The sequence below is a fragment of the Xenopus laevis genome, chromosome 3L (genome assembly GCF_017654675.1).
Source record: "Xenopus laevis strain J_2021 chromosome 3L, Xenopus_laevis_v10.1, whole genome shotgun sequence".
Taxonomy (NCBI): domain Eukaryota; kingdom Metazoa; phylum Chordata; class Amphibia; order Anura; family Pipidae; genus Xenopus; species Xenopus laevis.
In genome coordinates, this window is record NC_054375.1 from 146,256,267 (window position 1) to 146,328,047 (window position 71,781).

General features: G+C 41.9%; 3 protein-coding genes, 1 long non-coding RNA gene and 2 other non-coding genes across 6 annotated transcripts; 3 read left to right on the top strand and 3 right to left on the bottom strand.

Annotated features, from left to right (window-relative positions):
- Positions 1-14,060: 14,060 nt before the first annotated feature.
- pin1.L (peptidylprolyl cis/trans isomerase, NIMA-interacting 1 L homeolog) lies at positions 14,061-20,424 on the bottom strand. Its single transcript, NM_001090767.1, is given in 4 exon segments — positions 14,061-14,187; positions 15,900-16,010; positions 17,649-17,849; positions 20,344-20,424. Coding segments are annotated over 4 exon segments (480 nt in total). The 5' UTR covers positions 20,402-20,424; the 3' UTR covers positions 14,061-14,077.
- Positions 20,425-20,690: 266 nt separating this feature from the next.
- trnae-cuc lies at positions 20,691-20,762 on the top strand. The gene has a single exon. It is a non-coding gene; the product is annotated as a tRNA-Glu (tRNA).
- Positions 20,763-21,243: 481 nt separating this feature from the next.
- Positions 21,244-21,315, bottom strand: trnah-gug. The gene has a single exon. It is a non-coding gene; the product is annotated as a tRNA-His (tRNA).
- Positions 21,316-21,358: 43 nt separating this feature from the next.
- Positions 21,359-24,043, top strand: XB22169465.L. The gene is made up of 3 exons (XR_005966403.1): positions 21,359-21,890; positions 22,323-22,451; positions 23,353-24,043. It is a non-coding gene; the product is annotated as a lncRNA LOC108711693 L homeolog (long non-coding RNA).
- Positions 24,044-31,043: 7,000 nt separating this feature from the next.
- angptl6.L (angiopoietin like 6 L homeolog) lies at positions 31,044-46,982 on the top strand. The gene is made up of 7 exons (XM_018253661.2): positions 31,044-31,149; positions 35,108-35,297; positions 38,288-38,921; positions 39,043-39,232; positions 40,494-40,687; positions 42,161-42,431; positions 46,551-46,982. The coding sequence occupies exons 3-7, from the start codon at positions 38,340-38,342 to the stop codon at positions 46,736-46,738; spliced, it is 1,425 nt and encodes a 474-aa protein (XP_018109150.1). The 5' UTR covers positions 31,044-31,149; positions 35,108-35,297; positions 38,288-38,339; the 3' UTR covers positions 46,739-46,982.
- Positions 46,983-51,203: 4,221 nt separating this feature from the next.
- Positions 51,204-65,698, bottom strand: shfl.L (shiftless antiviral inhibitor of ribosomal frameshifting L homeolog). Its single transcript, XM_018250970.2, has 9 exons — positions 65,525-65,698; positions 60,306-60,441; positions 58,351-58,400; positions 58,003-58,044; positions 57,888-57,914; positions 56,297-56,452; positions 55,337-55,440; positions 53,233-53,381; positions 51,204-52,040 (listed from the first exon to the last, which is right to left on the bottom strand). Exons 1-9 carry the CDS (start codon positions 65,555-65,557, stop codon positions 51,820-51,822), a joined length of 918 nt encoding a protein of 305 aa, XP_018106459.1. The 5' UTR covers positions 65,558-65,698; the 3' UTR covers positions 51,204-51,819.
- Between the last annotated feature and the right edge of the window lie 6,083 nt (positions 65,699-71,781).

Consider the following 71,781-nt stretch of genomic DNA (forward strand, 5'->3'; position numbering starts at 1 on the left):
CCCCCCCTAAAGTAACTAATGTAAGTGCACACCAGTTATTGATGCCTCTCTATTGCAGAGCAATTAAAATAAAATGCCTTTCTCTAAACAGCCGGCTTTCTCTCCGTGTCTAATTGTTTAAAAGAATAGCCGGGCTGAGAATGGCCTTATCAGATCTCGGTGCAATTTTGCCCGTTACCATGAATATTGCAGGGCAGAGTTTATCCTGATTGATCCGCTGTGGGTGCTGTGTCTGTGTTGCCGGCACCAGTAATAGAGATTAATTGGATAATTTCAGTGCACTTTTAACTGGGTGCTTCATTATCTGGCCAGTCGGCTGCGGAACAAATGCTTCCATCAGAGTTTCTCGCTAAAAAGCTCCGCTCTGTGCATGGATATGATAAAAGAGATGTTTACTGGATACAAAAGATGCAGGAGAGGGCACCGATCTATTAGAGCTGGAGATAAATTAGTTTTAATATATTATATATCTCTAAATTATATCACCATACACAACAGTGCTGCAACCTTATGTGGGGAAAGAAAAGGCGCATATTACATTTTGCATTATTAAAGCCCATTTATGTTTAATCGACTTTCCGATAGACGTCCATAAAATGTTCAGTGTTTTAAAAGATATGTGTAAATGTAACGGTTAATGAAAGCAATGTCTGTCTGTCTGTCTGTCTCTTTCTATTCTCTGTACTGCTTGTTCTGACTCTTAAAGGAGACATATAGAATAAATGAAAAAACCTTAATTGTGTAGGCAATTATAAGTAATATATGGTGTTGCTTTTACATGGTGCTAAACATTAATATTATCTTTAAAAACGGCCCCTTTATTGGAGCTCCCTATAGATGTTCTCTGGTCCCTGTTTCAAATGAGGGATGGGCGTGTCCTAACGGTCCCTGCCAGAAGCACAGTAGGAGGGGGACAGCCAATCACAGCCCTGCAGTCACAAAAGCACAGACAGGCTTCAGTTCCCTATCAGGTCCTGCTAGATGCTGATTGGTTCCTTTCCTACAGTGCAGTGAGCTGAGTGCTGCCGGCTCCCCTGTACAGCCTGGGAATTCAGGGAGCAGGAAGTGGAAGAGAAGGGAGGGATTATTAGGGTTTTTGCAGAAATATTCAGTAAAATAGCCTGAAACAACTACTTTTTTTCAAGCACAATTCTATATCTAAATTAGTATAACGCACTGGTACGGTCTTTTTTTTTTACACAAAATGTCTCCTTTAAATCAATGAAGCATTAGTCAGTTCTCCACCAATCAAGACTTCAATTCCCATAATGCCTTGCATGCTCTGTGACTCGACTTATTTACTGGTCTGTCAATCATTGAACATGAAGGGCATTATGGGAAGTCTCAGACAGTGTTGGACTGGTCCACAGAAATACCAGGTGTCAGTGGCCATTTGGCCTATTTCATGGTCATTCCCTATTTCTTTATCGGGACAAAGAGGTTTAATAATGAAAGAATAGAGTAAAGTATGTAGAGAAAAGAGCCTAGAAGAATATAGAGATTTATTGAGGAGAGGAGGTATAATAGTTTGGAAAGTAGGCCCTTAAAGGGGTGGGGCTGATTACATGATGGGGTGGACCAGTGATGCAAAGGGGTAGGGCTTATTATGTGAGGGGCGGGACAGTGACATGAAGGGGCGGGACAGTGACATGAAGGGGCGGGACAGTGACATGGCAACCTGGAAGCTCAGGAAGCAGGGAACAGGCTTGCCCAGTTTTCAGAATTCTAAAAACCAGGCAGGTATTTTCGAACCAGACAGCATGTGTAAAAACCTGACAATACAAGGTTTTCTGGTGGGCCCCTGGCTTTGAAGTACAGCAGTGGTCTCCACTGATAAAATTTGCTGCGACAAAATAGTTGCTCGTGTAAAATTGTCGTGCGTTAAAATAATTTGTAGCCCATTGACTAATGCATTTGAACAAAAAAGTCACGCATGTAAAAATTGGCGATTGTGTAAAAATTTCCGTGGGTCGAAATAATTTTGATGGCCATTGACTTCACTGTGTTTCACAAATTTTTTGCAGTTTTTGCGAATATATTCGGGGGTTCCCCAAATTTATCAGCGAAGCAAAACATATTCACCCATCACTTTTGGTCCCAGTTAGGGGAGAGCTTAAACATGTAGCAGTAGTGGGAACAGCAAGGGAAAGAGAAACATTGTTTTCAGTAGCACTTACATTTACAAAGATGTTGTAACACATTACATTTATACCTCTGATCCACCCAGTTACACCACTGATCCAACCTGTAAATGAGCCTGAGGCTGGGAAGTGAGAATTTCAGTAAAGGGATGGTTCAAGGGCATGTAAAGGCAAAAAAATAAAATCCCATTTTTACTTTCTTTAATGAAAAAGAAAGCTATCTCCAATATACTTTAATTAACAAAAGGTGTACTGTTTTTTATAAGAAACCTGACTGTATGCAGTGAAATTCTCCCTTCATTTACTGCTGTGGATAGGAATTGTCAGATGGTCCCTAACTGCTGAGCAGGGAAACAATCATACTTATGAACAGCAGGGGGAGCCCCCGCCTTACTTCCCAGCCATGCAGAACTCATCAGCTTTGTTTATGACGATCCCTAAGCAGCCCAGACCACACTGAGCATGTGCACAGTCTTAGTCTTGCAAAGATGTTTAACAAAGTTACAAGATGGTGACCCCCTGTGGCCAACTTTGAAAGCATAAATCATTTGTTTGATTAGGCTTGTGGTGCAGTAAGTTCATGTTTATATTTAGTATACAAAATACAGCATTTCTAGCCTTATTCTATTTTAGACTTTACATGCCCTTCCAGCTTTAAGTTAACTTTTAGTATATTATAGAATGGCCAATTCTAAGAAACTTTTAAATTGGTCTTCATTATTACTTTGTATCATTTTTGAACTATCTGCCTTATTTTACCAGCCTTCAAATAGGGGTCATTGACCCCATCGAAAAAACAAATGCTCTGTAAGGCTACAAATGTATTGTTAGTGATACTTTTTATTGCTCATCTTTCTATTCAGGCCCACTCCAAATTATATTCCAGTTTCTTATTTCTTATAAGTGCATGGTTGCTAGAGTAAGTTGGACTGGAGAGCTGCTGAATGAAAATAGTGCCTGGGGTTCTAGGTGGGAGGCTCACAAGTTCATGAATCTGGCTTTTCCTTGTCCTTTAATTAAAGAATTGGATGGTTTAACTAATATGGAAAGGGTTTCCAAAGTGCCAGACTGATCAGATGTTCAGTGGCTTCATTAATTTAAAGTGATTATGACCCCCTTTTTAATTGTTCGAGTCCCTTGCTCTGCCACCAATTGCCATTTAACTGCTTGCACTGGACTCCAACACTTTTCTCAAGGACTGGGCACTGCCCCCAAGCAGCAGGATACAAACTCCAAGAGATTGAAGCAAGAGATTGATCAATTCCCAGATATTTCTGCAGCCCACTTAGATTTTGAGTATTGAATCGGCAGGACGTTACCTGCTTAATTGGAATAACTGTGTATCAGTTATTCATTATCATTCGGCACTCCATGTTCTTTTGCAAACAGTGGCATCTGGTGGTCAGATTTTATATCAGTCATTAAAAAAAAGAGACAATTGTATTCAGTAATGTTCCTGGACTAAAATCCTATCTTTCGGTAAATCTGCAGACTACCCAGGTTCGGGGGACTCTTCCTCCAGCTGCTATGATGGCCTACATAACATTGCTTCACAAGAAAGGCAAAGATCCTTTAGATGTGAAAAGTTACCGTCCCATATCGCTGCTAAATGTGGATACGAAGCTCTATTCAAAAATTTTGGCGAACCGTCTACGTACAGTGTTGGCTTCCTTTATTCATCCCGACCAGGTTGGCTTTGTCCCCTCGAGAGAAGCACGGGATAACACACTGAGGGTTTATGGGGTAGTGCGTTATTGCAAAAGACACAATATACCACTGGCCCTACTGTCGACTGACGCAGAGAAGGCTTTTGATCGTGTATCCTGGTCTTTTATCTTTCAATGCCTCCAAAAGATGGGGTTGGGACCCCAGTTCATTCAGAGCATCCAGTGCTTATATAACACTCCCAGAGCATGTATTAGGGTTAATGGTTCACTGTCGGAACCGTTCGACATTACAAATGGGACACGTCAGGGATGCCCGCTGTCTCCGCTTCTATATATTATCTCCCTGGAGCCATTCCTACAACGAATCAGATCCAACCCTGATATAACTGGAGTTATGATAGCCCATACCAATCATAAAGTAGCGGCCTATGCTGATGACATGTTGTTTTTTGTTACCAATCCCCATATTTCTTTGCCAAATTTGATGAAAGAACTTCAGCATTATGGGTCGGTCACCAATTTAAAGATTAATTATCAGAAATCGAGTCTGCTCAACATTTCCCTGTCTGCTTCACATTTAGATCGTTTACGACATTCTTTTGATTTCTCTGTAGAGGAAAAGTCCATTACGTATTTGGGAGTCAAAATTACAGCTAACGTTGAAGATGGGGTTCTGCTTAATATACTCCACTGATTAAACGGACGCAGGAGGACCTTGCTTCTTGGGAGAGGCCCGGCTTTTCATGGTTTGGCCGCATGAATATCATTAAGATGGATGTACTGCCGCGGTTTCTCTATCTTTCCAAACCATTCCTTTTCATATTCCAAAACACATTTTTCAGACATTAACTGCACTGATCTCTCAATTTATATGGCACAAGAAAAGACCTCGACTGAAGTTTAGTTTTCTCAGCCAACCTAGAATTAGAGGGGGAGCGGGACTGCCGGATTTTCGGGTATACTATCAGGCGGCAGTGTTGCAACGGATGCTGGACATTTGGCATGCAATGGACACTAAACTGTGGATTTCGACGATACAAGAAGAAACGACGTTACCATTGCAAGTATTACCCTGGATAGAAAAAGATAAAAGACTGCTTACTAAACCATTGAATCCGATCCTTTCGACTATTTTGCTTACCTGGGACGTCTTGAAAAAGAGACTGAAGTTGGTTGATTCCAATACTAGAATGATTCCAATCTCCCATAACTCTAATTTTCCACCGGGCTTACGATTGTCTAAACTTTAGGCATTGGACTCAAAGAGACACATTATGGGCCTTCCAGCTTATGAAAGGCAGGGAATTTAAAACGTTAGAGGAGATTTTGCAACCTGATCGCATAACCGCACTGGATCGTTTGAGATATTGTCAGGTTAAACATTTTTTGATGACGGAGGGCACACTGAGCTCTGGCAGTGGAGATGATACTGCTTTTGAACAATTATACACGAAACCAATGAGATTTCCGCATGAAATCTCTCTGTTGCGCAAAGTCCTTTCAGAAACTCAGGCCTCTCCTTCGGCTGTTTTAGAGGGAACTGGGAAAAGGAAACTCCAAGTTACATTTACTGAAGAGGAGGTGTCCTCTATTGTCGACAAGTCACTTCAGACGGCAACTAGTGCTAAACTACAAGAGCACAACTATAAAGTAACTTTCTCACTGGTATAGGGTGCCTACAAAGTTAGCAAGAATTTACCCTAATTTTCCTGACATTTGCTGGAGGTGCGGACAAGGGAAGGGACGTTGTCCCATATTCTGTGGACCTGCCCGGGAATACAACCTTACTGGTCGCAAGTTAAACATTTGACATCTCGGTTTACTGATTTGACAATTGATGACTCAGCAGCATTTTTCCTCCTTCATCATAATGCTTTGTCTACAGCACAATACAAACGCTCAATTCTTTCCATTCTGATCACTGCTGCCAAAGCACTAATCCCTAAGTATTGGAGAACAGGACCGGACTCCCTCTATTGAGGGTGGATCTCGCAGGTTCAAGAAATTTATCAATTTGAGAGGTTAAAAATCCCGAGAGACACTCAATCCCAAGACGATGCTTTTTAATCGGAAATGGACCCATTGGCTCCTCTTAAAGACTCGGCGAATGTGCAACACTTCTCAATTAGGTGGGCTTCCTCATTTTGTTGTAGGGGGAGCACTACAAATTCCCGGAAGGCTATGTTCTGAGTGTCTGTGGAAATTTAGCAGTAAAAAATATATAGGTTTTCTCTTGTACCAATCACAATTCAGCAGGAACAGCCCCGTGGGCTTGCTCCTAGCCTGTACAGAGAGAGATGCCATAAAACTGTCAGTTTTAGCAGGAAAATGTAAGACAAGACAGAAATGAAAATACAATTTCTACCTTTATTCAACACTGTTCATGAATCCCATAGCAGAATGTCATAGCAGAGGCTATTTAAAGGAGAAGGAAAGGCTAAAACTAAGTAAGCTTTATCAGAAAGGTCTATATAAATACACCAGTAAACCCTCAAAGTAATGCTGCTCTGAGTCCTCTGTCAAAAGAAACAGCACATTTCTTTCCTTCTATTGTGTACTCATGGGCTTCTGTATCAGACTTCCTGTTTTCAGCTTAAACCTCCAGGGCTTGGGCATGCTCAGTTTGCTCCTCTCTCCCCCTCACACCAAGCTAATATGGCAGCTGCTATCCTAAACAAACAGAGAGAGCTTCTAGAGCTGTTTACTCAGGTATGGTAAGGGTTCAAACACACAGCAGATTCGGGGAGATTTAGTCGCCTGGAGACTAATCGCCTCTTCTGCGGGGCGACAATTTCCCAGAACTGCTTCCCCCTGCTATAATGCAAAAATTCCAGCGCCAATGCACTTGCGGCACTTCGATTTCCGAAGTCACCTCATGAGGAAACTTCTAGCAGCTTTGGAAATCAAAGCGCTGCGAGTGCATTGCCGCTGGCGTTTTCGCATTTTAGCAGGCGGAAGGCAGTTCAGGGAGATTGTTGCCAGTGTCGGACTGGGACACCAGGGGCCCACCAAAACCCCTTAGACCAGGGGCCCACTCTAAGTATTATTTTCTTCCTCTCCTCACTCAACCTCTATTCTTCTATTCTCTACATACTATAACCTATTATTCCATCTATTTAGCCTCATTCTCATAGAAATAGACAATGTCCATGAAATAGGCCAAATGTTTAGAACCCGGAGGGCCCACTTACACCTGGACCCACCGGGAGTTTTCCTGGTATCCCGGTGGGCCAGTCCGACACTGATTGTCGGCCCGCAGAAGAGGCGATTAGTGGCCAGGCGACTAAATCTCCCTGAATCTTCCCGTGTGCTAGCTCCCTAAAGCATTCTGCAGAATATAGTGTTAATAGTTGCACTATTGTGGCTAATCTCTTGGTGATAAACTGCTTCGGTAGCTTTCCTTCTCCTTTAATTGCAGTTAATGGACCATCAGTTGCTGTGACAGAAAAAAAGGGAAGCTTTCTGGGCGAGTAAAAGGAAACAGAGGGCAAATATGAACCACTAAAGCAGAAGAATAAATAATGTGCAAATCTAGTTACAAATATTACCATTAACCTACACAGCCATTCCGAGCATTCAAATCAAATATGGAGGGACCAAGATGTACGGGCATGGTGCCAGTTTGGATAGAATTCTACCCGTTACTAATCAAATGCTGGATGGTCCCGTATTCCAAGAACCAATGGTTTCTGCCACCAGCACTAAGGAAATATTTGCTGATTATATCTTGGATTCTACAGATGCTAGAGGAGTATAAAAACTGATTTGGGGATAAATTCAGAGCTATGGAACAGGGCCGTTTTTTAAATTTTATGGTGAATGACGGCAGAAGCCAGGGTGGGCATTGGCATGGCAGAGCGGCTGTAGTGATGAACAAATCTGTCCTGTTTCGCTTCACTGTAAAATTCACAAGACTGAGAAAAAAATTTATGAAACACCAAAATTTCAAGAAATGCATTCAAGTCAATGAGCGTTTTTACGCGTGACAATTTTTCTTGCACCAAATGCATTTTAGGTCATGGGCGTTATTTCTTATGGTGCCTTTTTTTCTCTATATGCATTAAAGTCAATGAATGGGCTGCAATTTTTTCCGCCTCAGGTTGCGTGAAAAAGTTTGCACGTGGCAAAATTCTGAATTTCGCTGAGAATCCATGGCTGCTGATTAAATTCGCTCATCACTTGGCGACTGCTGAGCTGTATGTGACTGGCTGCTGCATTTATTATGGGATGTGGAGCGTCTCTGGGATGAAGAGAAATCAGTAGCGAGTAGCAGTAGTCAATATGAGTCATGATGAGAGAGTCAATTAGAATTCTGACAGCATCTGCTGTAATGTATGGTTGTATTTCAGAAATATTACTTAGGTGAAAGTGACAAGATTGAATTATTGATTGGATATCAGGAGTGAAGGAAAGGGCAGTGCCAAAGATAAGCCCAAGGCCTGGGGAAGGGGGCAGATTGGAGCCATTGATTCTCATAATTACAGTGTTAGAGGGAAAAGAGAAGACAAGTTTAATTTAAGGTTCTGCAAGGAAACCCAAGTGGAAACGACTGACAAGATGAGATCCGTGTTAAAAGGGTGGTTCAACTTCATGTTAACTTTTAGTATGTTATAGAATGGCTGGTTCTAATCAATTTTTCAATTGGTCTTCATTATTTATTTATTTATTTTATCGTTTTTGAATAATATGCCTTCTTCTTCTCACGCTTTCCAATGGGGGTCACTGACCCCATCTAAAAAAAAAACAAATGCTCTGTAAGGCTACAATTGTTATTGCCATTTTTATTATTCAGGCCTCTCCTATTCATATTCCAGTCCCTTTAGACAAGGAGCAAATAATAAGATATCAAATGGTTCTCCCAGTTATTTCAGCACTGAATACAGTGTGGAACTTGCCGATAAATGCAAGATAGTACGCAAGCACCTTCCCATTCTATATACGGATTCCATATTGAAAGAAATGTTATCAAATACTCCTTTTAAAGGAGAAGGAAAGGTTAAAACTAAGTAAGCCTTATCAGAATGGTCCATCTAAATATACCAGTAAACCCCCAAAGTAGTGCTGCTCTGAGTCCCCTGTCAAAAGAAACACTGCATTTCTTTCCTTCTATTGTGTACTCATGGGCTTCTGTATCAGACTTCCTGCCTTAAGCTTAAACCTCATTGCCCTGGGCAAGAGCATGCTCAGTTTGTTCCTCTTCCCCCACCCCCTCCCTTCTCTACTGTAATCTGAGCCCAGAGCAGGGAGAGACTCAGGCAGGAAGTGATGTCACACAATGTTAATACTGCAGCTCCTATCCTAAAGATACAGAGAGTTTCTAGAGATTTTTCACTCAGGTATGGTAAAACATTCTACAGAATAAATATAACATTCTAGCTTGCACTGTTGCAGCTAATCTATTGTCAATAAAATGCCTCTGTAGCTTTCCTTCTCCTTTAAAGTGGTATCTAGAAAGTCGCCAGCTTTGGGAAGAAAATCACCAACAAGTGTCTTGCATCTTCTCTTTCGAGAGACTGGTTACATAATAAAGGCACATATAAATGTGGGAAACATCCTTGCAAAACTTGTAAAGTGATAACAATAAGCACCGATTTTAAATCCTGTATCACTGGTAAAACATTTAAAAATTCCTTGTACTGTAACTGTTGTAGTAACGGAGTCGTTTATCTTTTAGAGTGCAAATCCTGTTATGTGGGAATACGGTTCGGCCACTCAAAGAGAGAATATGCAAGCATTTAACTGAAATAGTTAAAGGTGATGTAAAATCCCCTATTGGGGAACATTTTAACAGTAGACACTTCTGATCTTAGTGTAAAAATCATAGAAAAAGTATATATTCCGTTGAGAGGTGGCGACACACTCCGCTCTCTAAATTTACGTGAGACATACTGGGTTTTAACTTAGCCCACGTTTTCTCCAGGGCCTTAATACCAGATTTGATATTTCTCATTTTACGTAAATGTTTTTTTATTTTATGTGAGAGAATCTTTTTCATTAACTATAATTATGATTTTTCTTCACATTGGTTTTAGTTTATTGTATATGGATTTCTATATTTATATGGAATTTTGACTTTATTTTGTTCTGTTTGTCTATATACATTTTTTTGAAACATGGGTTATTTAATATGATTGCTCATCAGTATGTATTTTGTGATAATATAATTTATTAGAGCACATTACTCTATGTATATAGAAATTATTCTTTTGGATTACGTGCTGTGAATTCGTGATGTGCAGGCTGGCCAATAGCTGCAGGTTTACCCGCGGGTCGGGGGCCGACCTTGCACCCTCCTTTCCGCAACCTTACAAATGCCAGTTGAACTTTTATAGCCATGTGCCCTCTAGCTCCGCCCCTTTTGTGACATCATCGGCTGATCTATAAAAGGAAACCGGAAGTCGGGTGGCGGGCAGGTCGGGAAAACCTTGACCCACACATCACTACTGTGAATGTCCATTATCAGGCAGTTTCAGATAATGTCAGTTATTCACCAACAGAGGATGTTGTGATATATACTGTACCTAAATATATATATATATATATATATATGGACTTTCCAGACATTGTTCTTTTACGCCTATGAATAAGGGAGGAAACGCCCGAAACGCATCAGGTGACACTCTGCTTGCTGTTTTGATGTGAATTAATAAAAGTAATTGTCTTTAAACAAAATAATTTTTAAGGACATCTAAAAACTTGAAGGGCACAACCAGACAGGCTCTCAAATAAACCTTACTAGTGATGTGCGGGTTCGAGTCGGCACCCTCAACCTTCTTTGCAGGTGTTGGGCAGATCCAGGTCGAGCTCCTCCCCTGCTCTCCACGCCCACCACCTTCAACTGCCGGCTTCCGACTTTATAGTCGGTCCTTTAAATTCTGGTGAACAGATCCTGCAGCAGCAGAGAGCTAAATATTGCGTGCAGATAGATAAGAATACAACACTACAGGTTTTTTTTTTTTTTTTTTATAAAGAGGACAAGCCACTTGGTACCAGTTCTAAAGAAATAAAAAGTTATAAACCACAGCACAAAATATTATTTTATTTTCAGAATCAAGGATGGTGTTAGCTTAGCCTTTAGCTGTAATTTCATCCTTTACATGCTTAAGCTATTGCGGAGGTTTTCAGAATTCGGGGTCCAAGCCCCACTTTGTGGTCCAACATTTGGTCAGTGCTCCCCTTCTCAGCTCATAAGGTTACAGGTATACACAAAATACAGTTGTAACAGTCACCATGTGCAGTTGTAGGGATATAAAAGACAGGAAAGCATTAAACTAGGGGCGTTTAACAATAGAGGAAGACGATGATGCAACTGCTGGGGGGGACCCAGTGACTGCAGCTTAAATACATTATAAAAATGCCTTATCGTTAAGGGAGGAACTCCATGATGCGTCTGGTGCCGACACGTCGCCATGCGAATGTTGTGAAGACGCGCTGTGTTTTCATCCGACAGTCGGATAAATGTAGTTCTTACATGCGATTCTCCTTCACAACATCGGACACGTCGCATGTGTTTCGGCGCATGGCGACGTGTCGGCACCAGACGCATCATGGCGTTCCTCCCTTAGGGGGCTCTAAAGGATTTGAAGTAACTGCATGCATCTGCCCCCTGTGCCAAGCCCCACAACACTGGCTCAGACACAAATCACAGAATAACCTTTATACAACTGCATGATAATCACCAACACCCCTAAAGAAAAGGCTAAATAACCCGGCTATTTCTTTAGGCTCAGAAACCCTTTGATGCAAGTGAATATCCTTTTGTCAGTCACAGAAAAGCGAATCAAGGTGTTAAATTAACCTTCATTTAGAGAACAGGTGCAGCACAACAAGATAAAATACGGTTGCCCTAAGCAGCTAGTCGGGTACAAGAAGCACTTGCTAAATGTTGTTGACACCATGACTTCCTTTGCTTGGATGGAGAAAGAGGTTTAAGAGCCAAAAACAGTGGAATTAGTCCAGTAGCACTTAGCAGAAATGATGTCCACAACATTAATATGAGGTATAAGCATTACGTGGGAAAGGTATTGGATCTCCAACAGCAGAGGTGGGTGCACATGCAGAATTCAGCTTGAGCGCTCATTTATAAAAGTATGGGCAGATTCGCCGCCCCGGCAACAAATCGCCTCTTCTTCGGGGCGTCAATCTCCCCAAACTGCCTTCCCACCGGCTATAATAAAAAAATCGCCATTGGGATGGCACTCGCGGCACTTCGTTTTCCGGTCACCTCACAAGGAAACTTCGCTGAAGCGCCGCGAGTGCTATCCCAATGGCGATTTTTCATTATAATCAGCTGGAAGGTAGTTCGGGGAGATTGTCGCCGAAGAGGCGATTTGTCGTCGGGGCGACTAATTTCCCCGAATCTGCCCGTGTGCCCTTACCATAAGATTCCCAAGACATACCTCTCTGCAGTTTCACAGCCTTGAATGTCGTATTAAGGGGGCATGATTGCTCCAGGGCCTTAATCTTTCTTTACATTGGAAGTAGATGAAGCTTTGTCAAGTAAAGGGACTAATTAACATGCAAAATTAACGGACCAGTAACATCAAAAAAAAAAAAAAAATTTTAAAAAAAGTATACCACAAAAAAAAAAAAATAAACAGACTAATTAAACTTTAAAATCGCATAGCCTTTATTAAGAGATAACTTACCGAAACTCCGCTTGCGATCCTCTTCAGAAAAGGTGATCCGAAGATGCATCATGCGGCGCTCAACTTCTCCTCCCTGCCTTCCTTATAGGAGATAGACAGGGAGAAGAAATCGAGCGCCGCATGATGGATTGTCGCTGTGTCGCCTTTTCTGAAGAGGAGCGTATGCGGAGTTTCGGTAAGTAATTTGTTAATAAAGGCTGTCTGATTTTAAAGTTTAATTCGTCTTGCTGTGTTTTTTTTGTGGTATACCAATGAATTTTTTTAAAAAAAAAAATGTTAATGTCACTGATCCTTTAACTAAGTAACCCCATTTATAAGACAGCCACAACCTAGCTATAGGGCAAATAAACACCAATGTTCAATATAAGCCCAGTTAAGTGTTTTTACTCTTAAAGGAACAGTTCAGTGTAAAAATAAAAACTGGGTAAATAGACAGGTTGTACAAAATAAAAAAAAAATGAAAAAATATGTTTCCAATATAGTTAGTTAGCCAAAAATGTAATGTATAAAGACTGGAGTGACTGGATGTGTAACATAATAGCCAGAACACTACTTCCTGCTTTTCAGTGACTTAAAGGGGGCCCACATGGGACATAACTATTCAGTGAGTTTGCAATTGATCATCAGCGTTCAGCTCAGATTCAAAAGCGACAGTGATCGCCCGTGTGCCCCCCCCCCCATCAAGTCACTGATTGGTTACTGCCTGGTAACCAATCAGGGGAAACCAAGCGAGATGAAAAGCAGGAAGTAGTGTTCTGGCTATTATGTTAGACATCCAGTCACTCCAGCCTTTATACATTACATTTTTGGCTAACTAACTATATATTAGAAACATTTTTTATTTTGCACAGCCTATTTATTTACCCAGTTTTTATTTTTACAGTGAACAATTCCTTTAAAATGTCATTTACAGGGAAGAAGAAAGGTCCCTGTGGGTTAAAGCAGGGGTCCCCAACTGCCAGGCAGCGGACAGTCCTGAAGTGGGCCGCTGAACAATTAACACGTTGCGCCGAATTGGCCGCCGACCCCTCCCGACCTAGCAAAAAAAATTTGTCTCTTCTTTGGTCCCCGGGCCAAAAAAGGTTGGGGACCCCTGGGTTAAAGGATATTATCCATTCTTGCACTGGACACTAAATTATGAGTCCCTCCCAGGGATATATAGGCGATAGGTGTTAGCCTATCAAAAAAGCTGATGTGAAAAATAAATATGCATTGCCTCTTGGTCACTGCTGAATTACTGAGCAAAGTTAATTAGTGCAGGAGAACATGGCGTTTGGGATCTCATGCTATTCCATTCACATGAATACAGGAGCTAGAAAGAAAAGCTGATGGATAAGAAAGGCTCCGAGGCAAGATCTAATTGTCTAGCCAACACTCTGATGTTGGATTAGGAGGAGATGACAGAAACAGCCCAAAGCCCTTCATGCACATCCCTTGTTAAATGATGATACTTAAAAAACAGGCAACAACTGATTGAACCCACCGACTACAACTGGGCAAATTTCTGTATTTTACTGGACTACCCTATCCCTTACCCAGCCCCCACCTATTCCCTTGGCTCACTGGGGAAACCCTTTCTTCCCTCCCTGAAGCAGCAAGAGTTTCCATTATAAAAGTGAATTCACTCAGTGCGGAGGATAATGTGAATGCCGGAATCTGTGAAGACGGGGCCACTCATCTCTCCAGGCCTCAGAGCGAAAGAAGCATCTTCAAAGGGCTTCTGCATTGCACCTAAAGAGCACATGAAAGCAAGTTACAGAGCTGGAATGTTCAGCAAAGGGTTAGAACTGTAGGACCAAGTCCCTTCATTATTATAAATACACCAACAAATTCCGCAGTGCTGTAAAATAGAAGGCTATATAAAAGTTACATACAAAGGAAGTACAGAAGGTCCTGCTCAAAGGAGCTTGCGATCTATACTAGAAAAAAAAAAAAAAAAGCTAGTATTGTGACCCAAAGATACTGGGGCTCGTTTGTAAACACTAGGCAAATTTGCACCAGGGCAGTAACCCATGGCAACACCCAAAGGTTTCCTTTCGTTATTACACCTGCAGGTGGCTGCAAAAAATAAATACAATTTTTTTTTAAAAAAAAGGCAGTCACTGATTGGTTGCTATGGGTTACTGAGCAGGTGCAAATTTGCCAGTGCTTATAAATAAGCCCCATCATCCCGCATCCAGAATGCAGACTTTATTAGCCCACACGTTTAACCAATGGGTGCCCTTAAAGGAGACATATTATGTAAAAAAACAAGAATGAACTAGTACATTAAACTCTTTTGTTTAAAAAAGTTGTGTTTCTGGTTACTTTATTGAAAATTTCTGCAAAAACCCTACTAGTCCCGCCCATCTGTTCCACTTCCTGCTGCCTCCTTTCCCAGGCTGTGCAGGGGTACCGGTGGCACTCAGCACGCTGTACTGTAGGACAGGAACCAGCAGCTAGGCTGACCCGATAGGGAATTGGATACCGATCTTTGCATGTGTGACTGCAAGGCTGTGATTGGCTGTCCTCCTCCTACTGTGCTTCTGGCAGGGGCCATTAGGACACACCCACCCCTCATTTAAGACAGGGACTAGTGAACATCTACAGGAAGCTCAAATAAAGGGGCAATTTTTAAAGATAATATTAATTTCTAGCACAATGTGAAACCAACACGATATAGTATACACAAGCGCCTACAAAATTAGGGTTTCTTTGTTTATCCTATATGTCTCCTTTAAAGGAGACATAACCCTAAAAATGAATGTGGCTAAAAATGCCATATTTTATATAGAACTTATTGCACGAGGCTAAAGTTTCAGCTTGTCAATAGCAGCAATGATCCAGGACTTCAAACTTGTCACAGGGGGTCACCATCTTGGAAAGTGTCTGTGACACTCACATGCTCAGTGGGCTCTGATTGGCTGTTGAGAAGCTAAGCTTAGGGCTCGTCACTAATTATCCAGCAGAAAATGAGCTTCCCCTGTAATATAAGCTGATGCTACAGGTTTGCTGATTATTCAATTCTGATGCTAATTGCACTGGTTTCTGTGCTGCCATGTAGTAATTATTTGTATTAATTACTAATCAGCCTTATATTGTGACATTTCTATTCTATGTGTACTGTATTTTGTGAGTGGGTCCCTAAGCTCAGCAAGTGACAGCAGCACAGAGCAGAAAAGAAGATGGGGAGCTACTGGGGTATCTTTGGAGACACAGATCTTTACTGCCTTGGTTGCCTTGGGCTGGTACAGAAGCACAAAACATAATGTACAACATTTCTACCTACTTCTTTAGTTAGGCTTTAGTTCTCCTTTAAAGAAAGCATTTGGACTACAAATACAGGTAATAACACCAAATACTAAATTTGGACACATGAAACACATTACGTAGCAAATAAATGTCATTCTTGTTCGTTTAAACCTATATAAATATATATATTTCATGTAAGTGATTGGACTTACCTTTCCCAAAGCTGCCCAGATCCCCTCCGGCCTTAGCTGAGCTGCAGTCACTGAACTGAGAAGCAAGAGATTCGAAATCCTCATCCCCCGATTTCATCTTCTGGATGTAGCCTGTACATTATATTTATGAACAACACTGAAACCATTGAAAATGTCTAATATAACATGCTAGCTAGGTGCTTAGCTTTGCATTACCTTTTGGCTGGGGTAAATGTTTAACATAATACTGTCCCTCTTGCTTTCTTTTATCTGACATTTATGTTATTCATACCGACTCTTTTTCCACTATCAGCTTTGGTTAAGTTGCCATTCTGCACGGAATTCCCATAGTGTAGTAAGCCAGTGGGTGGGGGGAAGATCAGGGTGGTCTGTTATTATTAGGGAAATACCAGTGTTAAGGTGGCCAATCCCGTTGGATCGCGGCCGCATCTATTCCCACAATCTATTCCCACAATCTATTCCCACGATCGTGGGACCGCCCATTACTATTAGTTAGGATTCGATCGTTGGGCCCCAGGGCCCACGATCGGATCTGCCCGATATTGCCCACCTCAAGGTGGGCATATCGGGGAGTGATCCGCTCATTTGGCGACATCGACAAACGAGCGGATCTCTCCGTGTATGGCCCCCTTAAGACATGTAACCATATTTAGGGGCAGATTTATCAAGGGTAGAATTCAAAGTTTTTTTTTTTTGTTTTTTTAAGGACAAAACCGTCAAATTCGACTAGGGAGTTATTTGAATTAGATTTGAGTTAAAAAAAAAAACAAAAAAAAACATTGAAATTTGATTTTCGAGATCATACTCTGGCCCTTTAAGAACTCAAATTTGACTACTGGCCACCTAAAACCTGCTGAATTGCTGTTTAAGTCAATGGGAGACGTCCAGGGATCAATTTGAAATTGTTTGCAGCCTTCCTGACATTCAAGTTTTTCGCAGAGATTAAAAACTCAAATCAAATTTTAAAAACTCGATTCGAGTTTTTAATCTATGCAAAAAACTTGAATGTCAGGAAGGCTGCAAACAATTTCAAATTCGATTTGAGCTTTCCGGTCAATCCTATTTACCAGATTTCAATTTTGTAGATTTTTTATAATAAATTTCGATTGGACGAATTTTTGAGTTCATGGGAGTTTAAAAAAAAAAAAAAAAACTCGCATGAATTCGAAATTCGACCCTTGATAAATGTGCCTCTAAGAAATAAAAAGTAACAATAATACTGTAGCCTCAAAGTGTAATAGCTTTTTGGCTACCAGGGGTCACTGATCCCATTTGAGTGCTAGAAAAAGTCAGCAAGTAATTACAAAACTATTAAAAAAAAAAAAATGGACACTCTATAACATACTAAGGGGCAGATTTAATAAGGTTCGAATTGAAAATTCAAATTTTTTATATGGTCAAAACTGTCAAATTCGACTAGGGAATTATTCAAACTCAATTCGCATTTTTTTTTAAAAAATTTGAATTTCGAGATTTCTCATACTCTAGCCCTTTAAGAATTAGAATTTAACTATTCACCACCTAAAAACCTGCTGATTTAAGGTTTAAGTCAATGGGATCAATTTGGAGATGTTTGCAGGGTAGGGTTTTTTTTAGTTAATGGTTTAATTCTCCTTTAAATCTTTCAGGTAATCTTTGTTATTCTGCAAGTATTCCCAGTCAAGTAGTCCCACCAACATGTTCTTTATTGAAGACAAAGGTACAGTGTGCCTAACCAATTCCCAATTATAACACAAATAGCTCACTCACCATTAATGAGTTCCAGCGCCTCGTCCTTGCTGCGTGTGATCTTGTCCTGCCTCCATGATGAAGGGCGCCGTGACTGATTGTGCTTCACAAGTAGATGAGAACACCGCACTTTACCCGGCTCCCCTTGGCCATTCTTCCCACCGGCGATGGGCCTTTCCCATTGGCTGGCGTTGGTCATGTGATTGAAATAGTATACACGCCCTGGGTACATGAAGACAAAGCACATGACCACATAAGAGCTTCGTGTAACTTGTACAAATAAGCAGTTATTACTCACAGATCTCAAAATCATAACGTTTTAAAGGGGTGGTTCGCCTTTGAGTTAACGTTTTAATTGGTCTTCGTTGTTTTTTTTAGTTTTTAATTACAGTAGAACCTCCATTTTACATCCCCTGATTTTAAGTTTTCCCTCATTTTACATTGTTGTTTTGTGTTCCCACCTACAGTATATATTATGCAGAATACATTTCCCTGATTTTACATTTTCCTGAATTTTACACCATTTTTATCTGGTCCCTGAAAAACATAAAATAGGGGTTTTACGGTATTTGCCTTTTTCTTCTGACCCTTTACAACTTTCAAATGGGGTTCACTGACCCCATATAAAAACTAAGTGCTCTGTTAGGCTACAAAGTTATTGTTATTGCTAATTGTTATAACTCATCTTTCTATCCAGGCCTCTCCTATTCATATTTTAGTCTTTTTTTCAAATAAATGCATGGTTGCTAGGGTAATGTGGGCCCTAGCAACCATATTGCTGAAACTACAAACTGGAGAGCTGCTGAATATAAAGTTAAATAACTCTAAAACCTCAAATAATAAAACATGAAACCCAATTGCAAATTGTTTCAGAATATCACTCTCTATAGCATACTAAATGTTAATTTAAAGGTGACCAACCCCTATAACCGAGAACCTAATAGTGCTAATGGGGGGGGTAGGCTATATTCATTAAAACGTATGGCATTAAAAACACACACATCCCCTTTATGTGTATATCTATCTATATATCTATCTATCTATATCTATATATGCGCAACATAGGTGGTATTGAAAGCAATACAGGTATAGGACCTGTTATCCAGAATGCTCAGGACCTGGGGTTTTCTGGATAACGGATCTTTCCATAATTTGGATCTTCATACCTTAAGTCTACTAGAAAATCATGTGAACATTAAATAAACCCAATAGGCTGGTTTTGCTTCCAATAAGGATTAATTATCTCTTAGTTGGGATCAAGTACAAGCTACTGTTTTATTATTACAAAGAAAAAAAGAAATCCTTTTTAAAACTGTGGATTATTTGGATAAAATGTAATCTATGGGAGACGGACTTTCCGTAATTCTGATCTTTTGGGATAATTGGTTTCTGGATAACGGATCCCATACCAGTAAAAACTCCCCTATAGAAGCTCATAAAGATGCTTCCTTAAAGTAACAGTGGATAATAGTCTCTGGGAAGGGAGTGTGACTGTGGGATAGCAGGTATAGTAGGGAGAGATGGTGTCTATAGTAACAGTGGATAATAGTCTCTGGGAAGGGAGTGTGACTGTGGGATAACAGGTATAGTAGGGAGAGATGGTGCCTATAGTAACAGTGGATAATAGTCTCTGGGAAGGGAGTGTGACTGTGGGATAGCAGGTATAGTAGAGAGAGATGGTGTCTATAGTAACAGTGGATAATAGTCTCTGGGAAGGGAGTGTGACTGTGGGATAGCAGGTATAGTAGGGAGAGATGGTGTCTATAGTAACAGTGGGGATAATAGTCTCTGGGAAGGGAGTGTGACTGTGGGATAGCAGGTATAGTAGAGAGAGATGGTGTCTATAGTAACAGTGGATAATAGTCTCTGGGAAGGGAGTGTGACTGTGGGATAGCAGGTATAGTAGGGAGAGATGGTGTCTATAGTAACAGTGGATAATAGTCTCTGGGAAGGGAGTGTGACTGTGGGATAGCAGGTATAGTAGGGAGAGATGGTGCCTATAGTAACAGTGGATAATAGTCTCTGGGAAGGGAGTGTGACTGTGGGATAGCAGGTATAGTAGGGAGAGATGGTGACTATAGTAACAGTGGATAATAGTCTCCCTACTATACCTGCTATCCCACAGTCACACTCCCTTCCCAGAGACTATTATCCACTGTTACTATAGGCACCATCTCTCCCTACTATACCTGCTATCCCACAGTCACACTCCCTTCCCAGAGAGTACAATGTTCCTATAGACACAAACTGCCAGTGACAAGCCGAGGAGTTCCCAGGGAACATGGCCGCTGCCTATAGAACATTGCCCAGTAGGACACATGTAATACACAGACACCATGTTATTGGCAGACAGACACAGACTGGTCAGTACACAGTCAGCAGATGCAAATAAAACCCAGTCTAACAAAGGACACTGAACGAATAAGCGCAGATAATTGGAAAACCAGTCACGACCCCAGTTTACACGTGACAATAGAACATATAGATTATAGAATGAAACAAGACTCCGCATGATCCCTCAGCCCGCTCACTAATAAGTGCGTACTGTAGCACGCAAGGGTTTCTGGGAATTGTAGTTCCGCATCCGCACACCTACACCTTTATATGCTACGGACGCTTTGCACATTGCAAAACACAGTAAGATATGCACAGCTACAACTCAATGCAGCATTGCGCTGATTCAATAAAACAACGGCACCATCTGTATTCTATGTACCAGAGCTTCGGCTCATTCGCTTCTCCCACCCGGGCGGTAGCTTCTCCTCGTCCGCCATCTTTCCTCCTGCGTCAGGCCAAGCTCCGCCTACACAAACCAATCCTTCAAGTCGGCGCTTCCCATTGGCCAGTCCTTTAATCCAAGCGCAAACTAGTACAATTAGAACGTCGCCAGCCTCAAACCCGAATACAAGGGCGGGAAATGATAAGCGCCTGCGATTGGCTAGTCGAGGAATTAGAAAACACAAGGGGCGAGGCTGAGAGGTTGTGCGCATTGTAAAAGTAACGCGCATGCGTAGAAGTAGAAATTATACTTTATCCTGACGCCTAAAACGCATTAGAACAGCTTCCCTGGTGGTCTAGTGGTTAGGATTCGGCGCTCTCACCGCCGCGGCCCGGGTTCGATTCCCGGTCAGGGAACATGTTTTTTTTTTAACTTTAAATACTGAAATACAATTATAAAAGCAGCCATTATTAAAGCAATACTGATGCTGTATGATTAATATAGACATAAGAATTTTTTTTTTTTCTTTACTGTCTGAAGCGTAAAGAAAAGACAATTTATGTAAGTTTTACTGAATTCAGGGGCGTGTCTAAGGGAAAGTTGACAATAGAGCTTGCACCCTACAGTGAAACAATGGTCTTTCACCTTGCATGGTTAGTTCAGTCGTTAGAAGACAGTTTATCTCAGGGTCGTGGGTTCGAGTCCCACGTTGGCCATAGACTTTTTTTCATTATTCTTTACCCTCCATTGGTTGTGTATCATTATACAGTCTGTTACAGCAATAGTTAATAATATGCACAAAATAACCTAATGAATGCATGGCAGTACATATCCAGTTTAAAAAGAAGAATATCTAATATAAAAAAAGGAACGAGGGAACAAAAAAAAATAAAAAACTGCCGTGACCCGGATTCGAACCGGGGTTGCTGCGGCCACAACGCAGAGTACTAACCACTATACGATCACGGCGAGCCACTCGCGCGGACGCTTCAATACTTGGAAACAAACTGTCTAAGCTTTAACCCCTTTCCTGACTTGACATTGTAACGCAGAAAATAATGGGAAATGAGCGACATCACGTCCATTTTGATGTAGAAAAAGGATGAAGTGAGCAAAATGATATAATAAAATATGATACAAAATGAGAATGTCTATGAAGGAATGTTGTGAACTGACTGACGTTAATGTCGTTCAGCGACTACAGGGAAAGTCAATGGCACACGTAGCTCCTGAGGTGAAGTAAATGCAACTTCTAAGAACTTGGATCTGAGTAATTTACAGCTGGGACCTTTAGCCAAGAATAAATAATGACTGTACACATCAGGAAGCAAGGCATGTTATCACTCAGAGCAATCTGAACCCCCCCTTTATTTAAAATGGATCGGTTGTAACCGACACGTGACTCTATACATAAAATACTGCCTTCTGGGAGTTGTAGTCCGCACGCCTTCAGCCAAGACCCTACAGAATGGCGAAAAGAACTAAATTACCCAGAATTCCCGAGTAGGGATCGCAGCCCGCCATTTCTGTTGTCTATCTCACAGGTTAGTGGTTCTATATCGTTTATTCGGGGGCATGTAGTGAGGCATATGATTGAGGGTTATCAAAGTTATGGTACCCCACAAACATCATTTTTTAAAGGGGTGGTTCACCTTAATTTTAACCTTTAGTATGTTATAGAATGGCTAATTCTAAGCAGCTTTTCAATTGGCCTTTGTTTTGTCTTTTTCTAGTTTTTGAATTATTTGCTTTCATCTTCTGACTCTTCCAGCTTTCAAATGGGGGTCACTGACCCCATCTAAAAACAAATGCTCTGTAAGGCTACAAATTAGTGATGTGCGGGCCGACCTGATACCTACGGGTCGAGTGGGTTTGGGCCGACCTCGCACTCTTCTCTGCGGGTGTGAGTTGAGCTCTTCTCCTGCTCTCCCCGCCCACCACCGTTAAATGCTGATTTCCGTGTTCTTCTTTTATAGACGCTGCGCCTGCTCGCCACGCCCCTTTTGTGATGTCATCGGCACGGTGGCACGGGTCTATAAAAGGAACCCGGAAGTCGGGCGGCCACGAGTCGGGGAAATCCTAACCCGCACATCACTACAACAAATGTATTGTTATTGCTAATTTTTATTACTCGTCTTTCTATTCAGTTCCTCTCCTAATCATATTCCAGTCTCTTATTCGAATCAAAGCATGGTTGCTAGGGTCATTTGGACCATAGCAACCTGATTGCTGAAATTGCAAACTGGAGAGGTGCTGAATAAAAAGCTAAATAACTAAAAACCAATTGCAATCTGTTTCAGAATATCACTCTCTACATCATACTAACAGTTCATTTAAAGGTGAGCAACCTGCTTAAGTGGGAATGTCTTTTTTTTTTTTTTTTTATTACAATGCAGTGAAACTGCTTTTTACCATTTGCAGGGTCTCATTTCTCCATTAGTACTGCCACATGCTTTTAGTCTTAACTTGTTTTTATAACCTGACCAGAGAAGAGAAAATAAGGGTCTTAAAGGAGAAACAAACCCTTAATTAAAAAAAAACCCTACACCCAGGCAAATGCCCCTAATTCTTTACTTAACCCTCGTGCAGATTCTGTCCAGCGTAATTCACGGACGCCATGTTCAGCCGCTTCGGTAATCTTCGGAATGAGACCAGCGCTTTGGCAATTTTCATGAGTTTGGGTGCATGCGCAGTTGTAGCGAAACAGAAAGTTGCTCCAACTGCGCATGCGCCCCTTCACGGTCTCATTCCGAATATTACTGAAGAGAAGAAAATGGCGCCCGTGAACTGCGCTGGACAGAATCTGCACGGAGGGGTAAGTAAAGAGTTTTTTATATTAAGGGTTTGTTTCTCCTTTAAGCCATTTATTGTATTATCAATGCCTGATGCTGGCAGTGTTTTTGCCCCATGGATTTGGGAGATCTGGTCAGCTCCCCCTTTTTAATGTTTCCAAGGGATGAGTAAGAAATATTATGATGATTATATATTATTATACTTAAAACCCAGGCTCCTAGTGAGACGATGGATGGAGAGAGACAAAGTGTAAAGAAAAGTAAAAAAACATCCAAGGAAAAATCAGCTGATATGGATCACCAGGAATCGCGAGCCCAGGTAGCAAAGAGTTCAGGCTCGGAGAATGAACATCGATACTGGGAAAACCGGAAAGCTCGTGTCCGAAAGAAGGGGTTTGTCTGCAAGGAATGCTGGAAAGTTTTTTCTCATGGGTCTCACTTCGTGCAACATCAAAAATCACATACGGGACAATCGGCGCACGAATGCTATGAGTGCGGCAAGCGCTTCAACAAGAAGTTTAACTTGGACCGCCACATGATGACTCACAGTAGGCAGGTCAAGGCTACAGCGAGGGCAAGGCCAGTAAACAAGAAGAAAAGGCAATTACCTTGAGTTTTTTTTATATATAGATATATGTTTCGTTATGGCCACATAAAACAGCTTGCATTGAATTTAAAGGAAGTTATGTAAATATCATTTAGGAAAGGGCCTGGGAAACCTGCCAGAAAAGCTAGAGCTGGTATGTATAAAGATCAGAATTTGCTTTGGGGAAATGTTTTTTTCTTCAACACCAGGTTTGTCATTTACGCCACAGGCTTAAATAGTTTCTGTCTATACATCACCTATATCCAAGCTGTATGTTATCTGGGTCTGTGGTAAATAAAGGCATTTTATGCACAACCAACGTTTGTAAACTAAAGATGATTTTTTTTAAAAAACAAAAAAGTAAAAACTCACTAGCTTTCTTACTTAAGATTTAAAGGAGATCTAACCTCCCCTCCTAAAAAAAAAAGTCCCCATCTACTAGCCCACATTCACCCCTCTCCTCACTTAGTCCAATATTTTGGAAAGTGTTGCTGAATGTCGCACAGACCTCTCCAAGCAGAGTAGCACAGCGGAGCTCATGGGCGCCATCTTTATATCCTTTTCTTTCCTTCGGCTATTTATGGAGCGTTCCGGCTCATGCACAGTAGGCGCGTATACCAAACAGCTCCAGCTGCACATGAGTGAAAAAGCTTATTGTTGGTGGTCCTTTAGCGAACGGATCTGAAGATGGCTGTGAGCTCCGCTGTGGAGAGGTCGGTGTGGCATTCAGCAACACTTTTAAATAGTGGACTATGCAAGGAATGGGTGAATGGGGGCTACTAGATGGGGAATTTCTTTAGGAGAGGGGTTTAGTTCTCCTTTAAAGGAGAAGGAAACCCTGTAGAAAGAAACCCCGTACCCTCCACCCCAATTAGACCCCCCTTCCTCCTCCCCCAGGCTAACTGCCCCCAGGGAAATGCCCCATACAAGTGTGACACTTGATAAAGAGCTTAGCTCAAAACATGAAGTGTTTAATAAACAGCACAAATTTTGCAGCAACCCACTGCGTTTGATTGAAGTTCATCACCACCTTCTATTGTGTATTCCCTGCTTCATTGGATGGAAGCGCTAGTGATTGAACTTACTTGTTAAATCCACTCACTTTCTACTGGGATCTGCAGATAATACTGCAAAGGACAGGGAACACAGGCAGATTCAGGGAGATTAGTCGCCCGGCGACAAATCTCCTCTTCTTCTGGGCGACTAATCTCCCCGAACTGCCTTCTCGCCAGCTAAAATGCAAATCACTGGTAGGATGGCAGTCGGTGCGATTCGTTTTCCGAAGTCGCCAGAGGTTGCCACGAGGAAGGGGCGACTTCGGAAAACGAATCGAGCCGAGTGTCATCCCGCCGGTGATTTGCACTCTGAAATGTCAGATTTCACAATTGAATATAACAAAATCTGTTTGCTCTTTTGAAAAAATGGATTTCAGTGCAGAATTCTGCTGGAGCAGCACTATTAACTGATGTGTTTTGAAAAAAACATGACAGTATCCCTTTAAAGGTGAACCACCCCTTTAAAAAGATGGCTGTCTGCTGGATCTTAATAACCTACTGCTCCAAAGAGATGATCTGTTGTGCTGTGACAATACACAGTTATCCTGAGTTTTACCCAGGGAGTTACAGGACCTTTGGGAATGGAACGTGTTAGCTGTGGTTCCAGCGGTCTAGCTATGTGCTTTCACAATCAAGGAAGAGTTTTGTTCCCAGCTACTATATGAAGGCACTCGGTAACACAGTGTTTTCGAATGAGCGTTCTGCACAAATAGCTAGATGTTGTTGTTGTTGCAACAAGGTGTATGAGGTAGGACAGCTGTACATTACAGGTACAGGCATGCTTACGCGGAGAAGAAAGAGAAAATAAATTACGCAGCCCAAAATACCTAATCTTTCATTTTCAGTTATGTTTCATTTACAAATCTACTTTAAATGTTGACTGTCTCTAAAGGTAAATTTCCCTTTGGAATTGAGAGCCCAACAGAACCCAAATATATACATATGTGTTTTTCCTCTTGGGTTAGTAGTGAATAGAGGATATTCTGGGTGCTGATCGAGTATCTGCGGAGCGTATCTCACGCATGTTCCAGTTGAAATACTTTCCAATCTAGAAGGAACTGGTTCTTTTCATGCTTGGTGGATTCCGTATCTTGCTGTGTCCTGTGTCAGATTCTGACCCTTGCAGTGAGTTTGCGGGAATTTCTATCGGAACCAACAGATAGCATGTTTTTAACAAACTGCTTTTGGTGGGATCCAATGTATTAAAGGGGTTGTTCACCTTTGAGTTAACTTTTAGTATGATGTAGATGATTTGCATGATTGGTTTTCATTTTTTATCATTTGTGGTTTTTGAGTTATTTAGCTTTTTATTTGGCAGCTCTCCAGTTTGCAGTGTTAACAATCTGGTTGCTAGGGTCCATCTGTCCTTAGCAACCATACACTTAATAAGAGACTTAAATATGTGTAGTAGAGCAGGGGTTACCAACGGCCGGGCTGCGGACAGTCTTAAACTAGGCCGCCGAGCCTAGCGCCAAATTAATGCGGCACTCCAGAATTGGACACCGACACTGTCCTTGCAAAAAAATTTGGCTCTACACCAGTCCCGGGCCAAAAAAGGTTGGGGACCGATGTAGTAGAGAGCTCAAATAGAAAGAGGAGTAACAAAAAGTAGCAATAACAGTAAACGTGTAGCCGTACAGAGCATTTGTTTTTAGATGGGGTCAGTGACCCCCATTTGAAAGCTGGAAAGAGTCAGAAGAAGAAGGCTAATAATTAAAAAACTATATTAAAAAAAAAAATAATGAAGACCAATATAAAAGTTGATTAGAATTGGCCATTCTATTACATACTAAAAGGTAACCTAAAGGTGAACCACCCCTTTAAAGGAGAATTCAACCTATAATAAAAAAAACCCTCCCTCCTCCCCCCAAGCCTACCACCCCCCCCCCCCGGGCAAATGCCCCTGATTTTTTACTCACCTCTCCGTGCAGACTCTGGCCTCGGAGTTCACAGCAGCCATCTTCTTCTTCTTCTCCGGTCCCGAACCACTGCGCATGTTTGGTTAGGGACCAGAAATTTATTCCAACTGTACATGCGCCGAAACTTCAGAAAAACTGCCGTGAACTCTAAGGCCAGAATTTGCACTGAGGGGTGAGTAAAGAATTAGGGGCATTTGCCTGGGGGGGGGCAGGTAGGCTGGGGGGGAGGAGGGAGGGGGTCTACCCAGGGTAGGGGGGAGGGTTTTTTTTATTACAGGTTGAATTCTCCTTTAAGGAAAATAACTTTTCAGTCCACAACATGCTGGAAGATGGCCGCCATTTTCGGCAAATTTTGATGAACCCAAATGGACATCATACTGCCTGGAATCTGCTCTGAACTGAATATATTTCAATTTGACTGGTCGGGGGGATGTATTTAGCTATTGATCTCATTGGCCTGTGGGTGATCATCAGCCAGATAGGACCAAAAATGATCCATCTGTGTTACATAAATACAAATCTTTACCTTTATTGGTCAGTTTGATAGTCCATGTGTAGCTAAATTGATCACAGATCTGCAATCCTCTCCAGATCTGCATATTTGCCCTTGTGTGCTCACCATTAATAGTAAATGTCAGCAAAAGCAATTACAGAGCAAAGTATAAACAGTATTAAAATTGAGTTCCATCGTTCTTCCCAACCTTTACTTTTCCTGCTGGCCTATTACAGCGTGAAGGGATGTTACCTTGCGTGATATTCTACCACAGTGGCAAATAAAAACTTACCCAATATCCACTAATTTGGGCCCTCTCTCTGTGTGAAAAATTGGATTATTAATCCAAGTATATTCGCAACCCCATGAACGAATGCCAGATCAATCACTTCTCTCAATTCACTGTATACTAGGAATACTATTTCATGCAAAATTAGCTTGAGACTAGCAAGACTGGTTGTACTGAAACCCCTTAGGCTTGTGTGTTTGCCGGACCACCTCCCTGCTGATTGTTGCCCAACGGAATATATTGAGAGGACACTTACTTTTAATACCTAATCCCATGGTCATCATTGCTTTCCGAGGTTTTGGTACAATGCTGTCTTGGACGATTTCTGCACCACCTTCCTGCGCAATTTGATGATTCCCTGTAAAATAATGAAATTAAAGTTAAGTATCTATTGCAACAACACTGGGTTGGTTGACTCCTTCAATAACTGTCCATAACCTCTAGCTCATTGGAATGAATGAATGTGTACAGGTCTATTAGTGGAATCATTAAAAAATGTTCACTATATGTCCCACAGATATTTTTTAATTAGATGGCTCATGAGGTAGGGTAGGAAATAACATTAAAGATGTAAGGGCAGCTAGTTGCACAGGAGGATCTCTTCTGGAAGTATCCAGGATTCGGTTCAGGATTCATCTGATTCAGACGAAGCCAAGTACCTGGATAAACTGCATCTGAATCCTTAAAGGAGAACTAAACCCCCCTTGTAATAAAAGCCCCAATGAAATTCCTGCCATATCCTCTCTCCCTCTCCACAATGTGCCTTAGTTAGAAGCCCCTGAACAAAAACCTGACAAACTGTAGAACATGGAAGAGTTCCCGGGCACCATCTTCTGGTCGTTCGTGGTCTTTCGGGTTTCTTCAGCGCCATGAAAACTGTGGGAGCGTCCGTAGTTGGGCCGACAGAACGTGAACGGCCAGAAGACGACGCCCGGGAACGCCCTCTGCTCTGCAGTTTAAGGTTGGGATTTTTTTCAGAGGCTTTTAACTAAAGCTGGCCACAGACGCAAAGATCCGATCATACAAATCAGCATACGATCGGACTTTCCCATCTCCCGACCTGCCACCAACCATAAAGATCAAAGTCTTACCATTCAGAAGTAGTAAGAACAGATCAGCCGATGTTCTACCTCTGACAGCAATCGTACGATAGCTATGTCCGACAAAGCTAGTGACAGTCTCCCTCTGAAAATTGGACGATCAGCAATACATGCAGAGATTTTATCCCCCAGCCGACAGAAATTTTCTAACCTGTCCGATCGACCAAACGACCGATCTCTGCCGGACGAAAAATGTTGGGACTCTCCACACATGTTACGAAAATTGTACAAATCCTCGATTCGTACGATAAGATCTTTGCGTCTATGGCCAGCTTAAGGCACAGTGTGGAGAGGAAGATTGGAGGGGGTGATGGCAGGAGGTTAATGGGGGCTTTTATTACAAGGGGGGTTTAGTTCACCTTTAAAATCACTTAACATTTCATCAAACAAACCAGGAAATAAAGGTGTTTTTCACCACATGGTGTGTATGCGGTTCTTTTTAACTTGTCCGGATATGGTCCAGGACCAAGAATCCCTCACGAAAGACCCAGGATTTGGCTGAACCCGAAAATAGTGGATTCCATGCATCCCAAGTTACTTCTCAGGTTGGCACCCTATTTAAGAAAGCAGACACATCAATGGCTTCCCTTTGGTTTTGCGTCTGAAGTCCAAAAAATGTCTTCAGAATAATGTAGTTGTGTGTGTACGCAGCGTCGGACTGGGCTGGCGGGACACATTGGGAAAAAAAAGGGTGCACCCCGCTAGATCACGCCTGCTTCCGATTTTGTCACTTCCTGTTTACAATGACAGCACTTCCTGTTTTAATCCCTTTTTTCTGATCACGCCTACTTCGATGATGTCACTTCCGGTTTACAAAGACAGCACTTCCTGATTCTTGATGGTCAGCGGGTACAGGTTGCAGATAAGGTACTTGCGGGTCGGGTAGTGGGTCCAATCAGGTAAGAATGCCGGTCCGGGTTGCGGGTACGGGTCGGGAACGGGTTCCAAAATATGGACACGCGCAGGACTCAGTCATCTTTGGCCAATGCAAAGAAATATATCCTACAAATGGCCCTCATCTCAAAATCTTCTTTATCTTTTAAATGAGACATTAAGGGGCAGATTTATTTAGGGTCGAATTGAAAATTCAAATTTTATTTATGGCCAGAACTGTCAAATCCGACTAGAGAATTATCCAAACTCTATTCCAGTTTTTTTCATTCAAAATTCAAATTTGATTTCCAAGATTTATCATACTCTGGCCCTTTAATTTGAATGCGACTATTCACCACCTAAAACCTGCCGAATTACTGTATAAGTCAATGGGAGAGGTCCAGGGATCAATTTGGAGCTGTCTGTAGCCTTCCTGACATACAAGTTTTTTTTCGGAGAAAAAACTGGAACCGAGTTTGACCGAATTCAAACTGAATTAGATAAGAGTTTTAGAAATCAAATTTAAGGGAGTTTAAAAAAAATTCACATGAATTCGAAAATTTGACCCTTGATAAATCTGCCCCTTAGTGTATGCTTTGGCTGTTGGGAGATGCCAGGCTTTTCGTTTAATTTAAAAGTGATGCATCTGAGGTAAGGTGTCATATGAATTGCCGTTTTGTTTTTTCTTTTTACTTCAATGAGGAACCCTGTGCTGGCGGCACGTTGGAGTATTGCAGCAATGTTTGAATATAATAGGGATGCACCAAATCTCCTATTTTGAGATTCGGCCGAACCCCCTCAAAATCCTTTGTGAAAGATTTGGCCAAATACCAAACCGGATCTGGGTCCTAATTTGCATATGCAAATTATGGGTAGGAATGGGTTAGGAGAACCTCACGCAGAAGTTTTTTTTTCCCATTTACCCTAGCAACCAGGCAAAGGTGTGAAAGACAGCCTGTAACTAGGGGATGGACTGAATAAAAAGACAAGCAATAAAAATAATATTAACAATTATGATCCAGCGTCAGAATTAGGGATGCACCGAATCCACTTTTTTGGATTCAGCCGAACCCCCGAATCCTTCATGAAAGATTCGGCCGAATACCGAACCGAATCCGAACCATAATTTGAATATGCAAATTAGGGGCAGGATGGGGAAAATATTTTATACTTCCTTGTTTTCTGACAAAAAGTCATGCAATTTCCCTCCCTGCCCCTAATTTGCATATGCAAATTAGGATTCGGATTTGGTTCGGCCGAATCCGAATCCTGCTGAAAAAGGCTGAATCCTGGCCGAATCCTGAACCAAATCCTGGATTCGGTGCATCCCTAGTCAGAATGAATCAGAGTATCAGAGTGTCGCACACCCTGGCATTCAGATAGAAAGAGGCAACATAGAAATTTAAAAAAGATAAAAAAAATAAAGAAAGTGACCAACTGCAAACTGTCTTGGACATGAACTTCTTTAAGTCCCAAAAAGATATTCAGTTCTGTGGGGACAGTGCACTGGCGTGAGTGTGACAGCAATACAAAGTGGCACATTCCTGCATATTGGGGGGGGGGCTGCTTGGAGATTACAGTTCATTGTACAGCAGCCGCCAATCCTAAATAAACAATCTCTCACTCCCTCTCTGTCTCAGATCTCAGGGAGCATCCGCAGAATAGATTCCTGCCTTTGCCTCTATGCAGCTACCAGGTAAGGGATTTTTCTTTATATATAACAGAATACAGAGTATTCTTCTTTCCTTTATACAGCTTAGAGTGTCTGTTATCCCGTGCATCTATAAAGGGAAACTTATTGAACAAGGATGCTGGGTCACATGCTGGTTATATTATAACTTATATGAAAAAACAAGTTTTAAACAATACCTATAGCCCCTTTGGATGTTGGAGGGGGGACGTGGGCAACTGTTTGTTCTGGACATGCCTATAACACCCTTAATGCACTACAACAATGGATCTACTTGATATCGGTGGAATAACAATAGATTGCAGTTCTTGCTTGGGGTGACCAGTATTATAGGGAGGCTAGAGGTTGTGTTGAATGTTGTGTGGTATCAGTTTGTGTGTGTCCAAGGTTTCGGGGGTCAGGACCCTAGATTTTGCTGCAGGGACCAATAGTTATAACAATATCTGATACCATGGGGCAGATTTACTAAAGGGCAAAGTGACTAAGACTAAAACTACGTTTTTAGGCACTTCCCCGATTTACTAAGGGGCGCAGGCATAACAGACGCTATCGATGATTCGTGCTCTATCACCAGGTCGAATTTACGATCTGACGAATGGACGTTACTCCGCAAATTCACTATGATGCGAATTTTACTGAATGTTACCTCTTTCGCCAGACTTGCCTTCGCCAACTCAGACCAGACAAAGTGCCTGATGTTACTTACATCATATTTTTTAGTGGAAAAAGTTTCTAAGTTCCAAAAAACGCTGGTGTCTTTTCTTTCTTTCAGAGTGATAGCCTGCAAAAGTCCATAAATTTGGGTAACCGGGCTCCCCCATACATTTTCTAACATATGGAACATTAACTATACAGTGGGTTTATGTGTAGGGCATTATAACAACTCTATTGTCTTTATTAAGGTTCCCTGGACTTGTGTAATGTAATGTATTTGCTGCAACATATACGTCCATTCAACTTTAAATTTCCCACCGTAATATTAAGGTCTGTATGCTTTCGAGCAAAGAGCTCTAACGAAGTTGCGCTAAGATTTGCTTGCATTGCCTAAGTAACGATAGAGAAAATTCACCAGCATTCGGCGCCCTTGACGCAACTTCGCATTTTAGTAAATTTGCGTTGTCTGAGGTTTTTACCTGGCGAAGTGTTGCGACGCTTAGTAAATTTACCCCCATACATCTTCTACATCGAGGGGGTTATTATACCTCAAATGAACTCACAACTTGAATGGTATCTTATTTAAAAAAAAACTTTAATGGTATCTTATTTAAGAAAATACTCGAACGGAAAAAAACTCTTTGAGTTGCAAAAACCCAAAAACTCTAATTAATCAAGTTTTCTGCAGGGAAAAACTCGAATTATTCGAGTTATCGGGCAAGACCCTGAAAAAAATCTGGCAGGCTTTTAACATCTTCAAATGGTTCAAGGCACCTCTGCCATTGACTCCTACATGACCTCGACAGGTTTTACTGTAGATGGTGTATTTTTGAGCGATTTCCAGGGTCCGGGTATAATAAATCTCGAAAAAATTCAAGTTTTTTTTTACTTGAAAATGTGAGTTTTGACCAAAAAGATCAACTCGATTTTTATGGAAAACAACTCGAGCCTTAATAAACAACAGTTGATAGAGAATTTTAAGATCGGTAGTGCAAATAGAACTAAAGGATGTAATAACAACATATATACATATACTATGGTTTAGTATGCACCTCTTTGGTTGTATTTAGTAATTATTTTATAGAAATTGCTAAATAACTAGACACATCCATCATATTCTAACTATAAGGGTATATGTACTGTATTCTTGGGATTGGAGCGGAAAATTACTCCCGAGCAATGAGGGGTTAATTTTTAATTTTGCAGATCTCTGTGCTTGCAGAGTTTCTTAACCTTGTGGTATAAACAATGCTGACCCCTCTGGACCTGTCAGCAGGATACAGCTCCTTTACCAGGGCCTGGTGACTGTCACTTTATCTTCTAACTGTCACCCATGATGCCTTTCTGCATTTGCATTCCTTACTAATTTGCCCTGTAATGAGATGGGTGCCGGGAATGTTGTTTATAGGAGATTCAATGTTACAAGGGGCAGTTTGTATGATGAGTGATGTTGGAGTATTACATGTCCACTTGTGCCTAGCTAAAGGAGAAGATCTCTATGCAAAAGGACTCAGTAGGCTTCGGTCTAGGGTGCCCTTCGACTTCTCACTGCCAGTAATGGGAACAAGGTGCTCCTGTATGCACCCAGAAAAGCACTGACATTGTTTCCTCCTATGGGTCCAGACTAGGGATGGGTGAATTTTTTCGCCTTGTTTCGATGCAGAAATGACGCCCATAGACTTGTAAGGTGTTGTGTGTCAAAAATAAAAATGACGTGCAAATTTTGCCGTGTGTCAAAACATTTTTGACGCCCACAGACTTTAATGGGCGTCGGTGACATTTCGCCAGCGGCAAATTTTTTACAAAAAATTGCAGACTGAACATGGAACCTTTGCTTTGCACTTTAAACAAAATAGAGTGCACCTTAGGCAATGCATGAAGTCTTAAAGGGATAAAACATGGTTTTTTTTATTTTTTTCAAAACGCATCAGTTAATAGAGCTGCTCCAGCAGACTTCTGCACTGAAATCCATTTTTCAAAAGAGCAAACTGATTTTTTTTTATATTTAATTTTGAAATCTGACACGGGGCTAGACATATTGTCAGTTTCCCAGGTGCCCAGGCCTGGATTTTAGGGGGGCGGCATGCTGCCCAACCACACCCACATTGGTTCAAAAACACTGGGGATGTGCTGGAGATACAATAATTTTTTACATTTCCCATGCGCCAATCCCCATTGCTCCAGTCCAGATGATGAAAATTTGCATGAATAAAGGGGAGGGGACAGGGGCGACGAACGGCAGTGGGCCTAGGGGCGCCCTCTATGTAAATCCGGCCCTGCAGCTGCCCCCTGTCATGTGACTTGTGCTAAATTTCAGTCACTCTTTACTGCAAGTTGGAGTAATATCACCCTCCTCCCTTTCCCCCAGCAGCCCATCAATAGAACAATGGGAAGGTGACCAGACAGCAGCTCCCTGGTAGATTTAAGAACTGCACTCAATAGTAAAAACCCATGTCCACACTACAAACCCATTCTATTAGTATGCGAAACAACAGCCTGCCAGAAAGCAGTTCCATAGTGCAGCACCAGATATTTCTGAAAGCACATGACCAGACAAAATGACCTGTTATGGTGCCTACACACCAATATAACAACTAAAAAAAAATACACTTGTTGAATTAGGAATGAAATTTTATATGGCAGAGTGAATTATTTCCAGTGTAATTTAGAAATAAAAAGTACACCATAAAATCATGACAGAAGCCCTTTAACTAATTAATTATTATTGCACAGTCTTAGAACTTTAAATATATGGGGCTCTGTATAAGGCATGGGTGCCGCTGCACACAAATGTAGATCGATACTTTCCAATAAGACATGCAACTTTTTGTTTTGCTCTACAACCCATACATCTGGCATGAAAGATCTTTGTGGTTGCTAGGCTCAATGTTCCTAGCAGTGGGATAAGCAATACAGCAATAACAACGGCCCTGATAAATCTAGCCTCTCAATAAGTTGGCTTTAATCTTGTTCCAGTTGAGCTCCTTAACCTTAGCTATGGCCTTCAACCTTCTAACAAATATAAGATAAAGTTGGAGATTCCTAACTGGTGATTGACCATGTTGAGTCTCATTGGAAAAACAAGCACAGTGTGAAAAGACACCTCAAACATGATTGTTCTCAAATCCGGGAATGAAATAACTCACCCCTGGCCCCGTAACACATATTTTCCACTGGTAGAATATACACAGATATTATAGCGGTTCCAAAAAGCAATGTAATATTTCTAACCACAAGCACCAGCCCTGACATTCTTGGATCCGACATGTTTCCACTCTCCACAGCAAAATTCTTTTATTTCTGCTTTCAGACGTTCCTTTCTCTGCAGGGTAATCGTCTCTGCTGAAAGTGAAACAAGGCAAGAAGTTAGACACAGCTACCAATTGGCTAAAGTTAAATAATTAAGAAAATACCCCAAAAAGTACAATCACTGCATTGAGCATCTTGGTTGGGACTTTACAAAAGCAAGAATTAAAAGGAGGAAGAAAGACCCTATTGAGGTATGTACATATATCAATAAGTCTTCACTGATATAAAGATATAGGAGTTATTGAATAGTCGACAAAACAAAAAAAGGTTGTCTGGCCAGCCTTCGAGATACAGTTACTGGTATCCATAGGCCTATTGTTAATCTACTGCATATTACAAGTGAGTGAATATGTACAGATACTGTTCTTCAGTTCAACTATTTTAATGTTTTCTCTCCCCCCCCCCAAGGGAGTATTTTAACAAGGTCCTATAACGCCAAGCTGAAAAATAGTATAATAAACATAGACATTGTTTACCTTTACTTTCTACAGAGGTTCATTAACCTACATCCTATCTGTTGGAATGAAGCCACTTCAAGTAATAAATGGATTTGTGGGTAAATGTGTGGGAACGTAGAATAACTTAGAGAAGTGTTGTCCAACTTCTGCGGTACCAAGGGTCGGAATTTTTCTGGCCTACATGGTGGAGGGCTGATAATGGAAGCCAGTGTTGACCACTCCCCTTTTTTAAATCACACCATGTTTCACGAGAAATGTTAAGACGATACCCACATTAATGGTGGTAGCACACAAAAAAAACTAAATGGTTGGTGCTCACTGCAGGGATATCACCCATCACTCATGTTAAAAAGTTTATCATATTAAGACATACTCTTAAATCCATACGCTGTCTTCTCCCCTGTGGATAGCACAGCACCCTCCCCCAACACATGATTAAACACCTTAGCGGCCCCTAACAACAATTTCCAAATGCTAACACAACCCTACCAGGCTCACATTCGACAGGCAGAGTAGGGCATACACAGGGAGCATAGGGAAGGCAGAGTATGGCACACACAGGGAGCATATGCCAGGTGAGTATGGCACACACAGGGAACATAGAGCAGGCAGAGTATGGCACACACAGGGAGCATAGAGCAGGCAGAGTATGGCACACACAGGAATAATAGGGCAGGCAGAGTATGGCACACAGAGAGAACATATGGCAGGCAGAGTATTGCACATACAGGGAGCATATGGCAGGCAGAGTATGGCATACACAGCGAGCAAAGGGCAGGCAGAGTATGGCACACAGAGAGAACATATGGCAGGCGGAGTATGGCACACACAGGGAGTATAGGGCAGGCAGAGTATGGCACACACAGAGCATAGGGCAGGCAGAGTATGGCACACACAGGGAGCATACAGCAGGCAGAGTATGGCACACGCAGGGAGCATAGGGCAGGCAGAGTATGGCATACACAGGGAGCATAGGGCAGGCAGAGCATGGCACACGCAGGGAGCATAGGGCAGGCAGAGTATGGCACACACAGGGAGCATTGGGAAGACAGATTATGGCACACACAGGTAGGCAGAGTATGGCACATACAGGAAACATGGGAAAGGCAGAGTATGGCACACAGAGGGAGCATAGGGCAGGCAGAATATGGCACACACAAAGAACATAGGGCAGGCAGAATAGAGTAGGAGACAGGGAAGCCTATCAGGACCACTCTAAGATGAACAGTTCATACTGTGCTACAAACAGTGACACAATGCTGGTGCCACTTTGTCTGAGGTGTGAACAGGTGCACAATGTGGGCATTTTAGTATGGGTCTGAGGTGTGAACATTACAGGGTTTTATGGGTGTCAACAATAATGTTGTTAGGGGGTGAACAATACAGGAGCTTGCTGTCTGAATTTGAGGTGTAAACAATACAGGGGCTAGTTAATCTCTTTAGTGATACCCTTTAAATCTTACACAAGGGAAGCAGTTACAGCAGGCAGAACTTTATGAGGGGGCCATGCAAGGGGGGGGGTCACTGGCCAGATGACGGCCGCCAGTCACTGCCTTAGAGGGTCATTGTAGAAGAAAACAAAGTGACATGATGGTGGCAGTCTACCCAAGTCTTCATTAAGAACACAAATACTTCAACACAAGGTTCCTCCCAGGATTACCAACATTAAAGTGAACGAGATTAAATATATAATGTATTTATCATCACTGGGTGAAACAGCATTGTTGGTACGTCTATGGTATACAATAGTATACACTAGTTTGTCCTCCATTTGTAGTATGATAATTCATGATACCCATAGTATTTAGGTTTCCAAACTGTAGGGCTTAGTATATAGGGAAGGGAGTAAGGAAGGTCTCTTACACAGAGCCATAAAAGTCTAATATGTTTACATGTATATATAGTATATTGCAGTGTCGGACTGGCCCACCAGGATACCAGGAAAACTCCCGGTGGGCCGAGATGTCAGTGGGCCCTCTTGCTTCTAACCATTTAGCCTATTTCATGGTCTTTATGGGGAAAAATGCTTAATAATGGAAGAATATAGTGTAGAAGTAGAAGTAAGTAATTAAAGACTAAGAGAATAAAGAGTTTGAGAGAGGAGAGGAGGAATAATAGTTTGAAAAGTGGTCCCACAGTCTACAGTTTTCCAGTGGGCCCAAGGTCTAAGGTTTTCTGGTGGGCCCCTGGCATCCCAGTCCGACACTGGTATATTGTGTATATATAATACTGTGTATATACTATATTGTTATGTAAGTGGGGCCAAATGTAGGACTGCAAGGTGGTGATCATGATTCCAAAACTCCCCTAACATTATGGAATTATATAAATGTTTGCACCACATTTTTCTGAACTCCATGTATTTATTTACCTTTTTAAGTTTCTCCTTTTCCAAACTTCGTTCTCAGTATCCCCTTATATTACTGTTGAAAGCTGACCCCAGTTGATGGTAGTGCACTCCAGATCTTGGCATAGTCACAACCCTCCTCTCATTACATACAAACCCATGTTGCGGACAGATTTCTGAGTTGACTAGGCACCAACAAGTCTACCAGTTTATTAGGATCCAATTAGGATCTGAAAATCAAATGTTCTTCAAGGGGAACTGAGAATGAACGTATAGATATCAGCCTGTGAGATATACTGTAGCCAGATGTATTAGAGAAGTCTCATTCTCATTACATTCTTCTCTTAAGCTTTCTCTGTCTTGTATTCATTTACAGTTGTCACATGAGATCTTCCTCTACATTTCGTGCCCATCACCGTTCTTAAAGTATGAACTTATTTTGGATCCTCGTGCTAATGGTGGCACCTTTGCTCTGTCATCTTCAGCAAACCGCTGAGCATTCAGAAAGCAGTGCAGTGCCTCAGTCTAAATGCACTTACACATTTGTGGTATCACAGCAGAAAATGACTGGTGCTGTCTGCATTAGTACAGGGAGGTTTCCTATTTCATTGGGTGTAAACAAAAGTGAGGTGCAGATTTTAAAGGAAGAGCTTAGTCGTCAGCAGACTGAAATTGAGGAGCTTAAAAAGCTAGTTGAAGTAGACCATGATGTGGTCCTGGAAATGGAACAACTCCGCGAAGAAAACAGGAATATGGGTTCCAGACTCAGCAACCTTCAATCTCAGCTCTTCCATGAGGTTCTGCAGAGAAAAAATGAGTCAACTGAACCCTCTAAGGAGGAGGATAGAGGGTTGAATGCTACTTCTGAAGTACTAAAGTTGGCAAGCAAGTACAAAGAACTTCAGGAAAAATACAACTTCCTGTCATCCTTAATTAACAATCAGAGTGCAACCATAGCTCGCCTCGAAGAACTCTGCCAACAGAATATTCTTCAGCGACAAGCTGGCCAGGTGAGAATGGGTCAAAAGCAGGAACTTCTCAAAACCTTATATTCTGTGAGCTATTTTCATAAAGTAAATCATAGAAACTTTTCTTGACTATATTCATAATTTATTGCATTTTCTTTTAAAGAATCCTGCACATTCAGTAGTAACAAGTGGTTCCCCCAGTGGTTCAGATGCCAGACAAAAACACAGTGCAGGAATACAGGCAGATCAAATGGATATCACTTTGGACAAGAAGAACGTTTCTCCAATTGCCCAAGGCCCTGCTCAGACAACCAGTGTACCATTGATTGTAACAGAGGCGGCTGAGTCATTAGGTACCTACACCTCAAATCAAATTCTTCTGCTCTTCCATCTCTGCAAACCAGTTGTATTTGTGAATTGCTTTGTGCACAGGGTAATAATCCTGCAGAAACAGGAAAAGGACTTTTAAACTGTTTCCACAAAGTAGGAAAAACAGATTTGTTAAGAATATTGTAAATGTGGTGGCACTTGTGTTAGCAATGATGGACGTGGCATAAAGGAGAACTAAACCCAAAAAATGAAAATTGCTTAAAATGTAATATTTTATATTATGAACTTAAAGTTCCAGCTTCTCAATAGCAGCAATGATTGAGGACTTCAAACTTGTCCCAGGGGGTCACCATCTTGGAAAGTGTCTTTGATACTCACATGCTCACAGTGTCGGACTAGGATACCAGGGGCCCACCAGAAACCCTTAGGTTGAGGGCCCTTTTTCCAAACTATTATACCTCCTCTCCTCACTCAACCTCTTTATTCTCCTAGTCTCTTTTCTCTACATACTATTCTCTATTCTTCCATTATTAAGCCTTTTTATTCCCATAAAGAAATAGAGAATGACCATGAAATAGGCCAAAAGGTTAGAAGCAGGAGGGCCCACTGACACCTTGGCCCACCGGGAGTTTTCCTGGTATCCCGGTGGGCCAGTCCAACACTGTATTCTCAGTGGGCTCTGAGCAGCTGTTGAGAAGCTAAGCTTAGGGGTCGTCACTAATTATCCAGCAGAAAATGAGCTTCCCCTGTAATATAAGCTGATGCTACAGGTTTGCTGATTATTAAATTCTGATGCTAATTGCACTGGTTTCTGTGCTGCCATGTAGTAATTATCTGTATTAATTACTAATCAGCCTTATATAGTGACATTTCTATTCTATGTGTACTGTATATTGTGAGTGGGTCCCTAAGCTCAGTAAGTGACAGCAGCACAGAGCATGTGCAGTGAATCAGCAGAAAAGAAGATGGGGAGCTAATGGGGCATCTTTGGAGACACAGATCTTTATGCTAAAGGGCTGTGGTTGCCTTGGGCTGGTACAGAAGCACAAAACTCAATGTAGTTAGTTCTCCTTTAAAAAGCCAAATCCAGTAATTAGAAGTGGTGCCCACCATACTTTTGGCGATATAGTACATGATAGCTTAGTTTATCTTTATTGTTCATTGTCATGAGCTAATTACAATACTCAGTTCAGCATTTTAATAGAACAGGAGAGTGGAATATGTGAAAGTAACATTAAACTGAGAAAAGCAATATGGAAAATGACATGACATCTCATTGGACAGGACCGTGGAAAGACTGCTATGATGCCCTACGTGGCAATCAAAAGTCCAGTGGTATTTACCTGTTGAGGCCTCATGGAGGAAACCAGGTGATGGAAGCATGGTGTGAGCAGGAACTCTCTGGTGGAGGGTGGACTGTCATCCAAAGACGTCATGATGGATCAACCAACTTTTTTACGAACTGGAATAGCTACAAAGTGAGTCCATCTTTAAATGTTTCAGAATCAGGATTGGGCAGATAGGGGCCATGATTAGGTGTTTGTATGGGCACCAGAGATTCCTGATATCAACCCTCTCCCACCCCCACAAATGGATTGCTAGAACCCACATTGTTAGGTCTGGGTTTTACTTACAACTTTTGCTTGGGAGATGAGCTCTTTTTGATGTCAATATTTATATGTAATAAATCCTTAAAACCACATTTATGTTAAACAAGCCAGAAATGTATGTTTTACCTGTTTTTTATTAAAAAAAACATGAGTAACCTAAACAAGATGGAGGCTAGTCTTAAGGTGGCCATACACGTGCAGATTAAATCTGAAGATAACGTTCCTTTAGACCAATTTTTATCTGCCGTGTGGGGGCGTCCGATTGGTCTCCCCAATCGATATCTGGCCAAAAATCAGCCTGATACAGATTGTGCAGATTTGATTTTCCCTGTGATCGATGACAGCATTGGATAGTTTATGTGGTCCTATGGCCTGTCGGTGCCCATTTCCCTTCGTATAATCAGATTGTTTGGCCCTAGGGCCGAACGTTCGGATTAACCCGATATCGCCCTGCTGTTGGAGGGCATAAAAGGGAAAGATTCGCTCGTTTGGCTACTTCACCATAAGAGCGGATCTTATCGTGTATGGCCACTCTTATGAGCACAAAGAATTAAAGGAAAACTATACCCCTCAAACAATGTAGATCTCTGTAAAATATATTGCATAAAACAGCACATGTAAAATCCTGCTTCATATAAATAAAACATTTTCATAATAATGTACTTTTTTTAGTAGTATGTGCCATTTGGTAATTATAAGTAGAAAACAGGCATTTTAAAAAATAAGGGCCGCCCCCTGGGATTGTAGGATTCACGGTGCACACAAGCATTCCAAACAAACCATACTTGTTAGGTCACATGAGCCAATTAACAGACAGAGTTCTGCATTTTGCTTCCACACTTCTTCCTGTTACAGTTAGAGTTGTAGTATTTCTGGTCAGGTGCAGGCCCGGATTCATGGTGAGGCCACAAAGGCCCGGGCCTAGGGCAGAATTTTTTTTCAAAGCAGCATGCTGCCCAGCAACTCTATGGGGAGTACTGGGGACGCACTGCTCGCCAGTGCCCCGGCGCTTGCACGCCAGCGCTCTTGCGCCTGTTCGAGGTAGTGTGGATGGGCGCTAGGACCGGCAAATGCAGCGCTGGTCAGGTGATCTCTGAGGCAGCACAGAGACCATCACATTATGGCGGTTCTAGATGTAAAAGGACAATATTTACTTAAATATATATTCCAGTTTGATAAAATTCTTTAATATGCCGCTTAATTTGATATAAACAAATTCTGGTGCTCACGTATTTATTTTGGGGGTATAGTTTTCCTATAATGTATTTAGAGTAGGCAGCAGCCAATCCTTTTATTTTAGTCCCAGATTTCTAACCTTGCACATCTCCTTTTTTTTTGCAGCTTGGATTTGGAAACCTGAATGGGGAATACTGGTTGGGTCTGGAAAATATTTACTGGTTGGCCAGTCAAGGAAGCTTCAAGCTCCTCATCGTCATGGAAGACTGGCAGGGCCGTCAGGCTAAAGCTGAATATGACTACTTCCGGCTGGAATCTGAGAGTGATTTTTATCGGTTGCGCCTAGGCCATTATCGTGGCAACGCTGGCGACTCCCTCTCTTGGCACAGCGACAAACAGTTTAGCACCAACGACAAGGACAGAGATTCGTACACAGGTGAGATATAGGGTCACCGTTACAGTTGCCAATTCTTCTGGAAAGAAAATACCTGTCTTCCAATCTCACAGTGGCACACAGGGTTGCCACCTTTTTAAAATTTCTTTACCGGCTTGTGGGGAGCGGGACGCAAAGGGGCGGACCGTGATGTCAAAATGGGTGGGGCGTGACGTCAAAGGGGGCGGGGCCGAGTCACGGACACTAAAAGAACCACAAAGAAAAGGTAAGTTCAAGGGGATTGGGGGCTGGCCGAGGGCTCTTTTTAATGGTATTACAAATTTACCGGCAGCTACATTGCCGGTAAATTTGTAATACCGGCCCCGGCCTTGGCAGGCAAAATACCGGCCGGGTGGCAACCCTAGTGGCACAAAGGGTTATTTTTTTACCAATAAGGCTGGTTAAAGGGGTGGTTCACCTTTACGTTAACTTTTAGTATGATATAGAGTGGCTAATTTCTAAGCAACTTTTCAATTGGTTCTTCATTATTTTATTTTTGTATAGTTTTTTTTAATTATTTGGCTTTCCGACTTTTCCAGCTGTCAGACCCCATCTATAAAAATCCTCTGTAGGGGCTAGAATGTATTGTTATTGCTACTTTTTTACTCTTTTCTATTCAGTCCCTCTCCTATTCATATTCCAGTCTCTTATTCAAATCAGTGCATGGTTGCTAGGGGAATTTGGATCCTAGCAGACAAACTGCTGAAATTGCAAACTGGAGAGCTGCTGAATAAAAAGCCAGATAACTCAAAAACCACAAATTATAGAAAATGAAAATCAATTGCAAATTGTCTCAGAATATCACTCTCTGCATCATGCTAAAAGTTACCTCCAAGGTGAACAACCCCTTTAAATACTGGCCATATCATAACCCTATTTCTTCATGTAAGATGTCAGTGGGGTGGGGGTTCAACTCCCTGTTCTGCTTAGCCTGTGACCTTTGAAACACCTGCCAGTCACAGTTAAAACACTTCCCAACTACTTCTCCTCTTATCCCAACACACTACAGAATAGAAGCACACTCTGCATAAATAAGTGTCAGCTCTGTGACCAAAGTAAAGATTTCTTTCCTCTTAAAGGGATTCTGTCATGATTTTTATGATGTAGTTTTTATTTCTAAATTACACTGTTTACACTGCAAATAATTCACTCTACGATATAAAATTTCATTCCTGAACCAACAAGTGTATGTTTTAGTTGTAATATTGGTGTGTAGGTGCATCTCAGGTCATTTTGTCTGGTCATGTGCTTTCAGAAAGTGCTGCACTATGGAACTGCTTTCTGACAGGCTGTTGTTTTTCCTACTCAATGTAACTGAATGTGTCGCAGTGGGACCTGTATTTTACTATTGAGTCCTGTTCTTAGTAGGGATGCACCAAATACACTATTTTGGATTCGGCTGAACCCCTGAATCCTTCATGAAAGATTCGGCCGAATACCAAACCAAATCCGAATTTGCATATGCAAATTAGGGATGGGAAGGGGGAAACATTTTTTACGTGACATTTTTTTCTGACGAAAAAGTCACGCAATTTCTCTCCCCACCCCTAATTTGCATATGCAAATTAGGATTTGGATTCAGTTCGGCTGGGCAGAAGAATTCAGGTGAATCCTAATCCCGCTGAAAAAGGCCGAATCCTGGCCAAACCCAAACCGAATCTGAATACTAATTTGCATATGCAAATTAGGGATGAGAAGGGAAAAACATTTTTACTTCCTTGTTTTGTGATGAAAAAGTCACGCAATTTCCCTCCCCATACCTAATTTGCATATGCAAATTAGGATTTGGTTCGGCAGAAGGATTCGGCCGAATCCCGCTGAAAAAGGCAGAATCCTGGCCAAATCCCGAACCGAATCCTGGATTCTGTGCATCCCTAGTTCTTAGCTGTTATCAGCTGTTATCTTGTGCTAGGGAGCTGCTATCTGGTTACCTTCCCATTGCTCTGTTGTTAATCTGTTTGCTCTTTTGAGAAATGGATTTCAGTGCAGAATTGTGCTAGAGCAGCACTATTAACTGGTGCGTTTTGGAAAAAAAATTCCTATTAAAGTATCCCTTTAAAGGCAGTCTAAACCCCACATCACCTAAGGGCGAGGGATAAGGGTGGTGACTTCATTGAGGTATTTGAGACAGGCTGGTGACATCACTAGAGGGGCCTACAACTCCCATTTGAAGCTAGAGCCCTAAATGTTGGACATGCTCATAACCTAACTGGGTATCTCACCCTACCCACATAGGGCTGGGGACAGTATTACAAATAGTTCTCTTTCTTGAATGGTCTAATTTGTTACTATTGGTTACTAGACCTGAAGCTAATAATGTAGCAGTTATTTCATATTACTGTTTATTTATAGCTGAATAGAAATAAAACACATGCTAAACTCCAATGTACCTGGCTACCTGGGTTGCCCTCAGGGGTTGATAGAATGAAGACCAATCAGTGCTCTATGGCAGTTCAAGGCCCTGGAAAACACAAAAATCAGTTTTGCTGCTCACAAAGGGGTGAGGCTTGCAGATATGAGTGGACCATACAGGGCCTCCATCAGGAGGTACAAGTGTACTTGGGCCCCGGCCTGAAGGGGGGCCCGGCAGTGCTGAACTTTTCGAAAGAGCCGGCCCCCCTTGACAGTGCCGAAGCCGTGCCGCCCTTCCCCCCGTGGCGCCCAGCCGAAATGCAGTAGTGCCGAAAAGCCGATCAGCCGAAAAGGCCCGAAGTCATGAAAACAGCTGAAATTTAAGTCCTGAAGTGCGAAAAGACCCGAAGTCACAAAAGGATGTTCTGAAGCCACAAGTTTAATTCTACTGAACACCAATGTGTGTTTTTTTTTATTTTTTATAATCCCCTGGCCACCAATGTATTATTTAAATACTCTATAGGCCCCTGCCACCACTGTTTTTTAAAAAAATATTCTTTGGAGCCCCAATTTTTTTAACCTGTAAGGGGGGCCCCGGCGCCAATGTTTTTTTAAAAAATATTCTTTGGGGCCCCAATTTTTTTTTTAACTTGGAAGGGGGGCCCTGGCGCCAATGTTTTTTTTAAAAAATATTCTTTGGGCCCCCAATTTTTTTAAACTTGTAAGGGGGGCCCTTGTACCAATTTTTTTTTAAAAAAATGTTCTTTGGTTCCCTAATCTTTCTTTTTTTACTCGTAAGGGGGCCCTTGCACCAATGCTTTTTTTTTTTTTAAAAAACTTTTATGGGGGGCCCTGGCGCCAATGTTTTTTTTATAACTTGTGTGTGTGGGGGGGTTACCTTTTTTAGTGCTGATGTCTGTGTGGTCTTTTAACTGTGATGTGGAGTGGGCGGGATCTGAGCCGGGCTTGGGGGTCGGGGTGGGCGGTTGTACAGGGCCCCGTGATTTCTAACAGCGGCCCTGGGATCATATGCAGGGTGCTGTAGTAATGCAGCATGACCAGTTTAGAATTTAATAGGCCATTTCTTTGTTCATTGGGGCCCCATTCTACTCAGTTGGCAGGGCCCACCTTTGGCTAATAACATGGGCCTCCTAAAGGGTTGGGCCTACTTACTAAATAGTATGGGGTTCCATTATTTAAACTGCAGGGAGATTGCTGGGAGTTGTTTGTTTAAAACATCTGGAGCCCCTAATGTGCATATCTGCAATAAAGGAACTGCAAGGAGGCAAACTAGGAGAGAACACTGTAGCTCCAAAAAAAGCAACGAACAATAGACAACTGTCCTTGGTGCCATCATCAAAATGGATCCTGTTGCCAGAAAGTATCCTTTTTAAAATGAAAAATGCTATATCATAAGATATATGTAATCCCACTTTACCTCTTTAAAGCCATACACACCTAGCTGATTAGCACTCATTGTACAAGCAATTTTTAATGGCCGGACAGAAGTCAGTTCAGCCTGCAGCATGTATCTATAGTAACCGCTAATTGCTATTTCGTGGTTAGCAACCCTATCTGTGTCACGCATCACGTGTTGAACTATAGCTTGCAGTTGTGGGAATTGTACTTCAGCAAAAGTCCTCCTTTTAATGCCAATGCTGCCCATAGGTTTTTCCATGTTGAATAAGTAATATTTTTCTGTTTATGATTTGAGATGTCCCTGCATTTATGATGCCTGCTAGAATTTCACTTCTGTTTATCTTTGTTAAGGGAACTGTGCCCATTTCCATAAGGGCGGCTGGTGGTACAACATGTGCGCCCACTCCAACCTCAATGGGATTTGGTATCGAGGAGGTCATTACCGGAGCCGCTACCAGGATGGAGTGTATTGGGCTGAATTCCGCGGGGGAGCCTACTCTCTTAAGAAGGTGTCAATGATGATCAAGCCAAATGTATAAAGGCTACAGTTACTGCTGCAACCTCACCATGCAGATATGTCAAGTAACTCTAAATAATCAAATAAGATCTCATTATCACCTTAATGACATGGGGTCACTTAATATCTCTGCTCACTCCCCTTTAACTTCTATTTTAAATGGCTACAGTTAGATGCTATAGTGCACCGATGCACAGAAACCAGTGCAGGCTGCAGCATGTTAAAGGAGAACTAAAGCTTAACTAAAGAAGTAGATAGAAATGTTGTACATGATGTTTTGTGCTTCTGTACCAGCCCAAGGCAACCACAGCCCTTTAACAGTAAAGATCTGTGTCTCCAAAGATGCCCCAGTAGCTCCCCATCTTCTTTTCTGCTGATTCACTGCACATGCTCTGTGCTGCTGTCACTTACTGAGCTTAGGGACCCACTCACAATATACAGTACACATAGAATAGAAATGTCACAATATAAGGCTGATTAGTAATTAATACACATAATTACTACAGGGCAGCACAGAAACCAGTGCAATTAGCATCAGAATTTAATAATCAGCCCTGTAGCATCAGCTTATATTACAGGGGAAGCTCATTTTCTGCTGGATAATTAGTGACGAGCCCTAAGCTTAGCTTCTCAACAGCTGCTCAGAGCCCACTGAGCATGTGAGTGTCACAGACACTTTCCAAGATGGTGACCCCCTGTGACAAGTTTGAAGTCCTGGATCATTGCTGCTATTGACAAGCTGAAACTTTAGCCTTGTGCAATAAGTTCAGTATATAATATATGGCATTTTTAGCCACATTCATTTTTAGGGTTTAGTTCTCCTTTAAAGGGTTTGTTCACCTTTGAGTTAACTTTTAGTATGATGCAGAGATTGATATTCTGAGACAATTTGCAATTTTTATGATTTATTTTTTTTGGGGTAATTTATCTTTTTATTCATCAGATCTCCAGTTTGCAATGTAAGTAATCTGGTTGCTAGGGTCCAAATTACCCTAGCAACCATGCATTGGAATATGAATAGGAGAGGCCTAAATAGAAAGATGATTAATAAAAAGTAGCAATAACAATACAATTGTAGCTTTACAGAGCTAAAAAAAAGGCAGAAGAAGGCAATCAATTCAAAAACTATACTAAATTATGAACACATGGTTTGAATTGGCCATTCTATAACATACTAAAAGTGAACTTAAAGTTGAATTATCCCTTTTAATAAGAGGGACATGGATTGTAAACTGTATGTGTGCGGTGTTAATGGGAGGGTGGTGGCCACCCTAGTTACACTGATCCATTGCGCAGTAACATCATACACTGGTAAGTGCCACGTATGTTTAATAAATTATTTATTTAGACTGTAAGTCCCATATGTCATTACAGTATACCGGTAATGAATACACCACCCCCGATAATGAGATTCTCAGACAAGGAAAACACTACCCTGTAGAATGAAGTCTTTGTATACAACAATAAAAAAAACAAAGTATCCTCTCTCCCTGGGATTTTACATTTTATCTATATACAGGAATGGGACCTGTTATCCAGAATGCTCGGGACATGAGGTTTTCCATATAACAGATCTTTCCGTATTTTGGATCTTCATAGTAAGTCTATTAGAAAATCATGTAAGCATGAAACAATCCCCAATAGGCTGGTTTTGCTTCCAATAAGGATTAATTATATCTTAGTTGGGATCAAGTACAAGCTACTGTTTTATTATTACATCCTCTAATATCCTTCTGATATCCTCATAGTTTGCAGCAGGGGGTACATGAGTTTCAGTGAGTCATGTGACAAAAATGACATCACTAACCTCCGATTATAACCAATGACATCACTAAGCACAGTTTATATAGTGAATAAAATACCCCGTACTGTAAAATATAAGGATATTATAAGAACTCCAAGGTTACTTCTAATATCCTCATATTTTCCAACAAGGGGTACTTTATTTATTATAATACACAAGTTTTAGTGAGTCGTGTGACAAAAATGACATCACTACTCACCGTTTATAACTGTTGACATCACTAGTCACAGTTTATAAGGATATAATTTACAGGATATTCATGGCTCTTGTGTATTATATAGTGAATAAAGTACCCCCTCTTGTAAAATATAAAGATATTATAAGTTACCAAGGAGTTCCATATAAAAACACGAGGCCGAAGGTCATGGAACTCCGAGGTAACTTCTAATATCCTCATATTTTTCAACTGGGGTACTTTTTTATTATAATACACAAATTTCAGTGAGTCATGTGACAAACATGACATCAGAACTCACTGTTTATAACTGATGACATCAGAACTCACGTTTATACAGATATAATTCACCGTTTATACAGATATAATTCATAGCTTTTGTGTATTATATGTCTATAAATAATACATGGAGTACCTAGATACCACCATTGCAAAAAATTGTCCTCCCAATGTTGTTTCATTGTCACATACCTCCCAACTGTCCCGTTTTTCTCGGGACAGTCCCAATTTTGACAGATCAAGGCGCAGGCCCGGATTGTTACTGAAATGTCCCGACTTTCTCTTTGATCTCCTGACAGCCAGAAAAAGATACAAAGTCTCTGAAACTTAATTGGCGTTTGGCAGAGAGCCCAGAACACTCAGCAGGTGCACTTACATTTGTAACAATTTTAAAAAAATGCAGGTCTCTTGGGGAAACAGACTTGCCAATTAAAAGGCAATTCACCTTCATTAGCAAAACTGTAATAACACATAAAAACCACCGAAATGTGTTCAAACTTTCATAACCCGCCAAATTTTGTAAAATGAACATGGTAATTAGGGGGTGTGGCCTCAAAACAGGCGCGGTCAAACATTTTTGTCCCTTTTTCTATTTCCAAAATGTTGGTAGGTATGTTACAACTAGTGGGCACTTATTCACAAGGCACGAAACGCTTGAGATGTTTCTATTTTGGTTCTATTTTATTGCCAAATTGCATCCCTAAGCTGAAGGTCTGGGGCTTGAACACCTGGACCCCCTGTTGTTTTTGGTAAGTTTATCTTACCATCTACCCAAAGGAATATACTGGATATTTATCCTTCCTCTCCCCATTTCCTCCCTACCCATGAATAGTTCATTACTTTGAACTGCTGTCAGTTCTATTATATAAAGATCATTCATAGGATACTCGTACAAACTCCTAACTGGTCAGTGTAATAAAGACTCACATTCAATATAAATAAATGAATGTATCTCCTAATTCTTTAACAGACTTTCCCTTAGAACTCAATGAATTTTCCATGTGATAAGCTATTTTCTCATTGAAACAAATGTGGCCCAGTCCCTACGGAAAAAAAAAACTCAATACAAGTGAAATTAGGTCCAAAACATTTTTTTTTTAATTCTAAAAAATAGTTTTGTTTCAGAAAAACACATTAAAGCGATACTGACATGTTCCTATAAAAATCATACGAATGTGTCAGTATCAAGTAGTTGCTGCACCTGGAATAGCTCCCCTGAAAGCTGCCCCCAGCCTCACGAACCTGCGCCGACCCTTCAACACTGCTAAAAGATCTTCTGTGCTGTTTTAGTGACGATTGGCTGGAAGCGTTGCGACCCTTCTATAGGCTAATTACTAATGAAAACAGGACTTCAACCTATGGAAGGATCGCTCCGCCCCCAGCCCAGCGTCACGGAAGAAGGCAGAAGATCGTTTGGCAGTGTTGGAGGGTCGGATCAGCGCAGGTTCGCGGGGCAGCTTTGAGGGGAACTATTCCAGGTGCAGCGACTACTTGTTCCTATGATTTTTATAGGAATGTGTCAGTATCGCTTTAAGACCACAAGAACATTCTTGTAATTATTTACATCTTCAAGAAAAAGAAACTGAAATGGAAACCACAAGTTAAGTGCCAATGCTTTTGAAACTCAGATGCAGATCTGCTGAAAGGGATTAAGTGCTACATTCATGTCTAACTTGGCTTCTGCTACTGATGCCTAAATTATGTTTTGAGAAGTAGGAGGAGCTTCTTTAATGGGGGGAAATAAATGAAGAAATAGACCAATTGTAGGAGTCATAGGAAGGGTTATATGGAGCAATATGAGGAGTTATAGGGAGGGGTTACATGGAGCAATAGGAGGAGTTATAGGGAGGGTTATATGGAGCAATAGGAGGAGTTATAGGGAGGGTTATATGGAGCAATAGGAGGAGTTATAGGGAGGGTTATATGGAGCAATATGAGGAGTTATAGGGAGGGGTTATATGAAGCAATAGGAGGAGTTATAGGGAGGAGTTATATGGAGCAATAGGAGGAGTTATAGGGAGGGTTATATGGAGCAATATGAGGAGTTATAGGGAGGGGTTATATGAAGCAATAGGAGGAGTTATAGGGAGGTGTTATATGGAGCAGTAGGAGGAGTTATAGGGAGGGTTATATGGAGCAATGGGAGGAGTAATAGGGAGGAGTTATATGGAGCAATAGGAGGAGTTATAGGGAGGGTTATATGGAGCAATAGGAGGAGTTATAGGGAGGGGTTATATGGAGCAATAGGAGGAGTTATATGGAGGAGTTATAGGGAGGGGTTATATGGAGCAATAGTAGGAGTTATAGGGAAGCGTTATATGGAGCAATAGTAGGAGTTATAGGCAGTTCTACAGGATTTATAATGCTGGGATACATGGAGAGCCAGGAGGATTTGCTATATGGAGCAAGACAAGGATTTATAGAAAAGAGATTATATGGATAAATATGTGGAGCGGTTAAAGCTTTAAGACTAGTGAGTATGAAGATGTGCAGGTGTATATAAATGAGGTGTGCATTGTGTGAACCAGTTTTGATTTACTTGTGGAAAAGATTAAGGCACTATGGTAACCGAGTCCCTACACTTCTGCTGGCTCAGCCAATGTGACTCAGCCCTCTTCCTCACAAGGAATTAGCAATAGCAATTAACATAGCAATTAAAGGAACTGAAAGAGAAATGAGTATGTTCTAATCTGCAGCCAGGACAGAATTCAGTATTAAACAGAAGTAAACCAGTGGGCTAAAGGGTATAAAGAGAGGCAACAGCGTTGGGCTTTGGTCTCCCCCTTGGCCAAGCCACACTGCAGTCATGCTCAGTCAAGGTGGATCTTACAAACACAGGGTGTCCTTAACTGTCACTGTCATCCGTTTCCTCATCATCTTCCTCCTCCTTGATATCGTCCAGGATGATGTCATCAATATCATTTTCGTTCAGACTCCCTTGGCTCAGGCAAGTGGCTATTGTAGAGCCGGTGCTGATGTGCCACTCACTAGGGTGCAACACTTTGGGGAGTTGGTTCAAGATCCGGCTTTTCGGATGGGCGCACTGCAGGCCGGGAACGAAAGGTTCTGCAAGAAGGGCATTACAGAGATCAGACACAATGAATAATGAATATCATTCTTACATTCTGTGCACACAATAAGCTAGGCCAGCTGAATACATGAGAGGTCTCCTATTTCTGACTTCATTCAAAAGCAACTGCATCAAAGTACTGATAGTTTAGTCATTGTCCCAGGCCGATGGGATTGCAAATGGCCCTCGGGGATAGAACTGCATCAACAGCCCAAAGTTATGCTCAGTTCACTGGAAGTGATGAGCAAATTTATTCGGCAGCCACAAATTCCGGGCAAAATCGCAAATTTCGCCATGTGTGAGTTCTCTCACCAAACTGCGGCGAAATTTCGGCACAGAAAAATTTGTCGTGAAAAAGTGCCTGTATGAAAAAACGCCCATTGACTTTAATGCATTAGCACAAAAAAGTAGCCATAAGAAAAAACGCCCATCAACTTTAATGCATTTAGGAGGAAAAAAAATCGCCAAAAAAAAAACGGCCATTGACTTTAATGCATTAGGACAAAAAAGTCGCCATAAGAAAAAATGCATTTGGAGAAAAAAAGTCACCATAAGAAAAAAGGCCCATTGACTTTAATGCATTAGGACAAAAAAGTCGACATAAGAAAAAACGCCCATTGTCTTTAATGCATTTGGAGAAATAAAGTCGCCATAAGAAAAACCGCCCATTGTCTTTAATGCATTTGGAGAAATAAAGTCGCCATAAGAAAAACCGCCCATTGACTTTAATACATTAGGACAAAAAAGTCGCCAAAAAAAAAATAAAAAGCCCGTTGACTTTAATGCATTTGGAGAAATAAAGTCGCCATAAGAAAAACCGCCCATTGACTTTAATACATTAGGACAAAAAAGTCGCCATAAAAAAAAATAAAAAGCCCGTTGACTTTAATGCATTTGGCGAGAGAAAAATGATCGCACTCGTAAAAAATTGGTGTGCTTAAGAACGCCCATTGACCCCAATGAGCTTCGCAAAATTTTGTGGTTTCGCTCATCACTAATCACTGGCTGACCCCCAGAAATGGGCCCCATGCCCAGTGGCCATATTGGCATTGTCAGCCTGTGTATGCTTAGTAGCAGGACAACTACTTATAGAGAGAATGTCTGTTATTACGCTGTGCTTGATAAATAACGGGTACACCTATGTGTCCGTCCACTCAGGACCCCTGTGGGACCCTTCTCCCCTCTCACCTTTTCTATTGTAGCAATATTCAGCGAAACAGCTGTGAGTATTACGGGTTCGAGGGCCTTGGTTCCGGCGTGGTGGAAGAATACAGCTGGGAGACACAGGCTTGCTACACATATAACATGGACTGCTGACTTCTATCTGTCCGTATCCCCTGTGGACAAAGAAGGGGAAGGAAATTAGACATGTGCAATACATTTATACGAAAGGCACAGGAAGGAGTTCATTCAATGACTAAAAGGCCATGGGTAGACAGAGTGTTAGCTCCGCTGCTCTCAGCTTGCATATTTTTTTTAGGCTGAGAGAAACAATCCGCTCTTTGCCCCATCTCCATTTACTGTATTTTAATTTCCACTCTTTGTTGAGTCAGATGCAGCAGAGGAGAGCCTGCTTCCATGTATTTGGCCCGACCTCCACTGCATGTGATTGCAAGCAAGCAGATCTTATTCAAATCAATGGAGATGGGATTTGGAATAGATCCAATTCTCTCACCCTGAAAAAAAATACACAGGCTGAGAGCAGCGGTGCCAATACTTCTGCCCTTGGCCTAAAGAGACTCCTTTAGCAAGGCATATATGGGATTATAGAAAAGTTCAGAATTCTGAACTCTTCTATTTGGCATGAGAAGCCAAGGGATTCCAGCACTCGATATCCCGGACCACGGACCGTGCCACTTGAACTTCACAACTGAGCAGTGATTATTTATGGGAATTTAGGGAAATGAACTTTTTTGGTTCTCCTTAAAAGCAACCATTCAGTGTAAAAATAAAAACTGGGTAAAAGATAGGCTGTGCAAAATAAAAAATGTTTTTTACTTTAGTTAGTTAGCGAGTGGATATCTATCATAGAACAGAACACTACTTCCTGCTTTTCAGCTCTCTAACTCTGAGTTAGTCAGCGACTTTAAGGGGGGCCACATGGGACAAAACTGTTCAGTGAGTTTACAATTGATCCTTACCATGCAGGTCAGATTTACAAGCAAACGGTTATGACCCATGTGCCCCCCCCCCTCAAGTCACTGATTGGTTACTGCCTGGTAACCAATCAATGGAAACCAGAAGAGCTGCAAAGCAGGAAGTAGTGTTCTGGCTATTATGTTAGCCATCCAGTCACTCCAGCCTTTATAAATTACATTTTTGGCTAACTATATTAGAAACATTTTTTTTTTTGCACAGCCTATTTACCCAGTTTTTATTTTACACTGAACTGTTCCTTTAAAGGAGAAGGAAAGGTTAAAACTAAGTGAGCCTTATCAGAAAGGTTCACCTAAATATACCAGTAAACCCTCAAAGTAATGCTCCTCAGAGTCCTCTGTCAAAATAAACACCACATTTCTTTCCTTCTATTGTGTACTCATGGGCTTCTGTATCAGACTTCCTGTTTACAGCTTAAACCTCCTTGCCCCGGGCGTGAGCATGCTCAGTTTGCTCCTCTCCCCCCCTTCCTTCTCTGCCGTAATCTAAGCCCAGAGCTATGAATGAGCAGGGAGAGACTCAGGCAGGAAGTGATGTCATACCAAGCTAATATGGCAGCTGCTATAGAGAGTTTCTAGAGCTTTTTACTCAGGTATAGTAAAGCATTCTACAGAATAAATATAGCATTCTAGGTTACAGTATTGCAGCTAATCTATTGGCAATAAACTGCATCCGTAGCTTTCCTTCTCCTTTAAAAAGAGCGTAAATGGATTTATCGTCCGGAATGCATCATGCTGACGTTAAGGTGCAAGACTGAGTTAGCGGTAAATTATTCACTGAAAACAGTTTGGCAAAGTCATTAAAAAGAAAAAAATGTGTGTGAGATGTAGAGGTGGCAGGTAGAGACCAGTCTAAATAACGAAACAGAAACAAGGAAAAAGGGAGAAAAAACACAGTGGGCAGCGGGTGTGTGTCAGCAGTTAGAACAGCAGGGACAGTTTATGTAACTTTTACTACTCGGTTGGGCCCCTATCTGGCTCAAGAATTCTCTGTGCCCAGGACAACAATCCCACCCCTCTCCGACCAATAGTGGCCTTGCCCGTGTGCCATGTACCTGAAGAAGGATGAGGCTGCAGAGATAAGTGGAAAGGAAAAGTGGTAGGTATGCTAGGATTAGTAACAATGGACACTTTACCTAAACATGCGCTTGCATGATTGACAGTTGTACTCTCCGATCCCCCACATCTTGTTGTCGGGAACCGGGTCAAACTTCTTGCGGCAGCGTTGACATCGGGACACCTAAAATCGCATTAACGGTCAGTTTCACACGCAGTTCTATAAAGCTTATATTGGTGGTTCACCTTCAAATTAACTTTTAGTATGTCACATAATTTGTCTTAATTGTTTTCATTTTTATTGTTTTTGAATTATTTGCTTTCCAGCTTTTAAATGGGGGGGGGGGTCACTGACCCCATCTAAAAAAAACAAATGCTCTGTAAGGCTGCAAATGAATTGTTATTTTTACTTTTTATTACTCATCTTTCTATTCAGGCCTCTCCTATTCAAATCAATGCATGGTTGCTAGGGTAATTTGGACCCTAGCAACCGGATGGCTCAAACTGGAGAGCTGCTGAATAAAAAGCTAAATAACTCAAAAAACACAAGATAAAAAATGAAAAACGAACACAAACTGTCTCAGAATATCCCTCTCTACTTCATACTAGAAGTTAACTCAAAAGTGAACAATCCCCTTAAAATGCTGATCCTTCGATTGGACACGTAACTTTCTATGCCATTAACCTTTTAGTGATTGGTCATTAATTCTACATTTATTAACAATCAATATTCTTTTTAACCTGTTGATTTTCTTACTACTACTTACTCCCATTGTCATAACCTTTTCTCTATAATTCACTGAAACGCCCCTATTTCTGAGCCTGAATGGAATTCCCAGTAACTATATATAGGTCCCTATTATAAATATATATGGGGGATTGCAAGTTACTTAGCTGGAAGCAGGGTTGGAACATTTTGACCTGGTTAAATTAGGGAATACAGGGCAGCACATCAGTACAGATCTTTAGACTCCCCTATGCCGGATGCTGTCTGTGTATATCAGTAATGGTGAAGCCTGTATAACCTGCCCTACACACACCTCTTTTCTCTGTGGGACTCTCCTCCACCACATGTAATCACACTCTTTGCAGGCAAACTGTCTGTCTCGGGCGGGGATGCGGTTCTCTGCAGCATCATTAAACATCTTCAGATTCTTCTGGGTTAGAGGAAGAGTGTTCATTTTCTTGGCCAGATCCTATGGGAAACCAGGAACATTTTGGGATCAATAAGCATTCCTAAACTTCAGTGCCCAGAGCCCCATAGTTCCCTCCTGTCTGTGTCACTGTATCACCCTGCAGTGGGAGGGACAGACTCATGTCCCATAGTTCCCTCCTGTCTGTGTCACTGTATCACCCTGCAGTGGGAGGGACAGACTCGTGTCCCATAGTTCCCTCCTGTCTGTGTCACTGTATCACCCTGCAGTGGGAGGGACAGACTCATGTCCCATAGTTCCCTCCTGTCTGCGTCACTGTATCACCCTGCAGTGGGAGGGACAGACTCATGTCCCATAGTTCCCTCCTGTCTGCGTCACTGTATCACCCTGCAGTGGGAGGGACAGACTCATGTCCCATAGTTCCCTCCTGTCTGTGTCACTGTATCACCCTGCAGTGGGAGGACAGACTCGTGTCCCATAGTTCCCTCCTGTCTGTGTCACTGTATCACCCTGCAGTGGGAGGGACAGACTCATGTCCCATAGTTCCCTCCTGTCTGTGTCACTGTATCACCCTGCAGTGGGAGGGACAGACTCATGTCCCATAGGTCCCTCCTGTCTGTGTCACTGTATCACCCTGCAGTGGGAGGGACAGACTCATGTCCCATAGTTCCCTCCTGTCTGTGTCACTGTATCACCCTGCAGTGGGAGGGACAGACTCATTGCCCATAGTTCCCTCCTGTCTGTGTCACTGCATCACCCTGCAGTGGGCGGGACAGACTCATGTCCCATAGTTCCCTCCTGTCTGTGTCACTGTATCACCCTGCAGTGGGAGGGACAGACTCATGTCCCATAGTTCCCTCCTGTCTGTGTCACTGTATCACCCTGCAGTGGGAGGGACAGACTCATGTCCCATAGTTCCCTCCTGTCTGTGTCACTGTATCACCCTGCAGTGGGAGGGACAGACTCATGTCCCATAGTTCCCTCCTGTCTGTGTCACTGTATCACCCTGCAGTGGGAGGACAGACTCATGTCCCATAGTTCCCTCCTGTCTGTGTCACTGTATCACCCTGCAGTGGGAGGGACAGACTCACGTCCCATAGTTCCCTCCTGTCTGTGTCACTGTATCACCCTGCAGTGGGAGGGACAGACTCATGTCCCATAGTTCCCTCCTGTCTGTGTCACTGTATCACCCTGCAGTGGGAGGGACAGACTCATGTCCCATAGTTCCCTCCTGTCTGTGTCACTGTATCACCCTGCAGTGGGAGGGACAGACTCATGTCCCATAGTTCCCTCCTGTCTGTGTCACTGTATCACCCTGCAGTGGGAGGGACAAGTATACACCACTAAACCACTGATTTATCAGAAACAACCAAATGCCACCTACCTATTGACTGCTGGACATTTGGGCATTATCATGTCGGGAGCTATAAGACAATAGGGGGAAAGTCTCTTATATATTAAATAAGGCAAAACTCACCTGAATATCTTTGTCTTTGGGCATTTCCTATAAAGAGAGAAAAAGATCATGATTAACATTAAGGATGTGGTGAGCTGGATTGGTACCAATTGTGCCACAGAATCTCTTTCATTACCTTTGCTCTTTGATCATCTCTCTTAATTTTGTTGATGACATTCTGATTAGAGAAAAAGAGCACAGGATTAATGGGTAGAGCAAAGTTCCAGACATGCACCCTGACTTAATGTTGTCCAAGGTTCCCCTCAGCTGCTTAGAAAGCTCTAGACTCTTTATACCCCCAGAACCTGACTGTGTGCAGCAAAAACACTCCCAATAAAATATACAGGCGGCAACAAAATTATTTTGCACTGGAAGAAAATTGTAACCCCAGACACAAACCCACCTGCCCCCAGACATCATCTGCCCCCAGACCTCACCCCACTACAACAAACAGACAACAGCCTTTAACATAAGATTTTCTTACCATTGCAACTTGATCATTTCTTAAATGGTTTCTCACATCAAGATCAGTATCTAAAATATAAAAAGAATAACAGTTCTGACAGAGAAACAGTTGCTTGTACCTGGGCCAGAAACTTTATCAGTCATTGTCTGGGGGCACAAGGGGGCAGCAGACTGATTCTAGAAGACTGAGACTGCATCTAGGAAAATAAATGGCCTGTATCTGGGGGAAGCAGTTTTTATATAGGAACATTGTTACAACCTGGCATTGTAAGCCTGTTCCTAACAAGAAGACAGACTGAGGTGTTTAATGTGTCTGGACTTAGAGAGCACAAAGTGTTATTTCACTCTCTTGTTTTCTCCTGTTTCCATACCTTTATTTCTTAATTTCTTTCTTTTTTTCCCCTTCTCTTCCTTCACTCCCCCCCAGATTGAATGAAAGTCTACCAAAAAGAATTAAGGCCCACCCACAAACCTGCTCAACACCTCTGCCCCCCCCTTGTTTGTTTACTCACCAAAGTATCCAGGGAGATCTAATGTTAAGTGTTGCAGAGAGAACGTGCTTAGGAGAATACAGTGTTCCAATTCAGTGAAGTTCTCAGCACAAGCAGCGGATTCCTCCACCAATGGGCCTCACTCTGATTCTCCCGCACGTGAAGAACGCAAGTCAGACATATGCGCACAAATAAGAGCAGCCTGCAGGCCCATAAGGTCTGGGGGGGCCATATCCATATCCTTTGTGACGGGAACCAAGCATATCAAACTGGGCCGCATTCATATCCATCCTGGGCCAAATGCGGCCCTCGGCCCGCAGGTTGGACACCCCTGTCCTAGATAAAGGTGTGATTTGCTAAATACAGGCTGCCTAATTTCCTAGACTAGAGGAAGGTTTCTTCACTATGTAGAGGCCGAAGCTCCTAGATACAGACTGCTTCTCCTAGATACAGACTGCTTCTCCTTGATACAGACTGCTTCTCCTAGATACAGACTGCTTCTCCTAGATACAGACTGTGTCTCCTAGATACAGACTGTTTCTCCTAGATACAGACTGCTTCTCCTAGATACAGACTGCTTCTCCTAGATACAGACTTCTTCTCCTAGATACAGACTGCGTCTCCTAGATACAGACTTCTTCTCCTAGATACAAACTGCGTCTCCTAGATACAAACTGCGTCTCCTAGATACAGACTGCTTCTCCTAGATACAGACTGCTTCTCCTAGATACAGACTGCTTCTCCTAGATACAGACTGCTTCTCCTAGATACAGACTGCTTCTCCTAGATACAGACTGCTTCTCCTAGATACAGACTGCTTCTCCTAGATACAAACTGCTTCTCCTAGATACAGACTGCTTCTCCTAGATACAGACTGCTTCTCCTAGATACAGACTGCTTCTCCTAGATACAGACTGCTTCTCCTAGATACAGACTGCTTCTCCTAGATACAGACTGCTTCTCCTAGATACAGACTGCTTCTCCTAGATACAGACTTCTTCTCCTAGATACAGACTGCGTCTCCTAGATACAGACTTCTTCTCCTAGATACAAACTGCGTCTCCTAGATACAAACTGCGTCTCCTAGATACAGACTGCTTCTCCTAGATACAGACTGCTTCTCCTAGATACAGACTGCTTCTCCTAGATACTGACTGCTTCTCCTAGATACAGACTGCTTCTCCTAGATACAGACTGCTTCTCCTAGATACAGACTGCTTCTCCTAGATACAGACTGCTTCTCCTAGATACAAACTGCTTCTCCTAGATACAGACTGCTTCTCCTAGATACAGACTGCTTCTCCTAGATACAGACTGCTTCTCCTAGATACAGACTGCTTCTCCTAGATACGGACTGCTTCTCCAAAGGCTGCAGCCTGCACATCTGGATCAGAGACAGAAGAGGAAGGTGGACTGAATACCTGAATTTGAATATAGATACAGAACGGAAACAAAACATACTGATGTAACATGATGCTCTTACCATTATCCATATACAGTATGACATATGTGCACACTTGATTATGATTATTGGCGAATCTTCTCATCAGCACTACGGCCGTCTCCAGCGCCACTTTACCGTGAAACTTCTCCCGAAATCGCCGGACGCTTTTCTCCAACTGCAAAAGAAGAAATTAATATGAACAAGAGAACCTACAAGTCACACAAGGGAATTTACTCACTGTCTACTACTAGTAACGGTAGATCATGCCCTGGGGCAGCTTTTTGTTTTTTCCACCAACGACTCGCATGCACTTATAGCAGTAATCTCACAAGCCCCGCCTATTTATTGATATGGTTCCATTAAGGCTACACGTGTCAGTAAACTTTACTCTTCTGTAAATGTTATCTTTCTCTCCTTAGAACAAATGAAATCAATGTCTTATTTTTGGGCCAAATGATCAAACATAAAATTGTATTCCTGATTTGCGTTGAAAGGTGTGGTTTACCTTTAAATTAACCTTTTTTAACATTGTTACAGAATGGCTAATTCCAAAAGGAAAAATGTGAGGATCTCCAATAATCAAGAACTAAATATTTTTTAAAAAAAGTAGAAAATTTATTAGGACATGAAACTTATTACTTATAATGAGTAAGTGCCCTATCAGGCACGAAACGCGTTAGGTTTCATGTCCTAATTAATTTTCTAATTTTTTTAAAAAATATTTAGTTCTGGATTATTGGAGATCCTCACATTTTTTCCTTTTGGATTTAGTGTCTTGGATTTTGCACCTTGGGACTGAGGTGAACTGTGAGTGAATCTCCTTGTTATTTACTTAATCACAACATTTTTTTGGTTTATTAGATGGTACCATTTATATTATATTTTTCTTGTGGCAGCACACACTCCAATTTTTCTCTTACAGAATGGCTAATACTGTACAACTTTTCAATTGTTCTTTTTGTCCTATTATTTATTTTTTTACAGTTTTTGAATTATGTGCCCCAGCTTTCAGATGGGGGTCACTGACCCCATCTAAAAAAACAAATGCTCTGTAGGGCTACAAATTTATAGTTATTGCTATTTTTTTTCTCTAATTTACATATACAAATTAGGGTTTGGTATCAGTTCGGTATTCGCCCAAAAGGATACGGGATTTGGCACATCCAAAAAACAATTGCAAATTATCTCAGTCTATATAGAATATATTTCTCTACATAATACTAAAAGTTAATTTAAAGTTGAATAACCCCTTTAAAGGAACAGGTCAGTGTAAAAATAAAAACTGGGTAAATAGGCTTTGCAAAGTAAAAAAATTATCTTATATTGTTAGTTAGGCAAAAATGTAATGTTTAAAGGCTGGAGTGACTGGATGTGTAACATAATAGCCAGAACACTACTTCCTGCTTTTCAGCTCTCTAACTCTGAGTTAGTCAGCGACTTGAAGGGGGGCCACATGGGTCATATCTGTTCAGTGAGTTTGCAATTGATCCTCAGCATTCAGCTCAGATTCAAAAGTAACAGATATGACCCATGTGCCCCCCTCCTCCCCTCAAGTCTCTGGGTAACCAGTCAGTGAAAACCAAGAGAGCTGAAAAGCAGGAAGTAGTGTTCTGGCTATTATGTTACACATCTAGTCACTCCAGCCTTTATACATTACATTTTTGCCCAACTAACTATATTAGAATTTTTATTTTGCACAGCCTATTTACCCAGTTTTTATTTTATACTGAACAATTCCTTTAAGAGCAATGCCCCCCCCCCCAATCATGTCACTAAACTATTAGGTCACTTTTTTGGCTGGATTTGTAACAGGATTATACCAATATAATAGGGCTTTGGGCAGATATAAAGAAGAGAAAGAAGTGCTCAAGAAGAGAACAATGGATTTTTTTGCAAGGCTGAATCAATGGCAAATAAAAAAGTAATCGCAGCTGTTTAAAGACTTTAAACTGTATGTTGGTGCAAGGGATACTTCAGAAATGTGCCTTAGAATTAAGTACCCCAGGTACCAAAAGGGCAGTTTTATGAGACAGAGATTTACCTCCCTTGGGTTGCCCTACATATTGAGTTTTAACCTTTACTTCTTTGTTTCTTTTAAACCCCAGGACCTAAGAATTCCAGGTAGCCAAACCCATACCTGTAGCGGACGTAACAAACGGTGATATAAATAGCTACTCTTTGTGTTTCATTTCCTTAAGGGGATGAGTGATGGGCTGATTTAAACGGTCACCCTCTCTGCCCTTTGTATTCAAAAGATCAATAATGCACAAACAAGCGCTCTGCACTGTCAGCCTGTATCTGTACTGGCCGTGACCACAACGTTTGTTTACTTTGCAGCTACATTTGCTCCGGTGCCAAAAAACATGACGGTGTGTTTGCATTTCACCAAGGGCAATGCACAAGACTCAATATGAAGCACTGAGTGTCTCTATACGCAAATAACACTTTGCCCTGAATGCAGGAATTCACAGGCTATATATATATATATATATATATATATATATATATATATATATATATATATATATATATATATATATATATATAAAAAATCCAATTGCATTGTTACAATACTCCCATAATAAACAAGCAGTGGCCCAAATTGAACTTTTCTGAACATTCAGCCCCTGAGTAAATATTATCATATGGAGGAGGCCTGTACAAACCTGTTAGGAGAAGACAACAACCATAGACCTATATAGTCTTTTTCCCATACTGTGCAACTGGCCCCTCTGGGGGGAGGCTCAGCAGGGAAAGGCCCTCTGTTCTCCTAGATGCACCTGAAAACTAAGTTTGAAGGCCACTTAGGGTGAGATTTGGTATGAATATGCATTTAGTGTCCTAGGCATCCTTAGAACTGTGGGTCAATGGCTGATATACCAATATTCTCCTATATCTATATTGATACCATGAGATAAGGGGGCCTTAACCAAAGGTTGGACCTTCAAGAGGGACCCTGGCCATTGGTTGGACCTTCAAGATGGGCCCTGGCCATTGGTTGGACCTTCAAGATGGGCCCTGGCCTTAGGTTGGACCTTCAAGAGGGGCCCTGGCCTTAGGCTGGACCTTCAAGAGGGGCCCTGGCCTTAGGCTGGACCTTCAAGAGGGGCCCTGGCCTTAGGTTGGACCTTCAAGAGGAGCCCTGGACTTAGGTTGGACCTTCAAGATGGGCCCTGGCCTTAGGTTGGACCTTCAACAGGGGCTCTGGCCTTAGGTTGGACTTCAAGAGGGGCCCTGGCCTTAGGTTGGACCTTCAAGAGGGACCCTGGCAATTGGTTGGACCTTCAAGAGGGGCCCTGGCCTTAGGTTGGACAACCTATGGCCAGGGCCCCCCTTGAAGGTCCAACCTTTGGTTAGGGCTCCCTTAGTGCATGACATTAGTATCGATATCTTTGCACAAGCCTGTTGATGCCAACTGGTCAAAAGTGGCCATTGATAGAGTGCAAATGGCTCTTCCAACAAGCCAAGCCATTCCGGCTCATTCTATTCCAGGTCTCTATCCATGTTTTTGCCTGATTTTTGGCCTGATTGTATTGCAGTTGGTACAAGAACAAAACATCTGGTCTAACCATGGTCCTTATCCAAAAAGCAACAGAGAAGGTACATGGACTCGCCCACGTGTGCCCACAACCCCCCTAGTGTGCCACGATGCAGCAGATTCACAAGAAAATGCAAATCTGCAGGAAATCCTCCCCCCACATCAGAAGGAGCTGAGATTTCCTGGGCCCGGGTGGGGCGATTTATATCACAGCAATGAGCAAGGCAAACTGATTCTCACTCGACCAACATGTGACATCACAAAGCATCAAATGACATCACAGAAAAGCATGAATAAAGCTGTAACTCACAGCGGCCATTAATAAATTAGTGAAATATATATTCTCATTAAAGGGCCACTGGCAATTCAGGGCCAAAAGAACTTGAGGAACAGGAAGTTAAGGAAGTCAGGTTGCTATGCTAGAATTTGCCCGGCAACCCAGCTAGGGTTAAGAAGAGATGGTTGGGCAGCTGTACTGCAGTACCAATACCCTGAAAATATCCAATGTTGGGCAGTGGCAATACCCGGATAATAACCAATGTTGGGCAGTGCCAATACCCGGATAATAACCAATGTTGGGCAGTGCCAATACCCGGATAATAACCAATGTTGGGCAGTGCCAATACCCGGATAATAACCAATGTTGGGCAGTACCAATACCTGGATAATAACCAATGTTGGGCAGTGCCAATACCCGGATAATAACCAATGTTGGGCAGTACCAATACCTGGATAATGACCAATGTTGGGCAGTACCAATACCTGGATAATAACCAATGTTGGGCAGTGCCAATACCCGGATAATAACCAATGTTGGGTAGTGCCAATACCCGGATAATAACCAATGTTGGGCAGTGCCAATACCCGGATAATAACCAATGTTGGGCAGTACCAATACCTGGATAATAACCAATGTTGGGTAGTGCCAATACCCGGATAATAACCAATGTTGGGCAGTACCAATACCCTGATAATAACCAATGTTGGGCAGTACCAATACCCTGATAATAACCAATGTTGGGCAGTGCCAATAACCGGATAATAACCAATGTTGGGCAGTGCCAATACCCAGATAATAACCAATGTTGGGTAGTGCTAATACCTGGATAATAACCAATGTTGGGTAGTACCAATACCTGGATAATAACCAATGTTGGGCAGTGCCAATACCCGGATAATAACCAATGTTGGGCAGTGCCAATACCCGGATAATAACCAATGTTGGACAGTACCAATACCCTCATGATAACCAATGCTGGGCAGTGCAAATAATAATAGCCAATGCCAGGCAATAACAATACCCTCAATACCAATACAGTGATCAATGGTAGGATAATAACCACCCCCAAGTTATTATAACAACTGACTGATTACAATTCTGTAGGTCTGTGTAGGGCATTCGATTGTCAGCTCATACGGGGCAGGGAATTTTGTTGAATAAACATAAACGCTGTACAGTGCTAAAGAATAAGTCAGCGCTATATGAATAAAGGGAAATAAGTAAGAATTGTGGGTGCCCAGCCTATTACAGTATATAGTGATGACGATGGTGACACCTGTAACATATAAGCTGCAGGTGTTGTAGAACTACAGCTCTCATCCCAAAAGCCCCCCTAGTCCTTGCTACAGAGGCATCAGTGGGATCAGCAGTTGGCCTGATATTCCCCAGCATTATCACAGCTTGCCCCCCACACTACTGATCCCAAGTACTGTCACTCGCCTCCAGCTCCTCCTGCACATTCCCCTCCATCATGCCGGCAGATCGCTTCGGTTCAGCTCGCTGGAGTCCACCTCTCAAAAGACACGAATTGAATCGTCTCCCCAGCGCCGGGGCCACGGCCAATCTTTTTTTCTCTCTTCTTTGTTCCGGGTCCGCCTGCGAGAGGAGGGACAGAGGAGGGGAGTACGGTAGCGTGCGCGGCTGATGCAGTATTTACGGTAACTGGAATGTGCGACCAGATGCAGCGAGTGATTCATGTTCTGCGACTCTGCGGCTGCTGGGGGACATTAGTGGCTCATTATTAGTGTCTATGAATTAGTAGCAGGATAATTATAGTAATATCATGAGCTTATATGCCTAGCCATGTTTTTATTGGCCTCAAGTTTATAAAGAGGGATCCTGGGAGTTGTAGTCCAGCAACAGGTGATAGTTACAGAGTGGACACTCTTCATTTAAGTTATTGCATGCAGTGCCCCTCCCCCACCCATCTTACTGGGGCATCAAATAAATCAATGGCTCCCATGTGGCCCTGACTGGCAATCTGTGGGTTGTGGCAAATGCCAGAGGGGCTGCTATAAGGTCCCATAGACAGTCACTATTTAGTGGGCTGATTGGGCCTCTATGTACCTGAAATGCCAGGGCCTATTTTAATTCTCAGTCCAGACCTGCTCCCATGGGCCTCTCACTGCAATTGCTAATAGTGTCACTCAAGAACAGTATGTGATATAACTGTAGACAGGGGTGTATTTATATTAAAGTACCGGAGGGCCTGTGCCTAGGGTGGCAGGTTTTGGGGGAGCTGTCCAGGGCCGGATTTACATAGCAGGCACCCTTAGGCCTTTTGCTGTTCATCGCCCGGCCCCTCCCCTTCCTTTTTACATATGCCCAAATTTTCAGCATATGGTCCGGAGTACTGGGGATTGATGCACAGGAAATTTTAAAAACTATTGTATCTCCTGTGAATCAGCAGTGCTTCCGAACCAATGTGGGTGTGGTTGGGCATCTTGCCGCCCCCCTAAAATTCTGCTGCCCTAGGCCCGGGCCTTTGTGGCCTTCCCACAAATCCGGGCCTGGAGCTGCCTTTCGGGTGCCTATAAATGTATTTTTTAAATTAAAAAAAAAAAGCTGGGGTAGGGGTATGGGTAGGGTTGCCACACGGCTAGTAGTTTACCGGCCTGGCCAGTAAAAATGATGGTTGATCCCAATGTTATTAATAGGTAAAAAAGATAAATATATAGGAAGGCCGGTATTTTATTCCAGATAAGGTGGCAACCCTTGGTATGGGGCGGGGCTGGCTGGTGGAAATGACGTCACACAGACACAGTGCGGGATGTCACTTCCATGGGTTTGAAGTCATGCGCACGACACGCTGACGTCACAAAGGGGGCGTGTTTAGATCCGGTGCCTAGAGCAGCATCCGACCTAAATACAATCCTGACTGTAGAAGATACAGCATAACTCCCAACATTCAACAAATGGAAAGAGGGACAAAAAGTTGTGCCGTGCCCATTTTAATGCCACACCCCCTAATTACCATGTCCATTGTCCAAAATTTGGCAAGTTATATATGGGTGAACACATTTCTGGGAGTTGTAAGGGTATCATTATAAAAGAGTGAAGTTAGACACCTCCACAGTCCGCAGATCGAAATACCGCCTCTCTCCATTCATTTCTATGGGATTTTTAAAGGCGTATTTATCAAATCATGAACTTTCACATCAGGCGGTATTTCACTCTGCAGATTGTGGTTATCTCTAACTTCACTCTTTGATAAATATACCCCTTAGTGTCATGTTTTATGTGTTATAACAGTTTTGCTAATGAAAGTGAAATGCCCTTTAAACTGCTAGTCTCAGTTCTCCCAAGAAACTGGCTTATCTTAAATAGTTACAGTTGTATCGTTGCTTATCTGAAATTGTTACAAAAGTATCCAAGTGCAGCTGCTGAGTGTTCTGGGCTCTCTACCAAAAAGCTTCTTATTTTAATTACGTTTCAGAAACTTTGTATCTTTTTCTGGCTGTTCAGTGCAGGAGATCAAAGAGAAAGTCGGGACATATCAGTAAGAAGCCATGGATTGCGGACTGAGTTGTCAAAATCGGGACTGTCCTACAGAAAACGGGATAGTTGGGAGGTATGTTATGGCACAATGGCTGGAGAAATAAACCCTTAATCTTTAAAGGAGAAAAAAACCTTTAATTAAAAAAAAAACCCTACCCTACATAGACCCAGCCTAGCTGTTCCCAGGGGCGATCCTGGCCCCAACACCGCCTGAGGCAGCAGCAGTTGCTGCTGCCCCCCCCTCCCCCAGAAATTCACTCTTAAAGTACCAGGAGCAGCATTTTTGCTGCCCCTGGTACCTAGTGGGGCGCTGCCGCCTGAGGCGACAGCCTCAACTTGCCTCATTGGTGAAGCACCCCTGGCTGTTCCCCCCCCTCGGCAAATGCCCCTAACCCTTTACTTACCCCTCAGTGCAAATTCTGTCCAGTGGAGTTCATGGGCGCCATCTTCTTCTCTTCGCTAATTTCGGAATGAGACCGGAGAAGCAGGCGTGTGCGCAGTGGGATGATGTTTCGCGACAACTGCACATGCGCTGAAACTCACGAAAATTGTTGAAGCGCCGGTCTTGTTCCGAAGATTACCGAAACGGCTCAAGTTGGTGCCCGTGAACTCCGCTGGAAAGAATCTGCACTGAGGGGTAAGTAAAGGGTTAGGGGCATTTGCTGGGGGGGGGGGCAGATAGGGGAGGGGGGGTAGAGGAGTATGGTTTTTTTTGTTAAGGGTTTGTTTCTCCCTCCTTTAAAGGGGACCTGTCACCCAAACATAAAAAGCTGTAAAATAAAAGTCCCCTTAAAATTTAAAATTAAAATGTTATAAAACATCCCTACCTGTTATATACTCGTTTAAAATTCCCAGCTGTCAATCATATATTGCCTGCCCCGCCTTAGAGGCGTGGGGCAGGCAATTACTTTCACTTTCTATTCTGCACTTTTAGATGTTGTTCCACTCCTCACATTCCCCCTCCCTCCTCACCATCTAATCATGTTGCCAGTGCCTGGGCATCAGGTGCCCCATTCTGGGGCATAAACAAGATAAAGGCACAATAAAGCTTGTCTTAATAACAGTGTCCATAAAATAACTGCTACCTGTGTCACGTGAATGTGAATGCCAAGACTAAAAGAAACAATATTTAAATCATTTATATAGTGTGAGTAAAGTTTATTCTTGATTAATATCATAAAATAGTATTTGGAATTATTTCTTAGGGTGACAGGTTCCCCTTAAGAGCATGTTACATTAGGGCTCATGTAATTGGGTGCAAGTGCTACAGTGTTAAAGGGGTTGTTCACCTTTATATTCTGAGACACTTTACAATTGGTTTTAATTTTTTATTATTTGTGGTTTTTGAGTTATTTAGCTTTTTATTCACAGCTGTCTGGTTGCTAAGGTCTAAATTACCCTAGCAACCATCCGTTGATTTGAATAAGATACTGGAAAATGAATAGGAGAAGCCTGAATAGAAAAACAAATAATAAAAAGTAGCTATAACAATAAATATGTAGCCTTACAGAGCATTTGTTTTCTAGATGGCAGCAGTGACCCCCTTTTGAATGCTGGAAAGTGTAAGAAGAAGAAGGCAAATAATTAAAAAACTATAACAAATAAATAATGAAGGTCAATTGAAAAGTTGGACTTGGCCATTCCATAACATAGTTAACTTAAAGGCGAACCCCTCCTTTAAGCAAGTAGGGTCGATGCACAGAGCAGTTGTGTTCCTGGCAGTGGTTGGAAGTGGCTGTGCTCTGCATCTTGTATCCAATAAGAAATGTAGCACAGCCTGCAGAGCGCAGCAATATCAGGTGCAAAGGGGTCTGCCAAGCTTGGAGCCTTTCCTACTTTCCCTCTCTGGATTCAGCATTGTCCAATACATGGAGCACTGCCATCAGACTGTGGCCCAACTCTTTAGGAAGCTGGAGGAGTGGGGATCATTATTATGTATTTATAAAGCGCTCACATATTCTGCAGTGCTGTGTGCATATATTAAAGGGAATGTAAAGGCAAAAAAATAAAATCATATTTTTACTTTCTTTAATTAAAAAGAAACCTATCTTCAATATACTTTAATTAAAAAATGACTACCGTTTTTATAAGAAACTTGATTGTATGCAGTGAAATTCCTCCTTCGTTTTAGTTGCTCTGACTGTCGCTAACTGCTCTGCAGGGAAACAATCTTACTTTCAACAGCAGGGGGGAAAGACTTCCCAGTACTCGAGCAGCTTTGTTTGTTTCCCTGTAGAGCAGCTGGCAAACATGTAGAGATTCGTATCCGCAGCAGTCAGAGCAAGTAAATGAAGGGGGAATTTAACTGCATACAGACAGGTTTCTTATAAAAATGGTACAGATTTATTATTGGGGATAGGTTTCTTTTTTCAGTTAATAAAGTAAAAATGGGATTTTATTTTTGGCCTTTACATCCTCTTTAATGTTTCCAACTCCAGCTGCAGGGACAAAGATAATGGAGCCATATTTAAACAGATAAACTGGGATTCTATTTGGAGGATTATTTTGCTGCAGCCACTGTTCTTGAGAGTTGGAGAAAGTTTGTATTAAACAATACAAAAACTATAAAATCCACATTAGATCACATGACAACACAGGAGCCAGTGCAGTTTGTATATTCTGATTATTAATCAGTCTTGCTGTATCGACTTCTGGCAGATATTATTTGACTTGTGCTGTATTAATAATTTATGACGATCCCTAAGCAACCCAGACCACACTGAGCATGTGCATTGTCTTGGTCTTGAAAATATGTTTAACAAAGTTACAAGATGGTGACCCCCTGTGGCCAACTTTGAAAGCATAAATCATTTGGTGATTAGGCATGTGGTGCAGTAAGTTCATGTTTATGTTTAGTATACAAAATACAGCATTTCTAGCCTTATTCTATTTTAGAATTTAGTTTCCCTTTAAACATACAGATGTACATGGAAAAATGGCCAATAGTGGCAGAAGGCATTGCTAAAAAGAGCTTACAATCTAAAAATGGGGACTAGGGTTGCCACCTTTTGATATTTTTTTTATCTTTTGGCCCCCATATGCTGGTGCAGGTGGTGTGCTGAAGGGCGTGGGACAGAATAAGGTCCCAGTAGAAGTAGTAAGTTAGTAAGTGTTGTAATAGCTCACTGAAGGAGTCGGAGGCAGGATGAGGGTAGTTAGTAGAGCAGCCAGAGGCTCCAACGAGGAGGCCTTTCACCCTGCAGTGCCAAGGCAGCCAGTATAGGGACTCAGAGGTAAAGCCTGGAAAGAGAGGGCACCACTCATGAAATATTGGCAACTGGAGAGAAGAGAGAAACTATGAGATTGAAACACAGAGACAGAGAGAGAGTAAGGAGCAATCAAATAAAGAGACTCTATGACTGATGGTGGCAGGGACAGCAGAGAAAAAAGGATGAGAGAGTTTTGTTAATCATTGGCTGAGCTTTCAACGTAGCAATTTCCTTTTAATATATAACATGCCTTATGGAAACAGTAGTATTTCAGCATTGACATAAAGTTTATTGGATTAACAAAATGAGACAGGTGCATAAATGTGGGCATCCCAAGAGATATTACATCAATACTTAGTTGAGCTCCTTTTGCAAATGTAACAGCCTCTAGACGCCTCCTATAGCCTTTGATGAGTGTCTGGATTCTGGATGGGGGTATTTTTGACCATTCGTCCATACAAAATTCAAACTCTCCAGTTCAGTTAAATTTGATGGCTGCCGAGCATGGACAGTCTGCTTCAAATCATCCCATAGATTTTCCATGATATTCAAGTCGGGGGACTGTGACTGCCATTCCAGAATATTGTACTTCTCCCTCTGCATAAATGTCTTTGTAGATTTCCAAGTGTGTTTAGGGTCTTTGTCTTGTTGGAATATCCAACCCCTCTGTAACTTTAACTTTGTGACTGATGCTTGAACATTATCCTGAAGAATTTGTTGATATTGGGTTGAATTCATCCGACCCTCGACTTTAACAAGGGCCCCAGTAGTCCCTGAACTAGTTACACAGCCCCACAGCATGATGGAACCTCCACCAAATGTGACAGTAGGTAGCAGGTGTTTTTCTTGTAATGCGGTGTTCTTCTTCCTCAATGCAAAGTGCTTTTTGTTATGTCCAAATAACTAAATTTTTGTCTCATCAGTCCAAATCTCTTTGTTCCAAAATGACTGTGGCTTGTCTAAATGAGCTTTTGCATACAATAAGCGACT

What these genes read in the sequence shown, in the direction of transcription:
- shfl.L (XM_018250970.2), bottom strand. Translation starts at nt 65,557, where the DNA reads ATGATGGAGGGGAATGTGCAGGAGGAGCTGGAG. An exon ending in GAAATGATCAAGTTGCAATG is followed by an intron (nt 58,045 to 58,350) that starts GTAAGAAAATCT and finishes TTCTCTAATCAG; the next exon opens with AATGTCATCAACAAAATTAA. An exon ending in GAGTCCCACAGAGAAAAGAG is followed by an intron (nt 55,441 to 56,296) that starts GTGTGTGTAGGG and finishes ATGCGATTTTAG; the next exon opens with GTGTCCCGATGTCAACGCTG.
- angptl6.L (XM_018253661.2), top strand. Translation starts at nt 38,340, where the DNA reads ATGAACTTATTTTGGATCCTCGTGCTAATGGTGGCACCTTTGCTCTGT. An exon ending in AGAGGCGGCTGAGTCATTAG is followed by an intron (nt 39,233 to 40,493) that starts GTACCTACACCT and finishes CTCATTGGACAG; the next exon opens with GACCGTGGAAAGACTGCTAT. An exon ending in GGACAGAGATTCGTACACAG is followed by an intron (nt 42,432 to 46,550) that starts GTGAGATATAGG and finishes ATCTTTGTTAAG; the next exon opens with GGAACTGTGCCCATTTCCAT.